General features: G+C 38.0%; 1 protein-coding gene across 1 annotated transcript; it reads right to left on the bottom strand.

The window, feature by feature from the left end:
- Positions 1 to 13991: 13991 nt before the first annotated feature.
- On the bottom strand, positions 13992 to 63740 carry LOC127652592 (neurexophilin-1-like). Its single transcript, XM_052138821.1, has 2 exons — positions 63347 to 63740; positions 13992 to 15161 (listed from the first exon to the last, which is right to left on the bottom strand). Exons 1-2 carry the CDS (start codon positions 63395 to 63397, stop codon positions 14400 to 14402), a joined length of 813 nt encoding a protein of 270 aa, XP_051994781.1. The 5' UTR covers positions 63398 to 63740; the 3' UTR covers positions 13992 to 14399.
- Positions 63741 to 72089: the final 8349 nt, after the last annotated feature.

Below are 72089 nucleotides of genomic sequence, written 5' to 3'. Positions count from 1 at the left end.
ATATGTGGTAAAATTACTGTAATGCACAGCCTTTCATGGCTACTTGCCTTACTAAAGCATGTAAGGAGTGACAGCACACATTTATTGTGTTTTCACTATTTGAGCTTAGACAACATCAAAACAAGCCCTTGGTTGGTTTAAAGTATCTATGCTGGATACACACATTTTTCAAAGCCTTGTTATGTGTTTGGTTGGCTTCCTCTGTAGTCTCAGGGGGTGATTTTGTCAAGTCAGATCATTAAAAAACAGACCTCTGAAGACAAATAATCATTTGTTGTAAGAAAAAAAATAAAAATAAAAGAATGTGTTGCCACAAAATGGAAACCTTTGAGGAATCAGTCAAACGTCTTTCAAATGAACTATACAAACTCACTCTATATTTCTACCAGTGGTCGACCGATATGGATTTTTCAATGGCTGATGCCAATATACATATCAGTGGGGAGGGAACATCTGTTAATTAGCCAAACTGATATGGTTTTACCGATAATCAAAGCGATGTTTGGTGTGGCATGGCCGATATGTCACTCTCTCACTAATTTCTACTCTATCAAGCATTTTAATTAATACATCAGTTTACAGTAACCATCTGTGAGGTGGACTCAAGCTCTTTGTAGGTTTAAAATATTTGACAAAATCTTAATCATTACAATTTCATCAATCATATTACTTCCATTGTGAGGTGGAGTTTTTAGATGAATGGAGCATTGTTTTCACACTGAATAATCCAGCCCTTAATTTAATTTTGCAAGGTCTGTTGGAGATTATTCCAATTAAATTAGAATAATTAGTTTATTCATATCATATTTTGGAGCCTGGGGCTTTTCAGCTTAACAGATGCTCTTTTGCTTTTCTTTAATCAGATCTCTCTCCATCCATCCATCTCTCTCTCATTTTCTCTTTTCCTTTTACATAGCCATCTAAAACATGATCATTTACTTTTTCCTCTCTCTCTCTCTCTCTCTCTCTCTCTCTCTCTCTCTCTCTCTGTCTGTCTGTATGTCTCTGTCTCTCTTTCTATCTCTCTTTCAGTTTCAGTTTTAAGGTGCTTTATTGGCATGAGACATATTTTTATATTCAAAAAGCATTTATGGAATTTAGTGTAAATAGCAACAAAAAGCAGCTTCAAATAGTTTTAGTTTCATCAATAGATTCCACTGTGTGGAAAATGTTATTTACACCTGGTTGCAAATAGTCACTCCATAAATGTTTTTATTTCCATTTAGGACATGCGCTGTAATGAGATATGTGCACATTTAGAACAATATTGATGGGTTCTTGTTTGTTACTTCAGATTTCTTGAGAAAAAAAACATCTTTCATGTTTACCGATAAATTATGTGATTGAGAAAACTCATAAATATGTGTGTTTCTAAAATCTTGCTTGTGCTAGAGCGTTTTTTCTAAGTCTTTCTAGCAAGTCAGTCCACTGGCGTGCTCTTGGGCAGCTATTTTTCTATGTTAACAAGCAGCATACAAGAGCAGCTCCTATCTACTGGAATGGGGAAACACCAAAATCTCAAAAGGTTAGTTATAATAAAAATAGTATAGTAATAATTATAATAATAAGTTAATAATAAGATACACTCAGACAATATGGGACACAAACTCACGCATTGATTGACTAATTGATGAGCTTGTTAACCACTACTAGGCTCATTATCATGTACAATTGTCAAAATTCCAGATTCACCTTTTGTAAAACAAATACATCTTTTTAAATATCACAATAATTTTTCATAAACATAACATTTGGATTTTTTTCCTTCGGGAACACTCAAGGCGATCGACGGAAATTAAAATGACAAAAATTCAAATCAGCAATTAGTTTATTTCTTCACTGACTCTAGATCAGTTACAGACTGCGTTTAACACTAATTCAGGGTTTCACTGTGGGATCAATGCCCCCTGGCATAACCGTGAAACATTTAGAAATGTTTTGAAACAGTATAATGTAACAAAGCCTCGTTTGCTGAAATCACATGACTTGGCCAGTATGATATGAGCTCCGAATCACTGGTTTGAAACACATGTTTTGTAAAGGTTTCGAAGCTTCATAAAGTGTGTTTCGAAAGTGGCCATCACTATATGATAGTAAGGGTGCTTACACTAGGAAAAGCTCCAAAGGAGCGTTGGATGCATGAGACTGTGAAAGGTCAATTTGGAAAGCGTGCACAACAGAGGGTAGAGGTAGTCACGGATCGAGATGGCTATAAATATATCTTTTTGGCAATATACCAGTAAATATTGAAACTTTTATTCAGGCTCTCTCCCCACAATCTTTTTAGCCTGACGAGGAAGATAATAGAGGGAATAAATAAACCAAATGTTTGAGCTTGTCTGCCATGTTTTTCAATTTCACAGCGCAGCTAGCCCCGCCTCTCCAAAATTCTCATCGGTCAATGGATGCCTACACCAGAGTGCGTTGCAGGAAAAGTTTCAATGTTCTCAACTTTTGGTCGTATGACGGTGCTTCACTATCGCAAACCCTTGCGTTTTCCCTGTCCTGTCAGGTTCCTGCCACTTCTGTTGACCTTGTATACAGTTTTGACACTTGTATATGTGCATATGGCTTTGTTGGTTTTTCATTGCCATGTGCACTCCTGCCAGTTCAGTCTTGAGTGAAACACCTCTCCCTTGTTTGTCTTGTTATCAGTTTATCAGTTTATCAGTTCCCTTCTTACCCTCCTTATTTGCTTCCCTATTTATTTCCCCAGTTGTGCTCTGTCTGGTACTGGTTCATTCTACTTGTTTTGTTTCCTGGTCAGTCTGGATTATGGTACGAATTTGTTGTCTTTTCTTAGTTTTTCCCCTCTTAAGAGTAATTTTATTTCTCTGCCATGTTTGTCTACGACTGGGCCTTTTGTGTTAGATGCCCAGTTTTTGTGTTTTATTTTCTCCCTAATAAATCATTTTTTGTTAATGTCTGTGCATCTGGGTTCATGCACATATCGTGACATGTCCTTCTTTCTGATGCACCATCCTCTTTAAAATCAATGCATTTGCAGCTTTCTCTGACGCAGTGTTTACTCTAGTGTGTAGGTGCCCTTAGTCCCATTTGCAGATACACCATACAAATGAATGGGGAGAGCTTGTTTTCATCCTTCCTGTTGCAGCCTACAGAGGAAAAGTGTCCGATGGCTGCAGAAACTTACATTAAAGTAAAAGTGTGATTTGACCTGAATAAAGAAATTAACTTACAGTAAAGTGAAAATGTGATTTGACCTTACAGGGTAAATCAGGTTGTATATACTGAAAGTTATGCCTTAGTAAAACCTTGGAATTTCAGGCTGGTTAAATTCAGTAATATTCAGTATCTGAGACACTTTCTTTATTTTCAACAACAACAAAAAAAAATCTATCTATCTATCTATCTATCTATCTATCTATCTATCTATCTATCTATCTATCTATCTATCTATCTATCTATCTATCTATCTATCTATCTATCTATCTATCTATCTATCATCAGTCTGCATTCATTTTGTCTTGCTCATTGTTTTATCATGTTTGTTCACGTTTTAGTGTGATTCTCCGATTACAGGCATATCCCTGTCCCTGCGATGTACTTAGAGGAATTTTAAAAAAACGTTTTAAAGCTACACTATGTAACTTTTGGCCCTCTAGTGGTTACAAAATAAAACTGCATGTGTCTTGCGGAAGAACATTGTTTCGGTAATGATGTAAGTTGCGCTTCGGCTTTGCTCCTTTGAATGGATGAATGTGGTTCGAGGCATCGGTGTACACATGGATGCAGGATATCTTATCAGAGCGAATGGACAAATAATGAAAGAAAGGAAAAGACGGATATCTGAATACATGTCATCTGAGCATGTACATGCCATATCTTATGCTGTTGTTTTGACTTATTGAAAACATTGATGTTTTGAAATGAATTATGTTACAAAACTTAGGCAATGCTCGTTAACATTAGACATAGTGATTGCTAGTCTGATAAGGTCAAACTTTGTAAAGTTTTTATAACTGTAAAACCACATCCCCTTTAGATCAATTGTGTATCAAATGTATTACTTAGAGCTAATAATGCAAAATAAATAATATTTAATATACAATTTTAGTACGTTCGATAAATAACAGACTTTAAATAAGGGTGATTCTATTTTGACATGTGTGAGCATGCCAGATTTCTAGTCTTTATATTTCTATAGTCTATATTTCTATATTTCTTTAGTCCCGCAATCTGGCAACCTTGAGTTTGTGAGCTCTTTCTCATTTGATGTTTCCAGTAGACTATTGTGGTGCAAATAGACTAATAGATGCGCTTTGTGGCAAGTGTTATTTACACCTGGTTGCAAATAGTCACTATGTTAATTTTTTTTATTTCTGAAGCACATCATCACAAGCATTCACAGATTGTGATATTGATTACGGGTCGTGTTGTTAATGACGACACCCAAAATTCCAGCAACCCAATACTGCCTCTATTCTGAGAAATACACTTAAGTTCTATAATAATAATAATAATAACAACTTTATTTTGTATAGCGCTTTTAAAAGTTAATTCTCAGAGGGCTTTACATAAAGAGACATGATCACACAATACAAAATATTTCACACAAGATTACAAACCTAAAAACAACAAAAAATAAAAAAATAAATAAATATCAACACAGAGTAAAACCATAAGATACATCTCATTAACAACCACTAATAGCACCTTTACCCAAATGCTTCTGTAAAATAATACGTTTTAAGGGATGTTTTAAACCTTTTCTATAGTTTATAGATAGTTTTGTATAAAGAGTTGTTTCAACTCTAGTAAAAGTTTTGTTATTTTTAACATGCTATATAAATACTTCACTTCATTAAACAGACAAAAAAAAAAAAAAAAAGAAGCTTTGCCATTAATGTAAACTTAGCTAATATCATTTACATTTATGCATTTGGCAGACGCTTTTATCCAAAGCGACTTACAGTGCACTTATTACAGGGACAACCCCCCTGGAGCAATCTGGAGTTAAGTGCCTTGCTCAAGGGCCCAAAAGTGGCATCTTGGTGGTGCTGGGGTTTGAACCCCCGACCTTCTGGTCAGTAACCCTGAGCCTCAACCACTGAGCCAATTTCTCAATTTTATCGGTAATACCAGCTGCACCAGTGAGACCCCAGTAATGTACAGCCAGCAAGTGTCCTGCTAACTGACCCTAAAGACATGCCTTATGTTCCTTTTTCTTTAATTCTTTGAAGTTTGGCACCTTATACCATTGGCCTGTTGCCAGTATTAAAAGTAATACATTAACCCACTGTATGTTGTTTGTTTACATCAAAATGGCTCTTCAAGACTTAAGAGGTGGGGTTTTGGTTTTAGCCCAGGGTTTCAGTGTGATGGGATTAGTAGACGTTACTGAAACATCAAGACTGAAGCTCCTTGGAGAAGGGCCTGTTTCTTTGCTCAACCCTTAGTGTTGCAGGGATGTCTCTCTCTCTCTCTCATACACTATCTTCCTGGGTGTTTGATTAAATATTGAGTATCAAGGCAGATTTTCCAAAGCTGTTGGAGTGTGTGTTGCTGACTTTATCTATGTAAGCCCAGGTTGTGCTAATCTCTGTTGTTGACGTCACAGTCACCTATCCCTGTCTCGCCATTCTGGCAATCCAGAGAAGCTATTAAAATTCCTATACATGGAAAGACTTCCGAAATGTTTGGGTGTTAGATTTCTGTGTCTACACACAGTTCTACTGGCAAAACAGTATTACTGAAAGAACGGAGAAAAAAATCTTCACACATATTTGAATTTGATGAGCACAGCTATGTTAATGACTAGCCTCTGGACTCTTTTGGTTTCCAGGTAACGGCTCTCCTAATTGGTCTTCGTCGTCCTACTCATCCTCGCTCACTCACTCTCTTCCACTTTCTTTTCTTCTTCCATGGACTATTTATCGTTAGATGTTTTTTTGCTTTATGAGTATTCCGGAACCTTTTGGTTCCTGCAGGTTGGATTATAAACTAGAGGGAGCACATCAATATTGATGATTCGTTATGAAAATCAGACCAACAGCTCCTGGCAAAGAAAAAAATAGCACTCAACCCACCAATGTTGGGCTCTGCGTTCTTTTGGCATGCAGTAAATCCCAAATTTGTTGAACTATTCCATCATGTTGTATTTCATGGAAGATCCAGTTATATTGTAGGTTTACTGTGGGAAATACTGTAGGTAAAAGCTCAGCCTAAATAAAATGCATTGCAGGGTCTATGATTGGTCTAATGTAGTGGTCTTATATTAAAGCAATGTTCAAGGGTCAATACAAGTCAAACTGTTTCAACAGCATTTTGTGAATATATTTAAAACATGTTAGCATAATGTCAATTACTACAGAAAATATATATTTTTGTTGTTGTTGTTATAAAGTATAAAATGTGGTTAGAGAAAAGTTTTAAAATGGAAGAGAGTATAGCTTTGTGGATATACATTTTCACAGACTTTCCACTACTGTGATACAGATACCTGAATCATCTCTTTAACATGCAGAAATTGCACTTGACTACACTGTGTATCTGGATACAGTATATGCCAGGTTATAATGCTCTTCATCATCATTTTATCATTATTTAATGAGTTACTACTGTCATGATTGATAGAACATGCACAAACATCTCATTTAAATAAATTCAGCTTACCACCTGTCTTTCTTGGGTAGTAATAGTGCAACGTTTATTGCTCTGGGCATATAAATAGCACAGAGTTGCATAAATAAATATCAATCTATAATGAGCTTAATTAACATAGAAATGAGGTGTGTCTGCACAGAAAGGCCATTATTTTAAATACTCAAGATGCAGCACTGTTTCAGTGCTGATTGCGCCTGCTTACAGTAGATAGCGGGTGATTAGTAAACAAGATCCTGGTTTTTGCACTGAAATTCCATGCGCAAAGTGGCAAAACTGTTTAGTGAATTCTCCCCAATATATTTAAGTCTTGTGGCTTTACTTCCGAAACAGAGCACATTTTATGTTTATTTTCTGTGGTTATCATCATTATACCATAAATGCTGACGATAGAGCTTAAACTGTATTGTACTTGAAACATTCCTTGAAGTAGTGGATTTACCAAGCATTTCACCATCTCCCCTTCTTCTGTGTGTGAGTCCCAGCCCATAAATGTGTGCTTATAAATCTGTTCTTATGCTTCAGTTTAGTGAGCATCTTTCTGATGATTGTAAGAAAACTGCAGCTCACACGTGCTGTGTATCCTAAATAACACTTGTCTGTACCTGTTGTTGTGGGCTTGCTCTTGGTTCACCTGCTCTCCTGAGGCTGTAGTGTTACCGCTGATTTCACACCTCACAGCATGTTTATTAAAACTCCCAAAGAATGCTTGCTGTTTTCTTCCACAATGCACACCAGCAAGAGCAAGAGTTATGTGGTCACATTTCACTCCCCACACATTCACATTGATTATTTATTATAGTATATAAAAATGGTCAACCAGCATTTTCTTTTTGGGGAAGCTGGTTAATCAAGAATCTCTTGCTGGTTAAGTTAGTTAAGAAACCTGGTGGGGACACCAGCACCCCACCATCCACAACACAAAATGCACAAAATGTGCTGATTACCAGCAATGCTGTTCTTTTTGACAGGGACAGTTCACTCTCTGTGCATTGCCTATATAGTTATTACATGAAAGTGATGCTGTCATTAATGATTGGTGTTATAATGTACTGAATGTGTCAACTGACATCCATTAATTGTGTGACATGTTTTTCACCAATTAGAACTGATTTGCTGAAAGGCAGACAATGGTAAGAAAGGGGCTAACCATAATAAAGATTACTGCGTACACCTTTGTGCATTTGCTTAGTACACTGTGATGCTACTGTTTGGCTGTGGCTTTTGCTTGGTCTTTAAGTTGTTGTTTTATGCGGCCAGCTAAATGTTTTTTCTTTGCACTTCAGCCAAGCAATATGGGTTAAAAATGACTACTCACCAAGCACCAAATGCTACAGAAATTGGATTTGGGATGTAAATTAAATAATGTTACTCATCAGCTGGCCCCAAACTTTATTTGGAGCTGATCTTTATTAGGATGCAAACGCAACTAAATTGTACTAAAAACACATCTGTCTTCTATAGAATCTTTATTATTAAAGATAATGATTATTAGAAATGTATTATTAAATGTTTATGTGGTGAAACAGATCAACATTAATGCTACTCCCTGCCCAGCAGGTTGCAAGATGAATGTGAATCATCAAAAAAAAAAAAAAAAAATAATAAATACGATTGTGAAAGTGGAGCTGATAGGAATAAAAAGACTTAAATATTAATCTGTTTTTCACCCAGACCTATCATAAAGCTTCTGAAGATATGGATTTAACCACTCATATTGAGTCACACTGTTCCCGGTATGCAGTGGTTTGTACCTACCAAAAGTGGTCCAAGGAAGTACAACCGGTGAACCGGCGACAGGGTCATGGGCACACAAGGCTCACTGATGCGTGTGAGGAGTGAAGGCTAACCCGTCTGGTCTGAGGAATTTTTAAAAAATGGTACCGATTCACTTGCATTGTGAGGATCTACAGAGCTGAAATATTCTTCTAAATGTCTCTAAATTTCTAAAATAAAGTTTAATTGTTGGGGGAACTATCCCTTTAAGCCACTAAATGAAAATATGATGAACCAAATCCAAAATTGAATAAATGATATATATAGGGAAAATTAAAAGATTGGGTGACGGTATGGGGCTTTAATGGCTTAAGCAATAGGCAACAACCAATTTAGAATAACCCAAACTAGTGTTACAAATTGATGTCTTGCTGTTATTTGTTCATTGTGTTTTACTTTTAACAGCCCTTTGGCTTTTTCTCAATACTTTTTATTGAGTTTTTTAGGCATTTTGTCCTCCTACCATGTATTTGACCCATTATCTTTCACTCTCCTTGTCTCATTTAGTCTCTTTTTAGCCTTTTTGTATTACAGGCCACCACTGGTTTGTATTACATTACTAACATTTGTTTGAGAGGGAGATACAGCCCAAATTAGAGTATTTTCATCACTTTCTCCAAGGTTATCCTCAGGCAAGCAACACAAGAGGCCAGACTGTGAGATTAGAGGAAAGAGAGAAGAAGGGGAGAGAGTAGTGGGGGTTGTTGAAATAAAAGACAACAGAATGGAGGGCTAAGGATGCTGTCAGCTATAATACTGTAATTGATCTTCTTTATGACAACATCATTCTCTGGCTATTTAAGCTCATCTGTATGCTAAAGGAAGTCAGATTTAATTATGATTCTGGACAGATTTTATGCTAATTATGGTGAAAAACCAGAGGGGGGAGGAATGAGAGAAGAAGAAAGGAACAAGTTAAAGATGGTGAACAAATAAAAGAGAACAAACTATTGAAAGGAAGGAAGGAAGCAAATGTAGGAAAGAGTGCAAACAAAAGAAAGACAACTAATTATTGAAAGGAAAACAAAAGTAAATAAAGGAGGGTAGGTATGAAAAAAGGAAATGAACAAAAGGAAGCAAACAAATTAAATACAACGAACAAATGAAAGAGAAACTATTAAAATAGAAGGAATGAAGGAAGGAAACAAGTAAAAGACAACAAACAAATTAAAGAGAACAAACTACTGAAAAAAGAAAAGAAGCAAGTGTAGGAAAGAATGCACACAAAAGAAAGACAATTAACTATTGAAAGAAAGGAAAAACTATCAAATAAGGGTAAGTAAGGAAATTACCAAAAGGAACCCGCAAACGAATGACAACAAACAAATACTGTAAAAGAGAACAAACTTGGAAGAAAGTAAGAAAGAGAAAGGACGGAAGGAAAGAAGGAAGGAGGTAAATGAACAATAAATAAGAAATTAAAGATAACAAACTACTAAAAGAAAGGATAAGACAGTAAATAAATAAAAAAGGAAAAGAATGAAAGGAAGCGAACATACAAAAGAAAGTAATATAATTGAGAAAAAGTATGAAAGAAAAACATGGCAGCAGTAGACATTTTGAGTTCATGGTGATTAGGTTGAAGTGCAGTTTATTGTATAGTTGTTTAGTGTTTCAGTAACTCTGTCATGTATCTCTTCCCCTCTCCTTCCATCTTTTTCATTCTCAATGTCCCAGTGGACTATTGCCTCCTGTTTTCCCACTTTTTGCCATGGGCACGGAATACAAGTATGCAAATAGAGTTAACATAGACTTTCATGTCATGCTCATGTCATCCCCTCTGTCAATCAGCAGTCAAAACAAGACAAGACCTGAGACGACAGTCACTTTAGCCCTCTGAGCTCTGGAGCTATACTCAGTGATTTCCTTCTAATTTATTCAGTTGTATTTTAGTCAGATGTCAGAAAATCACAATAAATGCCACCATTGTCATTCATACACTATATCAATTTGACACACACACAAAATAAACAATGTAAAAATAGTTAAATCAACAGATAAACTTCAAATGAACCGGAGAGAAGTCCACTGTTTGTCTGACATGTAATACAGCTTCATCCAGTTCCCGGGAGTTGAAGTATTGTATATATCTGGCATTATATATATATATTTATATATATATTCATATACTTTTATATTTTATGTGCAGTATATGTGTGTTCAGTACATGTAGTACCACAATTTGCTGCTTATGGAGCACACTAGCTCAGTTCTGGTTCTATGGATTGACCAGGTGTCCAATGCTCTGTCCAAGCCCGACAGGCCAGCCAAAGAGCCCGTCGCTATGACAACTGAAGAGTTCCTCCACTTCAACTTTTATCCTTGCCTTGGCAACGCCCATCAGTGCGTGACAGTGCAGTCTCCTTATCCCTCTTTCTGCGTTAAGAGGGAGATTTCTGAGTTGTTTTGGAGATATTTCCCTTGAATGTAATGGTATCTGTTATTGAAGAGACTGTTCTATTACAGGCATTAACAGACTTACCGTGAGCTTTGTGAGTAAGAAGACTTCAAAATGCTATTACTTTAAAGCGATTAAATGCAACATAAGATTGATTTGTCATTGTACTTTTCTCACTCCTGCTGTGCTCATGTTTAGCATTCTAACACAGGCACACAGTAGTCAGAAACTCCCGTATCAGAGCACAGAGGGAACACTTTATGTTTTGATGTTAGCTAAAGGTGAGTGAAGCATGAGGCCGGTTCATCAAGTAATCTGTGACCATAAGTGGAGTGACGGGAAACACTAAGAGATTTTTGAGGATGAGAGAGAGAAAGAAAAGGAAGAACAAAAGAGGAAGAGCGAATGAAATAACAAGCAAACAACAAAAAGAACAAACGAAAGAGAAAAAAATAAGCAAAACAAATGAAAGAGAATTAAATAAAGAACAAATTATTGCAGAACGAATGGAATTACAAGAAATGAATGAATGAAAGAACAAGAAAACCAAAGAAAAGAACAAATAAAAGGATGAAATAATTTTTTTTTAAATATGAAAGATAATGAAAGACCAGATAGATAGAAATAAAGACAAAGAATGAAATGCTAGAAAGAATGAGTGTATGCAAAATTAACAAGAGAAATAATCAATGAAATGAGCAAAAAAAAAAAAAAGAGAAAAAAACAGAAAAAAAGAACAAACGAATGAAAGGACAAACAAGCAAAAGAAAGTAAAAAAAAAATATGAAAGATCTAATGAGTGATAGAGAACAAATGAAAGATTTGTAACTAATCAATGAGACAGAACAAGCCTGCAGGTTGAGCAATTACACAGTGGGTCTTTCCAAAATATGTAATGCTGTGTTGTGTGTGTAGTCCTGCACAGGCGGTAGTGTAGTTAAGCTGCAGGAGATTAGGAAGCTCAGTCCAAACAGGCGCCTCAGGGAGAAGAGAGCAGAGAGCTGTGAGCCCCACTGCACAGTTCACCAGCAGGGCAGACGAGACATGCTGCACTGGGCAAAGTCTGGAGCACTGAAAGAGGTTTTTATGTGTCAGTATCTATGCTGAGTCTTATACTGGCCAAAATGTATATGTAGTGTCATGTTTAGGATGCAACAGCGCCAGATCAAACATAACAGCTTGGATCAGACATAGACCTGTTGGATCAGTCATTAGCAGGCCCTCACAGAATCTGTGCCTACTGAACTCGGCAGAAAATTAAACGGAACGCCCGTCATTAATACCCACACCCTGGCTATTGTGTGTTAAATACTCCTACCTAATTTAATAATACCAATAAGAGTATATTTCTCTGAGGTCTGTTTAACACATATTTAACACATATTTTTCCATATTTAAATCCATTCTCAAGAATTCGGCTTATTTAAAAAAAATCTGCACAGATAAAGTTAACAGATTCTGTCTGGACCTGGTCATTAGAAATAAAATCTTGGTAACTTCCTCTGCCTGCTTTAGCTCTTGTTTTTTGAGTAAACACCCTACACACAGTGATAGCATCGCCATGCAAAGAAGGCTTTGTCAAGGTGTTAGACCGCAAAAAAATGAACTAAATGAACTTTTTCCCAAAACCGTCGTAACTATGTCGTACATCCATCATTCAAACCACGGCAGTTGATCTGTCTTTCATGACGTTACTCCGGGGTCAAGAAATAACTTCCGTAAAGATTACATTTTAAACTTGTTTACACATTTAATACAAGAAAGCTGCTAAAGACACGAAAGTGGCATGCACTTTGTAATGCGACAGATGCATTGTGCTGCAATAGTGGGATTTCACTTTACATTAGACTTCGGTGTTCCACTGACACACTTAAGCATATACGCAGATGTGCACTCTACAAAAAAATATTATCGCCACTTATGCATTAACATAAACACATAAAATCTGTGTTCTCTGACAGAAACCATGTGCGATAAAGTGCTTTCTCTTAACAGCTTTTAATCCCTTAAACGGCTGCACTCGCTTTTATGTGATGTTTCAGAATGCAGCTTTCTGCAAAACCCCGGTAATAAATATTTTTCTCAAATGAATGTAAACGTGGTCAAAGTGTTGACAGAATGAAAGATATAGAAGCTTTAGCGAAGTGAAATAATGTCCACACATCAAACTAGCAAGAAACTATGCTTCTAACCACAGGAGGTGAGCTGTAGTTCCAAACACACAATTTTGCAATGCTGTTTGTGAATGTTTGTTGGGACTACATTTTTGGGAGACACCATGAACTATGTTGGTAACAATGGAACTTGCAACCATAGATGGCTAACGATGCTTTTGGGAAACACACTCCTGGCTGGTAACATTAAAGGTCTTCCCTTAGTTATTATCATTAAACTGTGTATTAACTGAAGGTCAGTCTGACTACTGTTTATCTAATATGGCAATTATATATTAAGAAACATCCAAAGGAGACATAGGCCAGGTAAATCTCTGAATCTACTGCCAGCTTTCCCATTTAGTAGTGTGATTAAATTATGCAGAATTAACATAATAACATTTCTCTCTTTGTCAAAGATAAACTGGCTGACTGCGAGCAAATGTTCAGACAAGGACGAAGCAATTCTACATTCAGCAAAATAGTTAGCACAGCACAAAAGTCAGAAATCCTGACCAAACAGAATGTCCTTTCTGTTTTTACATAAAAGTCGGAAAAATAGAGAGATGGGCTCAATAAAGACTTGACATCTCTTTTTCTGCACTATATTTTAATTAGAGAGCTTTCTATTCTGCTTTCGTTCTCTCAGTTTCTTTTTCATTGACATGAAGGAGGAGAGAATGTTATCTCACTGTTGAATCTGATAATTTTGCTCTTGCACTTTTGAATTTTGCTTCAGGTGTCTTTTCAGTTGATTTTTCCATGTCATTCTTTCTGGGTTTTTAATATACAGAGGTGGAGACAGGTGTCAATGAGGCATAATATGTGTTTGCTAATGTCCCGTGTTGGGTTGTGTAAGCTAATTCCTGCTAAAGTATTTATTTTTGAAGAAAAGAACAAAACAAACAAGTTACACCAAAATTAAAACCTCTTCCACCTCTGCATAGTACCCTGACCTGACCAGCATACAAGTATGTTTTTTTTTTTGCCCCAAAAGTTGAGTACTGGATTAGAAGATGGTTAAACTGGCTGTTGATGAGGGCAGCCAATCAGGAATTTGTACTTACTGTATGTAGACAACCCTCCCACCCTGAGCAGCAAAAAACTTTCACCTAGGCCTGACCATTTGGTTTTGCATATACTGTGTGATTTTGGATGCCACATTTGCCAGGTTGTTTCAGAACTTCTTTAAGACATCAACTGCAGCACATCAAATACAGTACATTCACCTTTAGAGAAGCATCTGTGATGACTACAGGCCATACAGAAGAGAGTTCAGATCATAAGGGGGCATTTCAAAAGCTCAAAGTTAAGAGTCTTTCAAGAAGTATCGTTTAAAATACCCCCCTCAAAAATTAATGTTCGATCTTTTCCAGATATCCCTCATTTGTTAACCCCTTCCCTTAACCAGCCTCCCTTAATCCTTTAGTTCGCTGGTCCTCTTAGATCTACCCTGAAGGTAGATAGGGCATCTCATTGTGGTAATTATAGTCTGGGCAGACCTTCTGCACCAGTCTGTAGTCTGTGCTGTAGAATGAAATGTAGATACAAATGACCTTAAAGGGTTTGGAGCAGATCCAGGACACGTGGCTTTGTGTCTGCTCTTGGAAGCAGGTCTTGGAAGGGTCATAGTTGCAGAGCGAGGTGCGTTTGCTGCGGTCCACCTTCTCGTAGTCAATACGACAGTTGAAGATCTTGGAATCTTTAGGGTAGACCACACTCTGGCGCTCTAAGTCAAACTCAACCGCCTTCACCGGCGGAACCAGGCTGACAGAGATGTTCCCCTGGCCAGTGGAATTATGACGGAAGTAGACACTGAAGGTTCCGTTCCCATGATCCACAATCTTACCAGTGATGAGCAGGTTGAGGCGCACCGTCTTGATGTTGGAGTAGAAGTCGCCCCAGCCAAACATCTTCTTAAATTTGCCCGTTTTGACGATTGGGGGATGGCGCTTGACACGGGAGTTCCCCGACGCATCCATGTCTGATTTAAGGAGGTCACTACCCAGCATTTCCCAAAATTCCTGCTCCATCGTGGAAGTATTGGTGGCACGGACTCGGCTATGCATCACCAAGCGGCTCAGGGGTGAGGACGAACCCTGAGCTCCCAGAACCCCCAGAGTTTTAGAGGAGTCAGCAGGGGAGGAGGACTTGAATGAAGGAGAAAAGGAAGAAGATGAGGAGTGGGTATCTTCCTGTCCGAGAGCAAGCTGAAGGAAAGAAAACAGGAACAGGAGTTAGCCGGTTAGATACAGTATAATAGAAAGGATGAAAAATGTAAATAGAGAGAGGAGGTTACATGGACAGGACTCTGATTAGAAACTAGATCGGTGAGTCTTGAAGGAAATACCACAATAAAATAGTTTTTTTTTTAGAAGGAATGTTACTCCAGGACTAACTGCTGTTCTCACACATATTGCTTGCTTGCTGGCTATGCATGAGAATCAAAACACAATGCGACGCCATCTTTGCAGTGTAAATGCAGCAATAGATGGTTAAAGTCATATAAGAAAAAAAGACAAATCACAAGCCTATACAGTACGCAAATAAATCCAAGAAAGTGGACATATTGCAATTCACTCTATAAATATTACAATAACGTCATCATTGTCAGTAATATTTTAATGCCACACATTCTAGCAATGCAAGACAATTTAATCTGACATTTCTTAAAAGATTTAAAGATGATAAAATCTAAAAATAGCAAACCTAATACTGAAATTATCAAAAAAAAAAACAATGTTTGAATGCAGTCTGTATGTTGAGTGGTTTGAGCTGAATTAATTGAAGAAAAGTGTGGACAAGAAAAAGAAGAGTAATTTCAATACAGGATGCCTGAGTTACCTTGCAAGTACTGTAATAATGCATGATTTGGGAGAATAAATTGAAAGGGAAACATTATCAGCATTATAATTAATATTTCACCCCCAGCAAAGCATCCTGACATCTCAAATGTCTAGGACACAATAGACTCCCATAAACCGGAATTAATCTCCGCAGTCTGACCTGTCCTCTACACGCAGCACTATATTGCTTTAGATATTGCATTGGAATGATTTGATCACTTTATGGTTTTTCTGATTTTACAGGAGATCTATATGACCCCCAGAGCTAATCGAAGATTTTATTGCTAAAGTGTAGCATAATTTATTTGTGGTGTACTGAAGTCACGTTTGTTCCCGGGCTTGTCATCTTGCGTGACCTGTAGTTTCGGTTGCCCACGTGACTAGCTTTGTTGTGCTAAGTAGCATTAAGGCATGTCCTGATTTTTTCACTGTATGGCTCGTTAGCATTGTGTATATATTTTACTTGAATGTTGAAGTGGCAACAGAAGTGGTAGCCCTCATGTAAAGCCCTCCTCGTGTGAAGACCTACTTGTGTAAAGACCAGCGAGTACCTGCGCAAGTCCACCGAGCAAGGGCACAGACAAGGCACCACTCACCATAACACTTAATGTATCTCTTTTCTTATTTTCCTTCAACATAATAACATTCTACTTCACGAATAACATAGGCCTTCAAGCACATCCCTGTTATCTGTTACAGACCATTTACAAGATGTAGATGCAAGACAACACGCAACCCACACAATCTATGGCCACTTTGCACTTCAGCACCTGCTCTGCTCTCCTTCTCAGTTGGACTCTGGAAATGTCAGTCAGCTGCGAACAAAGCTGACTTCATTCCAGCCTTTGCCACACAGTCCACCCTCAGCATCCTGGCACTGACAGAAACATGGATACGTCCAGAGGATACAGCAACACCAGCTGCTCTCTCCAACAACTTCTCCTTCTCTCACACCCCTCGACACACCGGTAGGGGTGGGGGAACAGGTTTGCTCATTCATAACAACTGAACTTTTCACCACACTCTTCTCTATGTAACAATACTACTTTTGAATTCCATGCTATTACTACAATGCAACCCACAAACATACATTTTGTTGTCATCAATCGGGCAACCAGCTGGACCTCATTTTTACACGTAACTGTACCAACTCAGATATTCTTGTTACTCTGTTACATGTCTCTGATCACTACTTTGTTCAAATCAACATGACTCTCCCATCTACATTAAAACAGACTCCAACTTTCCTTTCCTTTCGTCGTAACCTCCATTCTCTTTCACCCTCTCGCCTTTCCACTGCTGTCTCTACCTCTCTTCCTACCACCCTTGATGTAAACACTGCCACAGACACACTAAGCTCTACTTTAACAACCTGTCTAGACAACATCTGTCCTCTCTCCTCTAGTCCAGCACGTACTAGCTTTCTGACGTTCTTCGTGAACATAGGACTGATCTCAGGGCAGCTGAGGAGATGGCAGAAAACTAAAGATGCAGCAGATCTAAGTAAGTATCAGTCTCTGCTTGCAACTTTTTCAGATAACATTATATTTTAAAAAACTTCCTACTACCCCAACAAGATCAACAGCACCACAGACATTTGCAGCTTCCTTAGAACATTCAACACACTTCACTGTCTTCCCCCTCCACCGCCTGACACATCAATGATAGCAGATGTCCTCGCCAAATCTTTTTACTAGGGATGCACCGAAATTTCGGCCGCCGAAAATTTTCTGCCGAAAATGGCACTTTCTGTTTTCGGCCGAAAGAGAAAAAAGGCCGAAATTTGAGCCAAAAATAAATACCTCCACGCCTCGCCCCGCCCCTCAGTGCTCTGATTTCAAGCTGGATCGATCTAGCCCTTATCACGGCGCTACCAAACAAAGGCTGATCATGTCAGCGGTGTGGAAATTCTTCAAAGTTTCTGATAAGGACATCACATTTGCGATCTGCAGTGTTTGTTCAGCAGAACTTTCAAGATATATATATATATATATATATATATATATATATATATATATATATATATATATATATATATACAGAGTACAGCAAGAGATTCTACAGGAAAGCGCCCGATCCACAGCAGTGCCACAACTAGCGCTGCTACAACACAACTTGAGATGTATCTAGCTGAACTACGCCAGAAGCGACAATCCCCTTGACTACGGTCGCAAAAACAAAGACCGCTTTCCTTTGCTTGCACGGATTGCACACAGGTATTTATCTGCCCAAGCACCAGCACAGAGAGTGAGAGACTGTTCAGTGCAGCTTCTCGTGTTCTTGATGAGCTTTCTGACAGGAGAGACTGTCAGAAAGTTTAGCAATTTTTGTTCTTGAAGAGAAACCTTTCATATGTAGTTAGATAGAAAGCGGTCCAATTTGATGTGTATAGCAATTACATTACACTTGTTCTTCACTCGAGGATACCTCTGTCGTTTACAGTTGAGGTTGGATTTAGTTCAATTACTGCTGTTTTGCACTGTTGTTTTGCACAATAATGTTCACTTAAAGTGTACATATGTTTACATAAACAGAATAGAGCACTGATCTATATATGTGTAATTATATATTATAGTTCTATATAGATCAGTGGAATAGAGGCCCTCTGACATTCTGTGTTCTGCCTTTTTGTTTTAATTAAAATTACTGTTGCATATTTAAACTTTTTGAAAGATGCTAGCTAAGTTCATTACTTTACTGTTGTTTTGCATATAATAGTTTTCTAAAACTTCACATTATTTGGATAATTGTTAATAAAATCTGTAAAATTAGATTTTTACAGAATTGAATGAAGAATAATATTTAATAATGTTTTAATATATTTTTTGTCCAATATTGGTGTGTTACTTTCAATAAAAGTGTGATTTATTATATTGGTTTGTAGTTTTTCAATTCAGATTCATTAAATTCATGAAATTAATGAAAAAGTATAATGTTAATACAATTATACACAAAAATGTTTTCTTTTTTTCTTAAATATGTAAAAAAAAAAAAAAAAGTAAGTTTCGGTTTCGGTTTTCAGCCAAGTGCATCCTGGATTTTCGGTTTCGGCCCAGAATTTAAATTTCGGTGCATCCCTAATTTTTACTAATAAGGTTACAAAATACACAAGGTTCCACATAAATAGAACACTACAGACCAGTCTCTCTCATCCCATTCATGGCAAAAACACTTGAAAGGGCAGTTTTCAATCAAATCTCTGCCAATCTCTCACAGAACAAGATGCTGGATGACAATCAGTCAGGCTCAAAAGTGGATACGAGACTGCCTTGCTGTCTCTCACTGAGTCGCTGAAACAGGCGAAAGCTGAATCCAGATCATCCGTCCTGATTCTGCTGGACCTTTCTGCAGCCTTCGACACAGTCAACCATCAGATCTTACTCACCATCCTCTCTTGCCTGGGCATAACAGAAACTGTGCTTCACTTGTTTAATTCCTATCTCTCAGGTAGGTCCTTCAAGTTAGCCTGGAGTGGTGTGGTGTCCAAGCCACTTCAGCTAATTACTGGGGTACCTTAGGGTTTGGTGCTTGGGCCACTTCTCTTCTCTATATACACAACATCACTGGGACCCATCATTCAGGCACATGGTTTCTCTTACCACTGCTACGCTGATGACACACAACTCTACTTGTCTTTCCAGCCCAACGACACAACAGTGACTGCTCAAATTTCTGCCAGCCTGGCAGACATCTCGGCAAGGATGAAAGAACACCACCTGCAACTCAACCCAGCCAAGACTGAACTCCTTGTCTTTCCAGCCAACCCTGATGTTGAACACAACATCACCATGCAGCTGGGTGCAACTACAGTATCGCCTTCCAAAACGGTCAGATATCTAGGGGTAACCATCGATAACAATCTAAATTTCACAGACCACATCTCAAAGACCACAAGATCAAGTAGATTTACACTCTACAATATCAGGAAGATAAGACCCTTCCTCTCTGAACATGCCACACAACTTCTTGTTCAGTTACTTGCCATAACTAGACTGGACTACTGTAACACTCTCATTGTAGGCCTCCTTGGTTGTGCAATTAGTCCCCTGTAAATGATCCAGAATGCAGCACCACATCTGGTCTTTAATCAACCAAAGATAGCGCATGTTACAACACTCCTTGTCTCTCTTCGCTGGCTGCCGGTTGATGCACGTATCAAGTTCAAGGCTTTGATGCTGGCATACAGAACAGTCACCGAGTCTGCTCCAGCATACCTAAAATAATTTCTGCAGAGCTATGTGCCCACTAGAAGCCTGCAGTCGGCTGAGGAACGTCACCTTGTTATACCAACACAAGGAGGCACCAAAACACTTTCCCGGACTTTTGGCTTCATCATACCACGTTGGTAGAATGACCTTCCCAAATCCATCCATGAAGCTGACTCACTTTCTGTCTTAAAAAAATACTAAAAACACATCTTTTCCATGAGCACTTAATCAGCAAATAAAAAGAACTAGAAATAAATAAATAAATTCTTGTTGCACTTTAATCTGTTTTGAATACTATTCCGATGCTAGTGAAACTTTGTTATATGGCACTTTTCGCACCACTGTCTCCTTAAAATTATTCGCTTATGTTTTCCTCATTTTTAATTTGCTTTGGATAAATGTGTCTGCCAAATGAATAAATGTAAATGTAAGGGAGAGAGACTTGCCAGGCATGAACAAAGAGAAACAACAAAGAAAGGGATATGTCTAAAGTTGAGGCGGAAACTAGTGCAAGAGGAGAGGCTGTTGTTGGATGAAATAGTGTGGGTGTGTACAGTATGTAAATAGATGCGTGTGTCTCAGAGTTTGTACACAGTGAGAGGTGGAGGTGGAGGTGGATGAGATGCCACTCTTGGTGGACTCATGGATGGGTGAATGAGTGTTCATGGATGAGTGTAACTGGTAATTATCAGATGATAATGATCTATTTGATATACCTCAAACACACATAATCTAACAAGAGCTCTCCTGCCTTGGATCAAACAGTAAAGTCGGAGTGTTGTGACTTTTCATTGGTTTGTGTGGGTTGTTGAGTGTTCGAGAACAATGCTGCTTTGATGTATTGTTTATTATCTGATGGGCTCTAAATTCTGTTTGGTCTAGTTCTCTGAGACACAGGCCGGAGCTGCATTGTATCCAAATGGTCAAGTTCAAAGCTATAGTCCCCAAAAAAGACATGAATTTCTAGGAAGTAGTCTCTCGTTGTAAAGAATCTCTCCGACTGAGAGACAGAAAGCACTTCCGGGTTTATGGGTTGCAGCGACTTTGCGAGTCATGTACCACAACCAAGAAAATCAGTTACCACTGCCAATGGTCAGATGAATAGTTAGCCGAAACCATCTCACACTAGCTACATTAAAACCTTGTGATGTCTTGTCTTCACCTGTTCTAGGGGCATACTGTTATAAAATAACTGAGACCAGGGTTGGGGAGTAATGAAATACATGATTAAGTATTTAAAATACAAAATATAAGTAACTGTATTCCACTACAGTTACAATTTAAATCATTGGTATTTAGAATACAGTTACATTGAAAAAGTATTTTGATTACTGTAGAGATTACTTTGTATTTTATTGTCATTTGTTTCATTTAATATTTAGTCCTTCAGATGGAAAAATGTATACATATAATTGATGCGATTCAAAGTGCATTTGAACAGCAGTGAAACACATTCTTAGGATTTTACATTCATACAAGCAGACAGAGAAGTAAGTTTGAAGTAAGTTTGGAGCACAAGAAATAGAAATATATCTTGTCTAAATTGTCAGCTTTACGCTAAGCTAAATGCTATTTCTAGACATTTTACATGCACATTACCAGGCACGATCATATTTGATGATGAACATGATCAAGAAAATTCACGTTGGATCATAATTTCTTTTTACTAGTAATACCTTTGATATTAGGGCAAAATCTTATTCTTGTTAATAATTTTTGTATTGTTTTCCTGTAAAAATATCTAAAAATCCTTATAACAAGATCATTTTGATTTCTCTTGTTTTAGAAACAACACTGCATAATATATTTAGGTTTTTCAGAGAATGTATTTTAACATGTGTATTTTGTCTTACTGTACTAGCAGAGTTTTTATAGTCAAAACAAGTGAAAAAATCTACCAGTGCTGAAGAAGTAATCCAAAGTATTTAGAATACATTACTGACCTTGAGTAAACTAACGGAATACATTACAAATGACATATTAACACATGTATTCTGTAGTGGAATACATTTCAAAAGTAACCCTCCCAACCTCTGGAGTTCCAACTGTCTCAAGCCAGGAATAGAATGAAAGATAGCACACTTATTAAATTGTAATTTTATGTTAATTTGCTCAGACCAACTGATTTTGTATAGCGTAAGGAAGTCTAACAAATTGGTTACACTTACATAAGGTGGCAAAAAGCAGGTTTCCCTATTGACGACCATTCATCAGTGTATTTAAAAGAAAAGAAAATCAAGCAAAATCGCAAGTAGGTTACATAGATTTGTAACATGTTGCTTTTTTATGCTTTCAGCATGTCATTCACCACACAGCGTAGAAAGAAAGTTACTCCCAAAGAAAGTTGTCTTTCACCATCAAGCATTTTACAAATATCTTGTGAATCTGTTGGACTGAATCATTAAAATTAACTTTTTAAAAAAGTTATTTGCTCATGAATTTGGCATTGCTGGTTTTATAATTAATGACTAACCATAAAGTAACTACATGGGGCACTAAGTGTGTAGGTGACTGTATGTATGACTGTGACTGTGACTGTGAAAAGGAAAAACACAAAAGAAAAGAAAGAGCAGAATGTGCCTTCTTAAACCAACACTCATTTCTATGCCAGTGTGTATCAGAGTTAGACTGAGTATATATGGCAATTAGAATATAAGCCAGTACAGTATTTGGTGTTTGAGGATTCTGCCCATCTTTGTGTGTGTGTGTGATTTTTTATTTTTTTGGTTACAAACTGGTAATTACAAGGGTATTATGCTATAAATATGGCATATAAGGACATTTCTAGTGTCCCAATAATTCTAATAACTTAAAAACATACTAAACTATGTTTAAAACAAAAATGCAGAACGTTTTCTGTGAGGGTTTAGGGGTAGGGTTAGGGGATAATATCTATAGTTTGTACAGTATAAAAATAATTATGTTTATGGAGAGTCCTCATGATGATAGCTGCACCAACGTGTGTGTGTGTGTGTGTGTATGGAGAGTCCCCATGATGATAGCTGCACCAACGTGTGTGTGTGTGTGTGTGTGTGTGTATGGAGAGTCCCCATGATGATAGCTGCACCAACGTGTGTGTGTGTGTGTATGGAGAGTCCCCATGATGATAGCTGCACCAACGTGTGTGTGTGTGTGTGTATTACCAAGTTCTGACTGTCAGGGCAGGTCTTATCCACTGAGCTTAAGGAATACTCTCTTCCATAAAACATGCCACCCTGTCTCAACACTTATCCTTCAGCCCGCTCTGATGCTTCACGCCCATCTCATCTTGTCTTATGCAGGCTTATTCCAGCTTAATCAGGCTTACTCATGCCTGAGTCTCATTTTACTTTACTCTAAGTGCCTATCATAAATCCTGATAAGACAGACTCCATTTTATACAGTATGGATTAGCACAACACGCTCTGGCTAATTCAGTCCTCTGTAGTAGTTTTTGTACTTTCTTTCAGCTCACTTTGCCCTGACGTCTTTGTGCTTCTTTTTAAGCTCTCTCTCTCTTTTAGTTTTTGTATTCGAGGCTCAGAGTTATCTATAAAAGAACGTGTGGATTAATATCTGGCCTTGACGAGTGTGTAACACCTCTTCAGACTGAATAATTCTACATTAGCTCCGTTTCAGACCAACTAATCTGCTCAGCAGCTAAACAGATTGGGTATTGAATCAATGTCATACCAGCTAATTGGAGATATAATATTAAATTGTGTTATTCTGCATAGAAGCAGCTGTCTTGATGATCCTTTGTATTCTATGCACATATTGTTGGGTGTGATTTGTAACAGGTTTTACTTTTACTCAGAAATGATTACACCGTTTTATGGAATACTTAATTCTGATTGTTCAATCGGCCCATCTAGCTGTCAGAAATTTCTGAATAATGACCGTACATCCAGGGATTAAGTGATATTCCACAAGTCTTCTGGGTATTGCAAGTCATCTTTCCTACTTTTCGTATCTCTCTTTGATTTCTACAAATGAGCTAATAAAATCTTTTCAACACAAATCAATATTTAATATAAGCACCAACAGAACTCTGACACAAATTAGAAGTTTCTAGACACTCTCTTTCTTCTCACATAATAACGTAATTTGAAATCAAATCAATATCACATGTTTATTATGTTGGTTAGTAGTCATGTAATAAGTTGAATAATGTACAGTCAATCATACATTTTTGCTATGTGTTGGGGTCTTGATCATCCTGTCAGGGTTTATTTAGTCATAATAACCAGATGATTTTATATCATCCCATCTCATTCTGAATTTCTGATTGAATGTTTTTATTGCATTGATTATGAATTGCATCGTCTTAATTGACTGCAGTGTGGCAGTGATTTATATTACAGTCTATATTAGTTCATCTCATTTCTGTTTTTAGGACATGTTTGCTTCGTTTCATTTTACTTCAAATTCTACACTCAAAAAAAGAAAAGAAGATTTTTGGAGGCTGTTTTATTTAAACAATTAATTTGGATTTAACACGATTGTATCAGGTTTCTTGTTCCTGAAATAACAAAATGACTTACTGTGTATTGAAAGAATCAATTAACATTTTAAAGTGATGTGCAAAGCAAGTACATTAAAAACTTTAAAATATTGAGCTGGAACAGACACCTTTATTGTCGTGCATATTAATTTGGACATAATATCTACTTATTTATTGAACCATACATGGAAAAAAAAAAAACGGTTTACATGCATGTAGCTTTTAATTAGAGGACTTTTAATTTTGGAGAAGGAATATACTTCTGATCAAACACATGCGGTCTCTGAGTGCACACTTTTCCTCCAAGATGAATGCTGCTGTCTGAATGGATTCAAAAGAAAGTCATTTCAAGTTCATTCATAACTCCTGTTATTATTTTTGTAATACGGGAACTACACAAATATTACATTTATATGTATTAACATAAATATCCCAAACAGTACTTCATGTCGGAATGAGACATACAGCAAGTTGCTGGTTTAGGTAACTGAAATAACCACTTAGTTTAACTTTGGATTAATTATGATATTTTAGGATATGTAGAATAAAAAACGAGCAGCAACAGTTATCTAAAGAGTGATTTTTTTTTTGGTCTGTCTACAGGATAGTATTTTAAATGATGCAGCGTGTGCTTAACTTAAGCAGCTCCTCAGTGTTTCTACATTTTATAAGCATTTTAACATGGAGAATTCAATTTTTGTTAGTGGAATTAGCCTGTGATTCTTTAGATTAAATTAAGTTTTTTTTAAGGTTACTGTTGTGTAATTTAACTGATAGACTTATATAATATTAGTTTTTCTCCCCATTCTAAAGAATACTGAGGGCTTGAAGGACTTTTTGTTGTATTTTGTTGTTCTCATTGTACAAGTTCCGAAGTAAGTAACAAGTGTGTGCTTGTGTGTGTGCGTGTGTGTGTGTGTGTGTGTGTTTACTGTCAAAAAGCCATATTTCTTCATTTGATCTAAATGGGAAACATTGGAATTAACTGGGTTTCCCCATTTTTATGACTAAAATATTGTTTGACCGCCAAGCAAGTTGAAGAGAAATAAAAATGTTCAGGTAAAACTGTTGTGTAAATACACATTATGATCATTTGTAGTGATGTCTTTCAATCCATTGTGAATGTAACTGGCCTTTCTTATTTCTCTGTTTCAGGTGTTTGCTGAGTGGCGTTTTACAAACCAGAATCGACCAAACACACGAATGCAGAACTTGAACGGCACAGTCTTCGCTGATGACGTTATATCTCGTCAGAAGGCGCTGGAGTCGGAAAAGACTTCTGGTGAAATTGCTGAGATTCACTTGATTCATTATTTAAAGGTATTATGGTCTTAGTTGTTTAATATTGTTCTGTGGTTCAACAGACCTTGATTTTACACAGAATAATTTGAGCCTGACCCAAACTTAAAGGGATAGTTCACTCAAAAATAAAACCTCTCATGTAATGACCCTCATGTTATCCCAGATGCGTATTACTTTTTTCACCTGTACACAAGATGTTTAGAAGAATATCTCAGCTCTGTCGGTCCATACATTGCAAGTGAAAGGATATCAACATTTTAAAACTCCGAAAGAACATAAAGGCAGCAAAAAATAATCCATATGACTCCAGTGGTTAAATCCATGTCTTCAGAAGCGATTCATTTTTATGTTCCCTTTATGTGCTTTTTGGAGCTTAGGTTTTGGTCCCCACTCACTTGCATTGAATTAACCTACAGAGCTGAGATATTCTTCTAAAAATCTTTGTTTGTGTTCAACAGAAGAAAGTAATACACATCTGGGATGGTATGAGTGTATGAGTGAATAATAAGAGAATTTAAATTTTTGGGTACACTATTCCTTTAGTTGTGAGTGTACTGAAAAGTTGTATTCACATGTTATGTTAGAATATGTTTATAATATAAGCCCAGACAGAATCTGTGCATGCAAAAAATATTTCTAATTTCTCGAATGGGTAACATTTTATAATAATGGTCAGTCATTAATAGGTAACTATGAAGGAATTAATGCAGGATTAATGAGTAGTACTTCATTAACACTTTAGTTACTACTATTAACTAATATGAAAACACGATTAACCAATCAGTGTGTAGTAGCGAACTGGTGACTGAAGTAGTTCACTGTTAAGAAATCAATAATTAATGAATTTGATCTGTCTCATTGAGAACTATTAATTATGTCTAATTTAAAATAACTACTAATTTATTACTAATCAAAACATTAACAAGTGTCTACAATGTGAAATATTATGTTTTTATTGTGAACATGATAATGAAATGCGCCTTCAGAGAAATATGCGCCACACGTGTGTTCTTTGCTGGAATTAATTTATGAACATAACATCTCTCTAAATCAAGTAAAGAGTCAAGTGTTACCACATAAACATGAAGGATTTAATAATTATTTTAAAGTGAGGGTCACGGTAACACATTATTAATATATACACACTTGAAAACACATTTTTTTTTTTTTACTAAATGTTTTTAAAATATTTTTTTTTAATTCATAGATGCTATAGGTTAATCATACAAGTGTTTCATTTTATGTGAAGTGCATTTTTTTTCTCGGAGTAACGTAATGGATCCAATGAAAAAAAAAAAGAATGAGTGCCACGTCCATCAAGCTTCTATCCAATCAGGGTTTGCCATTTTTAATTCTCGTGCTGAAATTGAAAGAAGAGCAATTGCGATTTTGCTCCGCCCATTTGATCCACCTGTACATGGTAAATTTCAACATACATTCTGTTCTGTTCATACCGAACATAGGCAATGGAGGAAACATGCCAAATTAATTTGATAAAAACTGTACGTATTTACAGAATGGGCTGTCTAGGGCAGAAGTACACATGTGGAATCGCCTCATACTGCACACCGGTTTACTCTCCGATTTCTGTTGAAATCTTGTGGAGATCAACACACTTGACTTAAGACACATAATTGTATTATTTTACTTTTATGCCAAGAGTTAAGACTTTTAAAACATATAGTAACCATGATCACTAGCAATTAAAATCATTATCCTGCTAAAGGTTTGCAGCCTATGCAATTATGTTCCATTTTTCAATGATTCATTATTTAATGGCAGAATTAATTATTTTAATGTCTGTGAATGTTTGTTAACTATCTGTTTGATTAAATTAATAAAATGTAGAAACAAACACTTGAGTATTCATTACTATCTGTCAAGTAACACCTCAGTTACTATTAATGGTTTCTAATGTGTTTTCACTTTAGAATATTGCTCCAGATATCCTTTAACTCCCAAGGAAGGAAACAGTAAGATCTCATTAATTAATAATGCAATACCATGACCCTCACTTTAAAATTATGGTCCAGATCATTAGTAATTCCTTTATACTTATGTGGTAACACTTGACTCATTACTTATGGGTTACCAGAATTATTTAAAAAAGATCTTGAGCAATATCAAACATGCAGAAGTTAATCATTTTTGAATGAACAGAAGATACAGTATATCCGAAGGAATACACAGGTTGGGCACAAACATCCCTATATTTCTGTAAGATAAGCTGACTATGATCATGGCCTTAACCACCATAGACATTGTGGGGGACTTTCCCCACCCCCAAATATTCAAAATATTGGTCTACTGATATGGGTTTTTTCCATGGTTAATTAATACATTATTAAATTATTGATTTTGTGACCTATTACATTCATAAATTAATTCCCACAAAGAACCCATGAATGAACTTGTTCACAATAAAAACATAATTCACATTTTAGCCACTTGTTAATGTTTTGATTAGAAATTAATTGGTAGTTATTTTAAATTAAGTTATGCATACTTGAGACTTAAGTTTTGAAACTTGTAAAAGTAAAGGCAATCAGTTTTTTCTTAGTTATTTTTTAAGTTAGTGGAACGTATACTGGTTTACAGTGTTGAACCTGTATTTCCTTAAGCTTTGAATGTGGTATGTACAAGAGACGTTTTCCTATAAATGGACTTGTTTCATACTGTGTGCTGCCTCTGTAGACGCGTTTGACAGTCACTAAAGAATTAAAAAATAGAATTGACATTTATAACATGCATTATACCTAGTTCTAGTAACTTGGCCTAATCGACTTAATCTAACGTGATTTAAACATGTAGGCTATATCAGACAAGAAGGCTTAAATGTAGGAGAACATAACTGATTCAAGTTAAATGAAAACGTCTAGGTTACGTATGTAACCTCCGTTCCCCAATGGAGGGAAAGAGATGTTGTGTCAGAGAAGCGACACTAGGGGTCTCTCTTGAGCGCCGATATTCACCTCTGAACTATGAAAAAAGGCCAGTGAGAGTTGGCAACCAGTATTTGCATGTCCCGCCCCCGGACATACGGGTATTTAAGCGGCGCAAATACGGGAGTTCATTCAGGATTTTTCTGAGGAGCCGGAAATGGTCCGGCCACAACAGTGGCTCGGCTCAGCGACGTGGCAGGGGAGACACAACGCCTCGTTCCTCCATCGGGAACGGAGGTTACATACGTAACCTAGACGTTCTCCTTCTGTCGCCTCTCCACGTTGTGTCAGAGAAGCGACACTAGGGGTCCACTTAAAAGAGCCATGCGCTGAGCCGTGTACGTGATCCGCTGATACAGGAGTGAGCAGGTATTCCTACGTGCAGAACGACCAACTGTATCAGGCTGCACGTACCCTTCCCCAATGCCCCATTTAAGCCATCAGGATTCCTTATCGTTACCCTGGAGGGGGGAACAAGGTGACGGCTGCCAACATGGGAACGGGCCAGCCTGGCTGGGCCTCTTTTCTCTCTATGTTTCTCGCATAGAGCAACTACGGCCGGGGCCCTTACACGCATTGAGGGAAGGGGGTCTTAGCCCTTATTAGGGCGGAGAAGGCCCTGCGGAGGCCACACCTACCTGGGAGGGGAGGCAAATTTTGAGTGGGAAATACATCGCATGGCCTATACTTAGGTCTTATGCAGAAAAGTAGTGCGGTGGTAGATCCAGCCTCGCAGAGGGGGGAAGCATACAGCACGGCAACCGAGGCAGCTGTAACTGCCTAAGTAAAACACGGAGTCAACTCTCGTGAGGGGACAGAACCGTGCTTTTACACACAGGGGGAGTCCGAACAGGAGGCCTTACCTGTGGGGCACCTATACCAGTACAGGGTAGCTAGTGGTACCAGCAGTGGTTTGGGTCGGCGAGTTCCTCCGCAGAACTGCGACCCACGAGGGCTAGGGAGGAGTCAGCCAGTGTCCCAAACCTGGGATCTCCTGGGAAAGAAGGCGCACTGTTTCCCCTGGTTAGGGGAAGGGCGCTGGGTGCAAGCGATTCACCCGGTCAGATCGTGGACGTGCCACCGAAGTTCTACGGGCTCGGTACCTGAGAGAACACGGGTCGATACTGACTCAACTCGGAGATTGTAGAATCTCGCAAAAGTGTTAGGTGTTGCCCAGCCCGCTGCTCTACAAATGTCTGCTAGGGCAATGCCCCTAGCCAGTGCCCACGAGGACGCAACACTCCTGGTGGAGTGGACTCGGACCCGCAAAGGTGGGGGCACGGCCTGGGTGTGATAAGCCAGGGAAATGGCGTCGACAACCCAGTGGGCGAGTCTCTGCTTGGAGACAGCATTCCCTTTCTGCTGTCCCCCAAAGCAGACGAAGAGCTGCTCAGAGCGTCTGGTGCTCTGTGTGCGGTCCAGGTAAATACGTAAGGCACGTACTGGACACAGCAGTGAAAGGGCTGGGTCTGCCTCCTCCCGGGGCAGCGCTTGCAGGTTCACCACCTGATCCCTGAAGGGTGTGGTAGGAACCTTGGGCACGTAGCCCGGTCGCGGTCTTAGGATCATGAAAGTGTCCGCCAGACCGAACTCCAGGCAAGCGTCACTAACAGAGAACGCATGCAGGTCCCCGACCCTCTTGATGGAAGCGAGCACGATCAGCAGGGCGGTCTTGAGAGAGAGGGTCCTGAGTCCAACTGAGTCAAGCGGCTCGAAGGGGGGGTCTCCGGAGTCCCATAAGGACGACCGAGAGATCCCAGGAGGGAAACAGGTTAGGCAGGGAGGGAGTCATCCTCCGGGCACCTTTTAGGAACCTGATGATTAAGTCGTGCTTACCAAGAGACTTGCCGTCTACCGTGTCGTGGTGGGCCGCGATAGCGGCAACATACACCTTGAGGGTGGAGGGGGACAGCCTCCTCTCCAGCCTCTCCTGAAGAAACACGAGCACTGACCGAACTGTGCACTTCTGCGGGTCTTCGGCTCGGGAAGAACACCAGTCCATGAACAGACGCCACTTCAGGGCGTAAAGATGCCTGGTCAAGGGCTCTGGCTTGGTTAATAGTGTCTATGACGGCCGAAGGTAGGCCGGCTAGATCCTCCGCGTCCCGTCCAGGGACCAGACGTGGAGATTCCAGAGGTCTGGATGCGGATGCCAGAGCGTGCCCCGTCCCTGAGAAAGAAGGTCCTTCCTCAGGGAATTCGCCAGGGAGGGGCTGTCATGAGGAGCGTGAGATCCGAAAACCACGTCCGGTTGGGCCAGTAGGGGGCCACCAGAGTGACTTGCTCCTTGTCCTCCCCGACCTTGCATAGCACCTGTGCAAGAAGGCTCACTGGGGGAAAAGCGTAATTGCGCAGCCCCGCGGGCCAGCTGTGCACCAGAGCATCTGTCCCAAGGGGAGCCTCTGTGAGGGCATACCAGAGCGGACAGTGGGAGGTTTCCTGGGAGGCAAAAAGGTCTACCTGGGCCTTGCCGAACCTGTCCCAAATCAGCTGGACTGATTGGGGGTGGAGCCTCCACTCTCCGCCGGGCAAGTTTTGCCTTGACAGCGCGTCCGCTATCACATTGAGGTTGCCAGGGATGTGAGTGGCGCGCAGTGACTCCAGTCGCTGCTGACTCCAAAGGAGGAGACGACGGGCGAGCTGTGACACGTGGAGGGAGCGTACTCCGCCTTGGCGGTTTATGTAGGCCACCACCGTGGTGCTGTCTGTCCTGACTAGGACATGCTTGCCACGAATCAATGGAAGAAATTTCTTCAGGGCAAGAAAAACGGCCAGCAGCTCTAGGCAGTTGATGTGCCAGCACAGCGGGCCTCGGTTCCACCGGCCTGCGGCTGCGCGCCCGTTGCCCACGCCCTCCGATGTCGCGGCGAACTCATCTGCTTCCATCGCAAGAGGGTAGGCAGACTGGCTGTGAGGCGAGTCGCCGCCACCTCGAGCGGGGACGGGAGTCAACGAGCGTGCCGCGGCGCGGGTGGTCCGAGGGGGGTGTACCCGGCGGAGCTGCACCCGCTGCCATCCCCCGAATCGCCTCCATCGCCAGCCGCATCGTCCTCAATCCCGTGGGAAGAAGGAGCGACGCGGGGGGCGGCTGGAGTGGCTTGCTTACGGTTGTAAGCAAGCCGCGACCGCAACGTTGTGATAGTCATGTTCTAGCAATGAGAACATGAACCATCCACAAAAGCAGCCTCAGTGTGATCACTGCCCAGACACACGAGACAACGCCTGTGGCCGTCGGAAGCGGAGAGGACTCTACCGCATCCAGGAACAACACAGGGGCGGAAAGGCATCTTTATAAAGACGCGTCCTTAAAAGGACGTTCGATGCAGCTGTGTTTTTTGCTCTTTTAGAGGAAATTACTCTTTTAAATAAAATCACTCTTTTATGAATGAAAGAACTCGTGAGAGATCTTTCTTATCTGCAACTGTCGATGCGCTCAGGGGCAGGAAGTGCACAGCCGTGCAAACAGGAGAAAGCCGCTGTTGTGCGCCGTAGAATCCAACAGCATGCAGCAGAGGATAGCAGGAAGTTGGTGTGTAAAACGCAGCAGTCTGCAAACACGACCATCGGCTCCGAAGAAATTTTCTGAATGAACTCCCGTATTTGCGCCGCTTAAATACCCGTATGTCCGGGGGCGGGACATGTAAATACTGGTTGCCAACTCTCATTGGCCTTTTTTCATAGTTCAGAGGTGAATATCGGCGCTCAAGAGAGACCCCTAGTGTCGCTTCTCTGACACAACGTGGAGAGAGCGACAGAAGGGGAACCATTCATTCATATTAAACAAACACCATACATTCAGGTTAAACAAACACCATTCATTCATGTTAAACTAACACCATTCATTCAAGTTAAACGAACACCATTCATTCAAGTTAGTTTTACACTGTCCATTTTATTGGGTTTAAATGTATTCTGTTTTGTTAAGAGAACTTGTTTCAATCACATGGAACCACTGTCCGTGGTTGAATCATGATCAGCCAAAGTGCTATTTGAGTGTATATTGGGTTAAAAAAGAAATTATAAACTTAACTGCTTATAAATGGCACACACACCCTCTTTGTGTCACTGTGCTGAATGATGCAACATAGTTTTCACCAACAAAAAGCTTTGTACCTTATACCATCATTCTTCTAGGGAGTAAACACTCCAGTCTAGAGACACTATTTTGTTAATTCTCAAATCAAAATCAATCAATCAATCAATTAGGTAATTTTGTATTCATGTTTGGACCTCTTCTCAGAATTCCATATCTCCATCTAACTTTCCATCTTTACCTGCATTTTTCTGTGCTCATTTCACTTCTCTACATCTAAACCCAAACAAGAAAATGTGCACAGGAGGCTCTGAGAGCAAATCCCATTTTTCCCATATATCCCTGGAGAAGCATCTCATCCCCAGATTAATAATGAACAAAACTAAAAGGCAGGTAGTCATATTGATTTTAATCTATTCAGACCTCAGTCTCGTTTTCTTTTTCTTTCTTTTTTAAGAGATGTGGGGATGAATGTGAAGATGGTTTAAAGGAGGAGGGTTGAGGAAAACAAACCACACCATTACCCTATGTTCTCTCGTTCTTTCTCACTCTCTCATCCATATCTTTATTCTCCATATGTTGGGAAATGTTTGACTTCTCACATTGATCTATTGCCAGTTCTCTCCTATAAGCCTTGATCTCATCAACACCAAGTGAGACTTTTATCATCTTCATTTGAAAAACCACACCCTGAAAGTTTATTGATAACTGTGATAATGTACTGACTACTATCAAATCAAAGAATTTTATACTTTAACTACTGTTAAATTTCATGCAGCTTTACTGCAAGAGAGTGGTGCTAGCACCATCAGTTGTATGGTTCTGCACCTGCAAAATAAGTGTGAATTAACTCACATTGATTATAGCATACCATAACATAGATTTAGGCGACCTTGAGTGTCCAGAAAGGCGCCAAATAAATAAAATGTATTATTATTATTATTATTAGCATGGGCTATGGCTTTGACAATGCCATAAAATGGTCCTGATGAGACTGGCAGACTAAGAGACAAACATTAAAAACTCTTCTAGGGCCTGAATATTTTTTTAAACTTTTTCATTTATGGAATGAAAAGATTGAATAAAACTTCACTTCAAGGATTCCATGCATAAATATCTAATACTAAGGAGAGGTCTGTGGGGGATTGAAAGGCTATTATGATCCACACTCTGAATCAAGCATCCTGAACAAGATCAATTATATATTTTTTGTCTTCCATCTGAAATTAAGGATATTATTTACCCACTGATACATATAGAACTGGATTGCTCATCTGTGAAGCCACTGTGCTGCCATATTGCTATGCCCCAACATTCCAATGTTCCTATTGACTTAATAGGAAATCATCTAATTTCAGTGAGTAAACAATAGTAATTCAATCACCTATTGATCTGAAATATCTGAAATATCTTCTTTTATATCTTGCATGTACATCCCTACAATGCAAATATCCTACACACACAATTTTTTTTTTTTTTTTAAATCTGGGATTTTTCCTGTTTCTTGAAAACCAGAGCGAGTTATGTGTATCTACTATATCAGTAGTGTGTATCTATGTGTATCTACTATAACAGTATCCACCTCTAACAAACTAACAAACTTCAAACTTCTAACAAACTTCATCAGCAAACAGATCAGCTTAATGTAAGCAAGTTCACTGAAACTGAGGTAAGATACAAACAGACATTTTCAGACTTTTATTGGGAACATCGAAATGTCCGTTCTTGAAGTGCAAGTTACTTGTTCTAAGTTTTCATCAAAAAGTGCCTTTTTCTCGTGGTCACTTGAATAAGAGCGTACGCTCTCTCTGCCTAATGCGCAGTGCCTGAGGGAGACACGCAAAGCTGGTTACAATTAAACTGATTAGCTAGGTTTAAATGGCAAGCGAACACATATTTATTACATGTATTAACAGGGCATTTTAGGTGAATTAAAAATCCTAGTTTTAAATGGCAAATAGTCTGCACTGATATAGCGCCTTTTTAACTTTAGCGGTATTCAAAGCGATTTACACTGCGTCTCATTCACCCATTCTCACACACACATTCACACACCAATGACGGCAGAGCTGCCATGCAAGGCACTAGCCTGCCATTGGGAGCAACTTGGGGTTCAGTGTCTTGCCCAAGGACACTTCTGCATGTGAAGTCGTGTGGACCGGGAATCGAGATGCCAACCCTGCGATTAGCGGCCGACCCGCTCTACCACCTGAGCCACAGTAAAGTTTTACTTTTTTAAGGACCCTCCGAGGCAAACGGGCATGTTGTCACCCCAAAACAAGCTAATATTACAGCTTATATACTTACATTACAACTTGTGGACAGTTTTGCCGCTGCTTTGGTGATCATTGTGTTGTACTGATAGGCTGAACACCGGGACAGATGAATGCCCTGACATTGCAATCCACGTATATCTTCTCCCTCGTAATGAATATTATCCATAACGAGCAAATTAAACATTAAACATGATTGTCACTACAGGGCGAAATGCAACTGTCATATCCGAAGGTTAGAGACGGTAAAACTGTGGTCAGTCATTGCTGCTCTATGACAGAACACTTCCGGTGGGTACACCTCCTGATGGCAGTTTAACATTGTGTCAGCGATCCAGCTCTCTCTCTCTCTCTCTCTCTCTCTCTCTCTCTCTCTCTCTCTCTCTCTCTCTCTCTCTCTCTATATATATACACTCACCTAAAGGATTATTAGGAACACCTGTTCAATTTCTCATTAATGCAATTATCTAATCAACCAATTACATGGCAGTTGCTTCAATGTATTTAGGAGTGTGGTCCTGGTCAAGACAATCTCCTGAACTCCAAACTGAATGTCAGAATGGGAAAGAAAGGTGATTTAGGCAATGTTGAGCGTGGCATGGTTGTTGGTGCCAGGCGGGCCGGTCTGAGTATTTCACAATCTGCTCAGTTACTGGGATTTTCACGCACAACCATTTCTAGGGTTTACAAAGAATGGTGTGAAAAGGGAAAAACATCCAGTCCTGTGGGCGAAAATGCCTTGTTGATGCTAGAGGTCAGAGGAGAATGGGCCGACTGATTCAAGCTGATAGAAGAGTAACTTTGCCTGAAATAACCACTCGTTACAAACGAGGTATGCAGCAAAGCATTTGTGAAGCCACAACACGCACAACCTTGAGGCGGATGGGCTACAACAGCAGAAGACCCCACCGGGTACCACTCATCTCCACTACAAATAGGAAAAAGAGGCTACAATTTGCAAGAGCTCACCAAAATTGGACAGTTGAAGACTGGAAAAATGTTGCCTGGTCTGATGAGTCTCGATTTCTGTTGAGACATTCAGATGGTAGAGTCAGAATTTGGCGTAAACAGAATGAGAACATGGATCCATCACGCCTTGTTACCACTGTGCAGGCTGGTGGTGGTGGTGTAATGGTGTGGGGGATGTTTTCTTGGCACACTTTAGGCCCCTTAGTGCCAATTGGGCATCGTTTAAATGCCACGGCCTACCTGAGCATTGTTTCTGACCATGTCCATCCCTTTATGGCCACCATGTACCCATCCTCTGATGGCTAATTCCAGCAGGATAATGCACCATGTCACAAAGCTCGAATCATTTCAAATTGGTTTCTTGAACATGACAATGAGTTCACTGTACTAAAATGGCCCCCACAGTCACCAGATCTCAACCCAATAGAGCATCTTTGGGATGTGGTGGAACGGGAGCTTCGTGCCCTGGATGTGCATCCCACAAATCTCCATCAACTGCAAGATGCTATCCTATCAATATGGGCCAACATTTCTAAAGAATTCTTTCAGCACCTTGTTGAATCAATGCCACGTAGAATTAAGGCAGTGCTGAAGGCGAAAGGGGGTCAAACACAGTATTTGTATGGTGTTCCTAATAATCCTTTAGGTGAGTGTATATATCAGTAGATTTACCCAATATCACTGTAATTTTCTACACCTCTTAACAGGAATATTACTCCACCATTCATTACTAATGTCTGTAACTTAATCAACCATTTCATCACCCTGCCGACATGATGCAGACTTGATTCGCTTCCTTTGATCACTTTGAGAGTCCAGGGCGAGATGACACTGCCATGCTAAACGCAGAAGGTGAAATAACAATATGTTTTTTTTTTGACTGGCAAAATGCTTAAGGGAGAGGAAGAATACAGCTGGAGGGTTTGGTAATGTGTGCAGGATTGAAAGTGTAATGGCTGTCTAGACTGTCCAGACTCTAGTCCTACACTCACTCTTCATGTGGATTATGGTGGGTTGAGAGAGAAGGAAAGGCTAGAAGTGATAAACAGAGGAGGGAAAAGACAAGACAATAAGGAGGAAAAGTAGCTTTGCAGTGAGGCTCAATTAAGGGAGATAGAATTTTCTTTAATATAAAAATGCGTGGAAAAGGCACACAAGCATATGAGGGCAGTAAATCTCATTTATTCATGGAGCATTCATTTGATTGAATTATTTACTCACCAGTGACTTGTTTATAGGATTTTGAATAAATTTGGACTTAAATGAATATAAGGCAATAATACATGCTTTGAGTTGCAAAACTTATTCAAAAAGAACTCAGACCTCTGTCGTTATATGCAGGAAAAATAGCAAAGCTAAACATTTAAACACCAACATAAATGTTAACATTTAATGAGGACTGATGCAGGGAATAGAAAGGAGTTTAAACAGAATAAATGTTGTAGACTGAAATTTTCATGCTGATTAGTATTTTTGATCATTATTGGTATTCATAATAATTTAGTAGCATTACTGATAATTTGTATTACATTATTAAACTTATGTCTTTATGTTTTGTTGTGTAAGTAAAGGCATGTCTAAAGCCTAGTGTAAGTCAAGGTTGCATATGTCAGCTTTATATATGTTGCATATGTAAGCTTTATATATGTTGCATATGTAAGCTTTATATATGTTGCATATGTAAGCTGTCAAGGTTGTATGTGCAAGCTTTCCTTATATGAGTTGAAGTTGCATGTGTTGACGTATGTTTTACATTATAACCGGAGGGGAAGTTATTTTAAACTGCTATGGTATTCTTAAATACATCATGCAAATGTACTCCTTCAGAGAAAGATGAGAAAGACCGCTCACAGAGAAAGATGAGAAAGACCAAGTTAGACCAAGAAAGATGAGGGGAAAAAAAAAATAGAAAGTTGGGCAAGGCAGAGAAGACCATAGCAAAACATAATTTTAATTAAAATTTTACTTTCTCTCCTATGTCTGATAACTAACAGAATTAATAAATGTACTTTTTCATTGCAAATTTAACTGGTGTGGCTCTGTGACTCTGTGACAACAGGGAAAAATACATACATTTAAAGTCTTCAAATATAGTTGTGTGGTTAGTGCACATGCTTCAAAATGTTGAGCCATGGTGTTCACTGACCCCTGTTAAATTTCTGGCCATGTTTCCCCTTTCTACCCATAATTTCCTGTCTTACTGTACTTCTACCATTCCTATGAATAAAATGTGCCACAAAACAGCAAAAACTAAATATAAAAATCATAGATTAAATGTAGAGGCCATTGAAACAACATCAACACTTGAGCACATCATCAAATTGTCCAAAATATTTAATAAACAAACTTACAAGGGCTGGGGGGTGTGTAGAAACTTTGTGAATGACAAATGTTGAAATTCTATGTAAATCTATGGAGCTTTCAATGGCGGTCACTTATGAGGTTCCATTTCAGTTATGTAGCTGCCTGAGCAGGCTGTATAGACAATTTCAAGCATGTAAACAATAACAAAGGAATTAGAACCCTACTGTTTCTGAAGCACTTACAGTATAATTACCGGATCATTTAAATAAGTCTCTGAGCCAACAAATTTCCTCAATGAACATCAAACATTTACCTGAAGTGACTTATTCAGACGTGTTGTTGATACTGAGCACGTCTATGCGATGAAATTGTATCGTAGTTTAGATGCTCACAATTATTTACTCAGCAGAGAGCTTGGGAATATTGGATCGCTCCAGTTATAATCTATGAATCCGTTTAATAAAGCTCTCTGCGCCAGCTGCGGACAAGGTAAGGATTTATTTTTTAATGATAACAATATTTTTCTTGTCTCTTTCTTCTAGATAAAAGATCTATATATTTGGAGATCTATACACTTTAATTTCCAATAGTTCTAGGGAGCATCCAGCCAGTGAACAACATGGTCCACATTTTAATAATGACATTTTATGACAATTGTGTTAATGTTAGCAATGTTATTCGAGTTAAAGTCACTATCAATGAAGCATCTCCCACTGTTGTTTTGAATGAGGGTGCATTCCATTCAGAAGTGATGATTACTATGCCCTATTCGCTTTGAAGATTTTACCATCCACTGTGAGAGCTTTGAAAGGCTAAAAGGTGTGGGGCTCAAAAAAAAGGGTCATTCAGAACTCATTTTAACTCATTTTTATTGGAAATTGACTGTCATGGTTGTTCACCCTTCAAAGTTCCCTTCGTAGGGTGATTTATCCCATTTGGAATGTAACAACTAGAAGGAAACGTTCATGGAACATTCCATAAACCGTCTTGAAATGGTCTTTAGACAGAAAGGCAGATCACTAGGTTTATTGAAAAGAGCCGGTGTCTGTTATCCTCCTTTTAGCGCCGTAGGCAATATAAGAATCTAGGCAGTCAGTGTGTTTAAGAAGACCTAACTGATGATTAGCAGGGTGATAAAACAAAATAGGACAAGAGCACAACTTTAGACAGCAGATGGCAAATTAGCTGAGCAGAAGAGGAAAAAAGAAAGAAAGTGTTGTGCAGCTTAGTCATAGAGCTAAAGGTTGCATAAGAAGGGATGGAGAGAGAGAAAGGGTGAAACATAAGGGAAGTGTTTGAGTGTGTGAGCTTTAGTGGAGGTGAGCCCACATGAGCTGTGTGAAGTGCTATAATGTTGATAAGCACATACCCAGGCAGGACAGGTAACATCTTTGAATCTTATCACAAAGAATGGAAAGGAAGAAGAAGCAGCCTTTATTTTTGTCACACATTATACATATACAGTGAAATTCTTTTTTCACATGTCCCAACTAAGCTGGGGTCAGAGCACAGGGTCAGCCATGATACGGCACCCCTGGAACAGATAGGGTCAAGGACGTTGCTCAAGGGTCCAACAGTGGCATCTTGGCAGTGCTGGGGCTTGAACCCCCACCTTTCTGGTTAGTAACCCAGAGCCTTAACCGCTGAGCCATCACTGCACCAAGACATACAAATCAAACCAAAGCTAAGCTGTAAATATAAACCACAGAGGATGCTGGTGCAGGGTATGATGTGAACGTTCAAAATACAGAATGGATTTAAGGCACACAGAATAGGAATAATCAAAATAGGTGAGCCAGTTGGCTGGGACTGGTTTGTGTTTTTGCCGTCTGGTGTTGTGTTGTATGAGTCAGTGAGGAGGGTGGGGGAAGAGCTGTGGTAATTGTGACTCATTGAACATTATTGAGCACAGTCCTTAGGTGCTTACCCAGGCGACAAAACAAGAAGATCGAGAGTTTTCATGGTTGAAGGGGGCGGGGGTGAAGAATAAGTTGAAGAAAGTAAAAGTGGATGAGATGAGAGGAAGAGAGAGAATGGAATACTAGAAGACTGCACACTGTGCCGTACATATACTGTATACCGCCTAATGTTTTTTAATAGTATGTGAAACAATGTACAGTTTGCAGCACAATGTTTGAAATCAGTTTGCAAAATGTATTGCAGCTTTGAGCACTAATGTCTTGACCTCTGGTTGAACGATCAATTAAAAGTAATGAAAGATGTTAAAAATCATGGTTCAGTCAGAGGCGTGGCCTAACAGGTTGTGCAATTGCTTCTGTTGTGTGTTATGATGGTGTTTGTGTGTGGGCGATCCAAGTTCGATTCTGGCCTTTCATTTTCCAGTCATTTTCAGTGCTAATTCCCTTTTTTCCCCTATCATTCTCTTGTCAATTCTCCCAGACTAATTTCACTGTGTATTCAGCAACAATCGATTTGAAAGTTTTCCAGCTAAAACGGTCAGTGCTTACTGAAATTATCACTGCCCCCAGAGGCCAAAGCTGGAAGTGTTGGTGAACACATGGGCAAGTGCGAGCCCCAGATTTTGTGTGAAATGTCCACAGAGTGGCACCAATAGTGAGTTGTATATAAAGCTCAAACGCATCTGCACTGTGAGAGAAAACACATGCAGGTGTAAATGGGATCTTACTGTCAGTGAAGTACAAATACGATCTTAGAGGGAATATGCAACCTCCGAATTTACATCATAAAGTAAATAGAAATGAATTGATACAAAAATGTCCAATGGGAGATAGCGCTTGTTAGTAATTCAACAGAATGTGGTTGATTTCAGGTTTCTGGGACATTCAATCAGTATGATCATGTTGATTCTGCACTGTCCTCTGAATAAAAGTAGCAAAAAGTCCACCCCAAATTAAATAGTAATATTATGGATTACAGAAGGTATTCCATAAAGTATTCTCTAGTTGTATATTGCACATTTTGGGAAATGTAGTACATCAGCGTATTCCATGCATACAGAAAATCTGCATACTGTACACATCCTGCAAAAATAGTAGTATAATGGCATTCCAAACATAGACAAAAAGAGACAGTACAAGTGGAGAGATGTTGGGGTGAGCAGGAGGAACAGCATCTAAGATTATACAGAAGGCATCTGGAAAGTTGGCAGACATTCAAAGCCAAAATGAGATAGACAAGTGTAAAAAGAAGAGTGGAACCTTGGAGAATTGTGCAGGCAGTTTAGAGAAGAGTAGGGAGATGACCAGTGTGGGCTTGTCAGCTCCAAATGCAATAAACAGGCATTTAAAGAGACAGGTACACAGTTCACCCCAGCCAATTAAAAACAGACTGGCACAACATTTTAGCATCTTAAAGGGACAGCTACAGTGTTCTACTGAGGCCAATTAAAGAGACGACAGCACCATTTTGCTCAGCAGAGCTTAAGCGACAGCATCAGGGAATATCACTGATTCTGCTGATTTACCCTTAAGAAAATCTATGACTGTTCTCGGCACCATGAGGAACTGTATTCCATGAGCTCTTGTCTGAAAAATGTTGAATAATATGTTTAATAATCATTTTACAATTTAATTACAGAGTAATGGGTTATCTTGTAGTTTTCTTTTTTTTTTCTCTCTCTCTCACCTTTTCTCCCCAATTTGGCATGCCCAATTCCCAATGCGCTCTAAGTACTTGTGGAAGCGTAGTGACTTGCCTCAATCCAGGTAGTCAAGGAAGAATCTCAGTTGCCTCCGTGTCTGAGACCACCAATCCGTGCATCTTACACGTGGCTTGTTGAGCGCGTTACCGCGGAAACCTAGCGCATGTGGAGGCTCACTCTATTCTCCACTGCATCTCACCACACGCCCCACCAAGAGCGAGAAAAAAATTATAGCGACCACGAGGAGGTTAACTCAATGTCCACCCCGGCAACCGGGCCAATTGGTTGCTTAGGAAGCCTGACTGGAGTCACTCAGCACTCCCTGGATTCGAACTTCGAACCGGACATGTGTGTTGAGCAATGAAAGGACAATGGCCAATCAGAGACGCAGTGAGTCTATAGTCAAATCAGTCTTTACAACCAATCCTTATCCTCTCTGCTGGGGAAAAAATTCTGACGTCCAGATGCTTGCTTACAGTATGTTTTATCTCTGTTTGCGATGGCACACGGAAATTTGTGTTAAAGAAACATCATCTGACACTCGAAAAGAAGCTGTAGAATAAAGGTGTGCCATTTTTTATTATTTTCAATTAGTTGCATGTCACGTTATTTTGATTACCATAGGTAAACAAACCGTAAACAAACAACGCAACGAAACTAAAATGATCCCGACCGTTATAATCAAAGTACAGACAGTCTAAATAACAGATTTATTGTGTTGTTTGAACAGCTATATTTATTATGTGTGCATTTGTGAATGCAGAAAACTCGCGCAGAGCAGCAGGGCTCAAACAGTGAGTGACGGCTTCGGTCATTATAAGGGGTGAGTTAAAATATTTTTGTTTTTAATTTATTAAAAAAGCAAACAGGCTGATCTAACCTTCCAAAGTGCAACCACTGTGACAGATTTGAGACCTAATATGATCTAACAATGATCTTATGCGTACAAGATCACAATAGTGGAATTTAAATGCAGTAAGGAGCTTCAATCTAAATAATCTGTTCAGTTTGACTATTGAATATGTCAAATATTATTATTTACTGTATGTGGGCCCATCATTTATGCAGTAAAGACACATATTGCATGTCTGACAGTAGTTTTTCATTGTTATGACACATTTTTCAGGCTTTGGAATTGTGTTAAATGTGTGAATACATCAAAATGATACATGACACATAGGCATATTGACTGAAATTAACAATGTTTTCTTGAACAGTTCAAACATAACCTACATAAATTTCTTCACTGTAAACCAAAGATATACCTTTATAATGAACTTTAGTAACATTAACAAACATTATTACAGTATGTAATGCTTTACAGAAACTGCACTGCAGCCCATAACCTGCTTTTCTGAAGAACCCAGAAGCCATTTTCTTAGTTTAGTCACATCACAGTGATTTCATCAAATAATCATCATTAATAATCGTGATAACAATATCAAGGTCAATAATCGATAAATATTATTTTTGTCATAATCGAGCAGCTCCTCCCTTGCACAGCTTTCAGCTACTCACTGAGTTCAATGTGAGCTTGTTGAGTTCAGTGTGAACATCTGAATTAAGATGTTACCAATCTATAAACCTGTTCATTTGACATGCGAATGCCGTTGTACCACGTCTCTGTAAGTGAGCAATGCATTAAAACTATCGGTCTTACTTATAATCAACAAAGCTGTCAACACTGCAAGTGTGTGACATTAGAGCAATCTAATCTTCATACTGTGGTGCTCCAGCATATAAATACAGCACCAAGAAAGGCAGAGATAGTAAAAAATAAATAAATAAAAACTTGTGTGCAACCAGACCTGCTCAGCTGCAGGGTGAAAAGAAACACTTAAATAGACATTAGGCTTCATCTCTCATCTCCCTAGAGCATATTTAATAAATATGTAATATACATAAACAATAATGATAGTAATATTATTACAATAATATTAATAATTAGGGCTGTCGAGTTAACGCGTGATTAATTATACAAATAATAACATGTTAAAATGATTAACACATTTAATCGCATGCTCGTAGTACCACCTGTTTACTCCAGAGGGCAGTAAGTGAAATTTCAGCTGTGTGAGCAACACACAGTTTATACAGTGAAGAAAAAAACACATATGCATTACTAAGGGTTCAAATGCGAACTAAGGGATCTCAATACGTGTTTAAAGATTGAGTATTAAACTATATTTAACTTGACACAGTGACCTAATCATTTTATGTTTATGACGCAACACATCCGAGACGCGACACAAGCATGTCTGACGCAGGTTGTATGGTAGGGTGACCCTGTCCCGAAATTGGGAGCTTTGATCCGTGTCCCGCAAGTCATAAGCAGTGCACTAAATCCGGTAAGAACGCATTTAATCTTTCTAGTCTTTAATAATGGAATTGATGTGCTTATTTGGAAATGTGCTTTTTAATAATTCGATTATTATTTTCACTTCATTATATTTACATTGAGTAGGTCTGAGCTGTTAAAATTAGTTTGTATTGTAGACCTTATGCCAAACTGAGTGACGTTCACAGCGCCGTCATTAACATTTAACATCACTGCAAAAATACATCTAATATAAAATCAATATTTATTCACCTAGTACAATAATAGTAAGTTATCTCTCCCTCGTGTCCCGCAAAAGTCTGCTGACCTGCAACAGAGCAATAGCCAGGTGGTCACCCTATCGTATGGTCTTTACCTCACAAATATTTAATTACCAACAAGGTTAAGGAGGTGTCCTTTAAACTGTTACACCGTTTTTACCCAGTCAATCTTTATTTAAGAAACATGCTCCCTGAAATAGATCCACTTTGCTCCTTCTGTAATGCTGTAGATGAATCTGCCCCTCACCTTTTTTGGGAATGTGTCCACGCTGTGGTATTTTGGAGAATTTTTATTTACTATAATATTTAAATACTCTTTGTACCTCCAACAACTCCAAAGCATTGAAAAGCATTGCACTATGTAATGAATATAATGTCTTGGCAATATTGTAAAATATATCTGTAGTATTAGCCACATAGTAGTGTACAATGTGGCTTGTTTCTTAAAAAAAAACAAAAAATGTCTGACGCAGGTGTAGATTGACGGGTCCTTAAACAAGCCTTCATAATAAATCTCGAACTGATTGACAAATTCACTTGTGAAATGGATTGATGTGAACTGTGTGTCAATGATTGACTTATGATCAATAATATGGTAGTAAACAATACATTGTATTCTAAAGCCACTTATTCTATCGTCTTATTAATGATTAACTCTTCTGCTACAAGAATGTAATGCATTTTAATTATCTGAATATTTTTTATTTTACAAATATATGTATATATATATATATATATATATATATATATATATATATATATATATATATATATATTTATATATATATATATATATATATATATATACACTCACCTAAAGGATTATTAGGAACACCTGTTCAGTTTCTGTTAATGCAATCATCTAATCAACAACATGGCAGTTGCTTCAATGCATTTAGGGGTGTGGTCCTGGTCAAGACAATCTCCTGAACTCCAAACTGAATGTCAGAATGGGAAAGAAAGTTGATTTAAGCAATTTTGAGCGTGGCATGGTTGTTGGTGCCAGACGGGCCGGTCTGAGTATTTCACAATCTGCTCAGTTACTGGGATTTTCACGCACAACCATTTCTAGGGTTTACAAAGAATGGTGTGAAAAGGAAAAACATCCAGTATGCGGCAGTCCTGTGGGCTGAAAATGCCTTGTTGATGCTAGAGGTCAGAGAAGAATGGGCCGACTGATTCAAGCTGATAGAAGAGCAACTTTGCCTGAAATAAACACTCGTTACAACCGAGGTATGCAGCAAAGAATTTGTGAAGCCACATCACGCACAACCTTGAGGCGGATGGGCTACAACAGCAGAAGACCCCACCGGGTACCACTCATCTCCACTACAAATAGGAAAAAGAGGCTACAATTTGCAAGAGCTCACCAAAATTGGACAGTTGAAGACTGGAAAAATGTTGCCTGGTCTGATGAGTCTCGATTTCTGTTGAGACATTCAGATGGTAGAGTCAGAATTTGGCGTAAACAGAATGAGAACATGGATCCATCATGCCTTGTTACCACTGTGCAGGCTGGTGGTGGTGGTGTAATGGTGTGGGGGATGTTTTCTTGGCACACTTTAGGCCCCTTAGTGCCAATTGGGCATCGTTTAAATGCCACGGCCTACCTGAGCATTGTTTCTGACCATGTCCATCCCTTTATGGCCACCATGTACCCATCCTCTGATGGCTACTTCCAGCAGGATAATGCACCTTGTCACAAAACTAGAATCATTTCAAATTGGTTTCTTGAACATGACAATGAGTTCACTGTACTAAAATGGCCCCCACAGTCACCAGATCTCAACCCAATAGAGCATCTTTGGGATGTGGTGGAACGGGAGCTTCGTGCCCTGGATGTGCATCCCACAAATCTCCATCAACTGCAAGATGCTATCCTATCAATATGGGCCAACATTTCTAAAGAATGCTTTCAGCACCTTGCTGAATCAATGCCATGTAGAATTAAGGCAGTTCTGAAGGTGAAAGGGGGTCAAACACAGTATTAGTATGGTGTTCCTAATAATCCTTTAGGTGAGTGTGTGTGTATATATATATATATATATATATATATATATATATATATATATATATATATATATATATATATATATATATATATAATTGTTTTTTTATATTTAAAGATAACTATGTATAATTATTTCATCATTATATATTGAATTATTTTTATATGAGGGGCTTTCTCATCAAATATTTGTATATGCGATTAATCGCGATTAATAAATCGGGACACCATGTAATTAATTCGATTAAAAATTTTAATCGATTGACAGCTCTATTAATAATACGTGAAATGAAAATATTATTATCAATCTATCTTTAATATAAATATTAAATAAGTAAGGTTCTCTCAGGATGTAATTTGTTCAATTTTAATTTTTTATGTAACTAATGAGTTAATGAGTATTGACTTGAACTCTTAAACTAATAGTTCACTCAAAAATGAAATCTCTGTAATCAATTACTCACCTTCATGTTGTTGCAAACCTGTATGATTTTCTTTCTTCTGTGGACCTTAAAAGAGCTGTGGGAGAATGTTAGCTTCAGTCACCATTAACTTTTATTATGCACACTGAAACAGCAATGTGATAGATTGTGAGCAGACTTACAAAGCAATAGCTCACATGCGATTGGCTAGGAGTTACCCAGCGAATGATGTGATGATGTACAGCTGCTAGTCTTTCCGCTAGAATTACGCTGCACTTCCATTTCTCAGCTAAATTTTAAAATGAATAAAATAGTGCGGAATTTCCCCACATTATGAACGCTGAACATGCGGGATTGATTAAATTTGTGAGCAATACCCGCATCGACGCCAAATTTCATGCCCTGATAATAATATCATAATAATAATGGTTATTATTACTATAATAACAAGTACAGTGAATGGTGACTGAGACATACTGCCTAACATATCTTTTTGTGTTCTACGAAGGAGGCAAACTCAGACTTGAGGGTGAATAATGAAAGAAATTTCATTTTTGGGTTGACTGCCCTTTAACTACCAGTTAAAGTTTTGTTGAAGTTATCTGCCAAGAACAAGATACAGATAAACTTTTGCAATAAATTTTTTTGTTATTAAATAATTTTAATGTTACTAATATACAGTATATATATATATATATATATATATATATATATATATATATATATATATACACAGGGTTGGGAGGGTTACTTTTGAAATGTATTCCACTACAGATTACAGAATACATGCTGTAAAATGTAATTTATAACGGATTCCGTTAGATTACTCAAGGTCAGTAATGTATTCTAAATACTTTGGATTACTTATTCAGCACTGGTTGACTATAAAAACTCTGCCAGTATAGTAAGACAAAATACACCTGTTAAAAATATATTCTCTGAAAAACCTGAATATATTATGCAGTGTTGTTTCTAAAACAAGATTAATCAAATTGATCTTGTTTTAAGAATTTTTTGATATTTTTACAGGAAAATAATACAAAAATTATTATCAAGAATATGATTTTTGCCCTGCGATGGACTGGCGACCTGTCCAGGGTGTCCCCCGCCTTTCGCCCAATGTTAGCTGGGATAGGCTCCAGCCCCCCGCGACCCTGTACACAGGATAAGCGGTTGACGATGGATGGATGGATGGATGATTTTTGCCCTAATATCAAAGATCTTACTAGAACAAAGGAAATTATGATCTTAAGTAATTTTTCTTGATAAATAAATATGATCACGCCTGTTGCATTTTAGCTTAGTGTAAAGCTGACATTTTACACAAGGTGTATTTCTATTTCTGCTACTCCAAACTTACTTCAAACATGCTTCTTTGTCAACACTGTTCAAATTAACTTTGGATCGCATCATTTATATATGTAAATGTTTTCTATCTGAAAGGACTAAATATTAAATCAAACAAATGTCAATAAAATTCAAAGTAATCTCTTCAGTAATCAAAATACTTTTTCAATGTATCTGTATTGTAATTACCAATGATTTAAAAGTACTAATTACCAATGATTGTACTTGTAGTGGAATTCAGTTACTTATAATTTGTATTTTAAATGCATATTCCCATTACATGTATTTCGTTACTCCTCAACCCTGTATGTATGTATGTATGTATATATATATATATTGCAAGAGCTGAATTCTGTAGGAAGCACGGATTTATGTGAGAAATAAAGTAAATAAAGAAATAAAGTATCTAATATAGAGATGTCTCTCTATCTAACAAAATATCTAATAATTTGGGGTTTTAGTTAATCTTGTACTAAAATACAGGATTAAACACTATCTTAACCAAATTACTCTCTTTTTTTCATTATCCCCAAAAACAAATCATAATATGGAGTTTATAATTTTATCAGTTCTTCATAAATATTCAGTTTTGACTGTGACATACTATACAGCAGTTTTTAATCAAACGTGTGTGCTTGTTTTCAAATTGTTATGAGAAGGATTTGAAATAAAAAATAAAAAACACCTACAGTAGCATGTAATAACTTGTCTTTGAAGTAAAATTTTCAATGGGGATTTAAATTAAGCTCCTATCAGCTGTAGGATTGTAGTCTGTTGTGGGTAACCTTTTAAAACAGCAACCTTGTGGCCTCAGAGGGCTGATATATTCCATAATGAGTGTGTGAGATCATGTAGCCAGCTCCAGCCCTTTGAATCACATCTCCCCAGGCAATAATAGAAAAGACAGATTCAGAATAGACCTTTTTCACACTCCGGGTTTCGGAAGAAGGACGTAAACGTTTGCAGGGTAAACTTTGACAGTGGTGAATGGGAGTGAATGGGAGACCACAGCAAATATTATTTTCACTTACCAATTTGCTCCAAGAACAAAAGGAGATATCCACTATTACATTTGAATGACTTTCAAGAAGAAAAAAAAATAGACAGCTGAGGACTAAGACAGTCAGATGGGAGAAGCCAAATTTACGGTCATTCTCTCAGCAGCTGTATTCGAAACCCCCTCGCAGCTTTAGGACGTTTATTTTTGTATTTTTTATTATTGATTCCAGGGTAATATAACACAAAGCATAATGTTATAAACATACACTCAATATTAAAAAAAAAATTATCATACAAAATGTAGCTACATTTACACTGCTAAATAAGGCAGAAACGCAGTCTGTGAAAAAGATCTATTACGCCAGTGGAAAAGGAGGTACACGTTTTTGCCTAGTTGTTTAAAAAAACAGGCACTGCAATTAATGTAAACCTTCCAGAAGGGAAGAGCCACCGTTTACAAGCAAAAATATTTTCCTGAAAGAATATGGTCCTGATGTGCCAAGAAATAGTAGCTACAACAATTTTTATAGTACACTGTTTGACAAATCATTGTCTTAATGTTTAAAATAGTTTGAAGATTATACAGGGCTCACAGTTAGACAGACAGAAAATCAGACAGACAGACAAAAAGTACGAGTCAGACAGAATATTGTGTTACTAAGTGGTTGCTTAGGTCGACTGAGTAGTTGCTAGGTCATTTCTAGGGTCTTCTAGCTGGTTTCTATTTCTAGGGTTTGGCTGTTTGTTAGGCTTTTCTAGGGTGTTCTTGCTGATTGCTAGCCTAGGCATTGCTGTAGTGTTATAGCTAGTTGCTAGACATGTATGTGTGAGTTTTGACAGTTGGAGTTTGAAGAGTCTTGGCCTGTTTGAACATTCCATCAGTGTAAATCTTTGGGATTTTTTGGGTCTTGGATTGTCTACTACAGAGAAACTGTATAAGGAGTTACAATTGATACATTTAGTCTTGAGCTATGTCCCAAATGACACACTATACACTATGCACTTACAAATTTTACTGTGCACATGTAGTGCATGAATTTCAAAGTATCGTCTCAAGTGGAACACTTAACTTTTTTTTTGCCGTTTAACAGATGACGGATGGAAGGTCAATATTCCAGTGCATTTTAAGTACTGGGTTTAGGAGGTTTAGCCTCTTCTGAGCCACTGGGGGTCAAGGTACTACACAAGCACTGTGCTGTTAAACTGGGTGACAAATTAGTTTGGCTATTATACAGAAAACAATATGTATGAGATGAGATTTTCATTTTCTAAATCACTCCATATAATTGAGGGAGAGGATGGAAAGCTGACAGAGAATGAAAACAATGAAAACTACCCTCTTTCTATCTCTCTGTCTCTCAATAGGAATTGGGTGCTTCTGTGTTTCCTCAGGCTGTTGGATTGAAATCTCCATCTCTAATATGACATACATTTTTAATTAAAGGGCCCAGATCCCAATCAGGTTCCTGAGTGTTAGCCGACACATTTATTTCTCTCACTCTCTTCAACAGACTTCATCTGCTCATGCTGGGAGATTTCTCCTTCTGTTACATGATTCAAATCTGAAAACGTCTCTGCCCTCAGAACAAATTATTTGTGTTGCACATGTCCGAGTAAAGTCAGAGTCTTTAAACAATCAAGTCTGAATTGAGTCCAAGTCCAAAAGGGGCCGAGTCGGACTCAAGACCGAGTCCATAACAGACAGAGTCTGAGTCAATTCTGAATTAATCTGTTCATGAATCTGAATTAAAATTGTAACTCAAAATCAATATTTTAAGCTTATTTTTAACTTCACAACTAAGAAAAACAGTTTGTCAATATAAATGTAACAAAAACACCTATGTTGCATTTCATATACATTTTATGTTTAGTATCCTGCTGAACAAATTTCAAAGTGGTTACAGAATGAAAGCATTTGCTTTAGATGTATTGCGTTCTGTTGACATTTCAATTATTTGTTGCTTTTCCCCCTCCACTCAAACGTACTTTAAATTGAAAGCTGCATTAGTCATTACAACCAGAGTTATTATTATTTCAAATTAAATTTAGTTTCATTTAAAATTATCCCTACCTAAAGAAATAATTGTCTATACTAAGATTTCTTTCGGAATCTTTTTTATCTATCTGCCGACTGATTTGGGAAAATACATACTGTACAAATTAGTCAACACAGTTGTAATTAGCACTCGCTGAGAAGTTACGTTTCACGATCTGACTGCAAATGCTACATCCAAAATACTGGAAAAGCCCACTGATAATATTAGGGCTATGTCATCACAGACATGATTTTCTTGTTAATTTGCAGGAAACCGCACAATGCAGGGCTGTTCTGCGTGCTGCTCGTGAAAAAAAAAAATTGAGGTCTTCTTTAACCGCAAAAAAACATGGAGAATAATAATTTTGAGTCATAAATTTAACAGAATTGTCCTTCAAATGTGTCAGAGATAGAGGCTTAAAAAAGACATGCATAAGTTATCCGGTGGTTTACAATAAAATAATATAAAATATACACTCAAAATAAAAACGTCATAACAAACTAAATTCAACTTTTAACATGAAGTTTAGCTTCATACACAAACTCTGTCATCAAATAATCCATTTATTTTATAGTCTATTATTAAATTATAAACAAAACATTTCACTCCCCAAAATATCCTAATATTTTATTGTGCATGGTTGAATGTTGTGAATGGTGGATAAATGCTGTAAAAGAATGTATTTTAAGCAGCTCGTCAATGCTTTGAAAATAGTCAGTCAATAATAAATAGGTGCTGTTTATCTGTTTAGAGTTGCTGTCTGCTTTAGCAATAATGACACCCCCTCACCCCACCCCCCCACAGTTAATTCATCAAGCTATTATGGACCAGTTCAAGTTGAGAACACTGCGTGGACCACAAAATACTACAGAAGCCTACATGTGTAGATACATTACGCCTTAAAAGAGTTAATATCCAATATTAATACTAATTTTACGTATTTTTATATGCTGTTTTTAGTAAATTGTGAGAGACATAATGTGGGTGTCTTGACTCAATTAAGTTTTTGATTTTAAGTTTTTAACCATGATGAAACCACAATGTGAGCATCGTCTTGGCTGCACAAACACCACACGCAATTTTATTAGTTGTCATGTCCCTCTGACTCGAGTCCGAGTCCAAACTCGTGAACCCCAACACTACTAATTATTCCACACCAAGGCAAGAAGTGTGAGGGAGGAGAACAAAAGGGGAGAGAAAGGTAATTTCACAAGAAACAAGTTGCTTGTCTCTTAATGAATAATTATTTATGCCAGCTTCAAGGAGGTCACGAGTGCCCAATAAGCAGACCCTTACTCTGCTAGAACAATCCACCCACTACAGGCCAGGCCACCTCGCCTTTGTCTATGTTTTCTTCCTTTACCTTTTTTTACACAGCTTATCTCACTTAAAGTGACCATCTCAAATTATATTAATGGGTACTGTTCAGCAATGCACACAACAAATTCTGTATTCATGGAAATACAGCCAATCGGGCTGGGTATAGAGAGAAAAAGTTGGAATGAGCAAGACAGTAGTGAGGGGTAACAATTGGTAATGCTGTCCTAGTCCATGTGATTGGGGGAGCCCAATAAGTTTGTAAAAGTGTTTCCCAATGCTGTTCCTGAAGTTCCGTTGATAGACTGTCTGATTCCTTTCTAAATATCTGTTTGTTTAGCATGTTATTTTGACATGAATGTTGTACAGTTGATAATGTAGCATGGCCAGTAATGTCTCTTGTATGCAATGCAAGGCTCTTTTGTATGGAATGCATAGCGATATTGCTCTGAAAGACGAAAGGCAGAGGGTGACACATTAGCACATTACTGTAATAATGTTTGTGGCTTTTGTTTAAGTTTATCATTAAAATATTATTTATATTGCCAAGCCGGTTCTCGCCTCCTCCTTGCCGTTTATATCCCTTTATCCCATTCGGAGGATTGATTAGCCTGATAAGTAACTTTTTAATTAATTTAGTTACTTTTTTAATAGTAACATAATATTACAAAGAGTTACTTTTAAAAGTCTTGATCCCAACACTGATGTACACTCACTGAGCACTTTATTATGAACAATGTTATCTTCTGCTGTTGTAGCCCACCGCTTCAAGGTTCACTGGATGTTTTTTGTTTTTGGCACCGTTCTGTGTAAACTGTAGAAACTGTTGTGCGTGAAAATCCCAGGAGATCAGCAGTTACAGAAAACCCCAAATCACCCTGTATGGCACCAACAATCATGCCACATTTGAAATCGAAGAGATCAAACTTTTTTCCCCATTCTCATGGTTGATATGAACATTAATTGAAGCTCCTGACAAGTATTTGTGCTTAAAAATTTTTGGTGATAAATTCAAAGAGACAAAAACTTTGATAATACAGTGGAACTGCCATCTTCTCTTGAGCCATTTCCTAGTTACAGTAGTAAATAGCTGCAGCTTGTACTCACATTGATTATGCAATTGCACCACAGTTCGGACCCAAATCATAATAATAGGACAGAGACTAATGGGGCAGGGGAGCGGGGAGGTATTAAACTCAGTTTTGAAACAAGCGAGAAAGCACCCCAACACATCTGATTCAACCCTTCATCACATTACTAGAGGCTCCATGACCTGAATTGGGTGTGTCGAATAAGGGAGACATTCAAAATGTGCAGTGCTGGGTTTACTCCAGCACCAGGATTGTTAAGCACTGATCTACAGAACTCATTTGGCATGGGGTAGATGGGGTCCATCCAGTTTTAACCCAGGCCATGTGGATTTGAATGATGACTCTGGTAATGAGGTAAGAAGAAGTAGAGTGACATAGGGGCAGTGTGGGGTAGGGAAGTAGGGGTACAAGACAGGCTGATGGGAGGGATTTGATACTATTTGATCTTCATAAACACCATCCTAAACTACATCTGTTCTCCCTCCCTCCCTCCCTTCTTCCACGACTGAGAGCACAGCTGATGTGCAGAGTATTGGGATTCTCCATACCACTATAGGACAGGCTCTAACAGGTGGTTTAGATCTCATCTAATTGACCCTATTTTCACTTGCTGGGATCATTCATGGAACACACTGAGAATCAGAGCTAGAGAGAGCAGAAAAACTGGGGCTGAAAGAAAAAGAAACTGTTGAACTGATTCCTTTGATAAATTATCTAGTACCAAAGTGATGTCTGGCTATCATTTGACACTTGAAGTGATCACATTTCAAAGTAAAATAATGGAGTGCCGTTTCTCTAATGTTCTACACCATTCAGAATAATCTGAAAAATACTAAGCAAATTTATCTACATCTGCCAATAACTGTAATGCTTTGGCGATTAAAATAAGTGGTCATTCTACCACTGTTTACCAACAGCCTTGTCATTTGATAGTGTACAATTTAGAGTAAATACTGTAAGTATTCCTTTAAATTCATATATATATATATATTAGGGCTGTCGATTTAACGCGTTAATAACGTGCGATTAATTTGACAAAAAATAACGCAATTAATCGCAATGCTTTCCTGAGAAATGCAAGCTTGTAGTACCACCTGTTTACTCCAGAGGGCAGTAAGTGAAATTTCAGCTGTGTGAGCAACACACAGTTTATTCCATGAACAAAACATTAACAACCCTTCAGCGGACAGTAACATGCGTTACGTTCTTGCGTTCAAAACCCTTGAAGGAGCGCAAATGCGAACTAAGGGATCTCAAGATGTGTTTAAAGATTGAGTATTAAACTATATTTAACTTGACACAGTGACCTAAACATTTTATTTTAATGACGCAACACACCCAATACGCGACACAAGCATGTCTGACGCAGGTCGTATGGACTTTACCTCACAAATATTTAATTACCAACAAGGTTAAGGAGGTGTCCTTTAAACTGTTACACCGTTTTTACCCAGTCAATCTTTATTTAAGAACCATGCTCCCTGAAATAGATCCACTTTGCTCCTTCAGTAATGTTGTAGATGAATCTGCCCCTCACCTTTTTTGGGAATGTGTCCACGCTGCGGAATTTTGGAAAAAATTTAGTTTGTTTGTACGTACCTCTATTTTAACTAGTTTGTCTTTGCTTTATAAAGACGTTTTATTTGGTTTTCACAGTTTTGATAACTTAAGTTAATATTTTCTGATTAATCTGTTTATTTTTCTTGTCAAGTTTTTTATAAAGCCCCTATTTGCACTTTTTTGTAAAGACTTGAAATATTATTGAAATACTCTTTGTACCTCCAATAACTCCAAAGCATTGAAAAGCATTGCACTATGTAATGAAAATAATGTCTTGGCATTATTGTAAAATATATCTGTAGTATTGTGTACTATGTATACCCCTGGCTTGTTTCTAAATAAAATTAAAAAATGTCTGACGCAGGTGTACATTGACAGGTCCTTAAACAAGCCCTCATAATAAATCTCCAACTGATTGACAAATTCACTTGTGAAATGGATTGCTGTGAACTGTGTGTCAATGATTGACTTATGATCAATAATATGGTAGTAAACAATACATTGTACTCTAATGCCACTTTTTGAATGGTCTTATCAATGATTAACTCTTCTGCCATAAGAATGTAATGCATTTTAATTATCTGAATATTTTTTTATTATATATATATATAATTGTTAAATATTTAAAGATAAATATGTATCATTATTTCATCGTTATATATTGAATTATTGTTATATGAGGGGCTTTCTCAGCAAATATTTGTATATGCGATTAATCGCGATTAATTAATCGGGACACCATGTAATTCATTACCAAAACCAAAAATTTAATCGATTGACACCCCTAATATATATATATATCAGCATTATTTACGCCTTTGGCCACCCTGCTCTCTAGAAAAATCCATATTAACAGATCACTAATGTTTACAATGGCGGCATCCAAAAGCTGCAAAATGCTGCCTTTGAAGGCTGTATATGGAGGTAGGATGAAAATAAGGTGCCTTTCAAAGTGTTCTATTGTTCTGATTTGGGGGCTGGACTATCTCTTTGTTTGACCGATGGCAGGGAGGACATATTCAGAAAAAAAAGGGATATTTTTGCAATTCCGTTTGGTGGCTCTATAGTGTCGCAGGAGTAATATACTTCAGCTTTAACAACTAATATATTTGTAATATAAGGATATATTACATATAATATATTTAAGGAATTAAAAATTAAGTGGGCACCATGGGGGGATCATAAGAAAAGCATTACACTATTTGCATCCAGCCTTGACGTTTTTACCAACAGATGCCTATGTCACACCCTAATGATGTCAGCAGACATCTTTTTCACAGCCTGATGAGGTCATTGTAATGCTCTGATAGTACAATAACCATCTGTCTGCTCCCACAGATGGTGACAGATGTCTGTTCTTCAAATAAACTAGATGTGGCACTGCATCCATGAAGAAACCCATGTTTGTTCCTATCTACAAATCTGTCTCTGCAAACTTTTTGAAGTCCAAAACCTTCTCAGACACAAACAAATTTGTCTACCAGGGTCTGAAATGTACTTTTTACCCCACCAGCCAAGGTGGGTGGTAGATGAAAACATTTCTTACAAGCCAATTTTTTATTTATTTATTTTTTATTTTTATTGCAATTTACAAGTGGATTTCACAAACATGAGAGACAAATAAACAATAGATTTTTTTTTTTTAATAATTGTATTGTTATTGTTACTTATTAAATATTGAATAGCCAGATAGTCTTATTTTCAGATTATCCACTTACTACAACAAAAACTCTATTTGTATTTTAAATTATATCACTATGGTCATATGAACGAGTGAGTCTCATGAGCCTTAAGTACACATAACACAGTAACAGTTCTTGGTTTACTTGTAGTGAGTAAATTAATTTGGTCAGCTCCAACTGATTCATAAGTCTTTCGGATTCAATAAAAAGAACGGGTTCAAAAGAATCATTTGTTTGGGAATTGGTCTACATGTAAAATTATTTTACAAGCTGACACAAACTGATAGAAAGGTAAAAGCACCTGCCAGAGTGGCATGTGATGCTGCGAATTTCACCAGCCAAATTGAAAATTGGTGTGAATTTTGGACCGTGCTGTCTTCCTTTCCAAGTTATCCTTTCATAATCATTCCAGCAGATTGTTGAGAGTTAATTGAAAACTGATTGTTCTTCATATTGATTAAAATCCACACTGGAGGTAAAACTTTAAGCATAATTTCAATATATATTTTTAATCAGGTGACCTTTGAGTGATGAAGTTGCTCAAAGAAAGATGGAAGAAGCCTTTGATTTGAAGCTAATTATTTTCCTTAGTGCATGGAAATGTAAAAACAGACTTGTGAGATGACTTGCCAACACATTTTCAGAAACCATGTCATCTTAATTTATTCATATAATACATATTTTTTTATGTAAAACAGCTTATAACAATAGTCTAGAATTAATATATTATCAGAATAATGTATATGAATCGACACTTTTATTCCTTTAACTATCCCTTAGATACACGTGGTACTTCTGTCTGCTTATTTGACTATCTATTTGTGAGGAAATGTGTCAGATAGAAATTGTAAAATGTTATTCTGTTACTCTCGTGATTATATTGTAATAAATGAGCTGCATGTGAAGTTTGCGCTTTTCTGACAACAATATTTATATTTTAAATGGTGGTTGTCTCAAGCAGATGGTTTTATCTTTGGCCTGAGTCATACTCTTCACAAGTATGTGAACGCAGATGCTTCCTTTGCTATGCAAACATACTTTCATGCATTGTTGCGTTCCTTTTTGTCAGAGTGCAATTCATAACGCAACACAAGTACAAGTTGCATTCTCAGGTCAACAACTATCATGGTGTTGCAACAGTTTAAAGAAACTCTTGCTGAGAAAGTTAGATCTTATACACATGTTTATATATATATATACCTGAATAATAACCAGTCCGGTTTAATGGTCTACACATTTAAAGGTGCACTCAGTAACTTTTGTCTTTGTGTCTTCTTGGACACTGACACCTAGCGGTTTGGATGCAGCATCATTTAAAATCAATAGTTTTCCGTTTCAGATGCTGTTGTAGAAATATTTTATGCACAGTCAGTCAATTACTTTAATCAATGAATGAAAGTGTCAAAAAACAGGACGGTTACTGAGATTAAGCGAGTAGAATTCAGCTGGTCATGTGATTCTAACATGGCAGCCCCCATGTGCAGACCCTCTCCATGCAGAATAAAACAGCTTTTATAAGATTACTGATATGACTGGACTCTTCATTTTAAAGTGAGTGGTCATGATTTCCTACATACATTACAAAATTACAATTAATGTCTTTAGGAGTTAAACTTTTATAATGAGGAAAAAAGAAGAGTGCATTTTCAAAGGTAGCTCTATCTTGATTATTGAGGCTTGTTCCCACCACATAATGCAAAAGCACACATTAAATACAGTACGTATGACGTGACCGCATTCTTGCAATTTGTTGCCCAAGAATTTGCATTTGCGTACTTGCGTTTAGAACTTTTCTGGCCAGTCGTGACCTTAATCACTACTGATGATTGAGACTGGCAAAAAGGACAACTACAAAATCCACCTGTTGCCTTTTATGCTTAGAATAACGTAAGCTTGGTCACTAACCTAATCCTCTTCATTTGTCTCAATTAAGCATTCCTTAAATATTTATGTAAGTGCATTTAACAGAGAGGTAATTAAAAGAGTTAACACCCGTTTTGAGTGTTGACTTAATAATCTGTGCATAGAAGCAGTGCTATTTAAGTGGTCTCATGCATTTTTCTGGCTTTGATTGTTATCTCCAAAGGGGAAATCCTGCTTGTGAGTGCCATGTCAATGATGCCCATCTCTGGAGTGGAGGTGGGCGGGGAACCTACATGGGCTGCACCAAGGGTCAGCCGGGCCGTGCTTATGCATAAATTCAACAGTGTTTAACATACCAAACAGGCAGACTGTTGGATGTCCTCAGTAGGGTTATGTGTGTGAGTTACTATTCTTTATCCTTCCCTTTGGTACTGTGGTTTTGCCTTTCAGAAATCTCTGCGATTTGTTTGTTTTTCAGTGAGTGTTGTCTCAAGATGAGCTGCAAGTTAATCTAAAGGACATTTCTCAGAATTTACTTGTATGGTAGGTCTGGCTAGACGAGGCAGCAGACCGTGAGGGGAGGGAGAGGCCTTGTTCAACAGGTTGAACCACAACATACATTTATTTTAAAGAAATTGAAATCAAGCAACTCTAGACTTGTGTTTCAACAACATTAGATTTGAACACAGACAGGCTTGAACCCACATCCTGTTGATTTCATCTGAATCACTTCGGGTCTATTCTTTACTTTCTATAAACTAGACCCCCAATGCCCCCCAATCAGTATTGTCTCAGCAAACTAAATGGGTTTAAAAGAGGAAGACAAAATCTGCTTTTACCCATATTGATCATTGTACATGCTTTTGTAAGGGTGTGAATGTGTTTGTTATTTTACAATTTTCATGTATGCCAAAACCAAACCTTACTATGTACGCCGACAGATGAACAGGAGCTAGATTTTAATATTGCCATTTAGTTCATTTTCCCTCATGACTGTGTAGAAAGTGGACAGCTTGCTCCGAAAAATGACATCTTGTAACTGTATTAATTTAATGAGCTTGTAATGAGAACGATGCTGGGCCAATATCATCAGCATAAACATGTTTAACGAGGTAATTGCCTGCAATAAGCCCTTGACTGCGTGACATTTTTCTGTGGAGTAATCACTTAAATCATCACAAAAGGGGGTGAAAAGATTTTAACTTGTGTTAGACGATTGATGCCATAAGCACTTAAAGTAATTGTATTATTTTAGTTAAATTAGAGGTTTTACAGATTTATTCAGTTTACAGATTTGTTCAGGTCATGCACACACTACAGCTAAATGTTGTCACTCCTCTTCTGAGTGTGTTTTCTGTACAAACAGATTTTATTATGTACATGAGTGACAACCACATTCTACAACCGAGTTCACACCAGAAAAATCCAGGTAGTGACAAGAGCATTTACATTAAATCTGCATAGTGTATACAGTACCGAAATGAACAACTAGTCGGTAATGCTTAGATGCCACTCTCTTTTGGACACTGACAGCTCGTCTGAAGTTTGGTGCTAGAAAATCACAGTAACAGCGAAATTACAACAGAAGTAACAACAGAAAATGTTGACACTAGTCTGTCTTTTTAAACTAAAGTTTCTCCCACCAGTCCTGCAGTCTGGGGGCAATCCATACAGATACAGTTCAGAGAAGGCACGCCATTCAAAATACAGCGGCTGTCTCGATGGCAGGCAGGGCTGGACTGGGAAGAGAAATCGGCCCTGGAATTTACATAACTGGCCCAAAAGTTGAGTGGGGGGGGGGGGTTGTATTGCTGTCCTTCTATGCATATCGCAGCGCCGTTTTTGTGGTCCGTTCTGCATAACGCGGCGGCTCATTTTAGCTTATCACGTTTCAAGGCCAACCCACCAACCCGCTCGATTCTCCCGATGGCCAGTCTGCCCCTGATCAGCCCCTAAGTGCGGCGGCCCACCGGGACAATGCCAGATTACCAGTCCAGCCCTGATGGCAGGATACTAATGGCTGCCAAGACAGTATGTCTCTGGTCGATAATATTACTTAGGTCAAAAATAGAGAACATCAAATTGGTTACACCGTTTGCATTCATGTTTCTTGTTTACAGCAGTGAGATGCCAAAACTTTCCGGTAGCTATGGTTATCACTGTCAACCATTGCGATTTCAGGAGTGACTCCTGTATTCTGTACACACACAGAATGACAATTTAGGGATTCACTTTTGTATTTAAATCCAGTTGTCATTCCCAAAATTTTGCAGTGTATATACATAGCCAGATGAGATGTTTATATCCTGCACATTCATAAGCATCAGTTACTGATCAGTGTATTATCTCCACTTCACGCTGCTAAATTTAGCTTATGGCACAGGGCACACATTTACAGAAAGCTCCAGAGTTTAACTGAACAAATGCTTGAAGGCTTTATTAAAGCAGGCCCTTAGTTTCAATAAAGCAGTTGAAAATTAAAGTTCATTATTAATGTGCTCTACATGTCTATTAATAATAACTGCATAATAGTGTTTAAAAAGGGATAATTCATGGATTGCTCCATAACTTATCACTGTCACACACCAAATGAATTACCCACGAAGCCCTATTGAGACATACAGAAGTGTAAACCATTTTTTCGCATCTGCCTCTCCCTCAGGATTTAAGTAATGCGGCAAATAAATGATCAAATGCTGTGAGCTAAAAAGGATAATTATATTATTAGTGTCTTGCTGATGTAAAGTATGGTTATATATCTAAAGGTATGTACTGACAGCACTCTTCATGTGACAGGGGGCAACCCGTGTACAGTATTTTAATGCATTTTACGAGTCTGCTGTTTTCATTCTACGTGAGGTTTTTTCTTTGCAATTATCTCACTTTTTTATATTACAAAGTGACAAATATTGCCTTTGTTAAAAACCACTGCAGTTGAGATTGTGATGTTTCCTTATTAAAGTTTGACATGCCCAGTATTAGTAATGTTATCTCTCTTTTGCCTCCAAGATAGGACAGACCTCTATCAAATCCAGACTTGGTTTTCAGATATAACCTTATTAAGTTATATAACAGATATGACCTTATTAAATTTCCTCTCACTGGCAGCCCCTCTCAGTTAATTACAAATAGGTGTTCTGTAATTAATAAAGGGAAGATTTGTCATGATTATTAGTTGTCCACTCCCTTCTGAATGACTCTGAAATGGACAAAAGTAGTCAATGCGAGGCTTTATAGCATAAAACTGGATTTACTCTAATGCTACATACTATCAACAGTCACTGAATATGGCATAATTAAAATCCACAAATAAACCAATGCTTGTTTGTTGTTTAATTACAAAATCAGATTTTTTTCCCCTTTTAATTACAGCATGTATCGCTGCCAAATACAAGAGGATTAAAAGTTGACAAAGAAGTCATGAATTATTCCAGTTACACTGTGAATAATTGTAACACAGAGGTTGCTAGAGGGGTATTACATTTAGACTGCATTTGTTAAGCTATAACACCCTCACAGCAGGTGCATGACAAACAGGAAGCTGTACACAACCCATGCTCCAAAGTTAAGCTATACAGACACCCCTGGCATGTGTCATTTACCTCAGCTGAGGAAAGTGTCACTCCTACAGGAATTAATTTGAGTTTTTTGTTTTTTTGAGCCATGTGGATTTTGATCGCAACTAAAATAAGTGTTGAGGTTAAAAAAAAGTGTTGGTCAAAAAACTTATTTGCAAAATCACCTATTCAAGCATCTTAAATTAGTCAGTCCAATCGAGCCTCACTTTCTGCAGATAATTTACTTTAGATAGGCTAGTTCACCCAAAACAAACATTCATCATTTACCCACCTGCATGTCGTTAGAAACTATTTTTTTCAATGAGTTATTTAGCAAAATGTTCCAACTTCTTCTCTTTTCCAGACAACAAACTGGCCGTTAAGCTCGACTTTCTTTTGGCATATTAAAATATAAATACATGTAAAAGGTCGGGATTTGAACGCCGGTCCCTTCGCACTCGGAAGAAAAACTATACCAAGTCAATATTATCTTTTAATATTTAGTACTAACCAAAGGTTTTGAGTTGTGTGGGATTTTTCTACTCACCGAAGGCACCAAGTGATCCAGGACAGTCACTGGTGCCCCAAAACTGCATGACGCATTTTGCCCCACTTACTTTTCTCACTATATATATCACATAGCACAAAAAGCATGGGACCCTTTGCGAACCGTGACGTTCAAGAAACAATCATTACGCGCTGGCGCGGCTCCATTTAGAGCTCGCGCCTTAAAACTCCCGCCCTCAAGTGTGAAGTGGACGCTTGAAGGCGCGAGCGCACGGCGGGAAGACAGCGTCCATCCCTTGGCGCGCAGGTTACGGGCAGGTATGACTACATGAAACGCAGCCATTCACAGATACCCCGGTTAATTAAACACAGTACTGTAAGGTAATATCGCAACTTAGACCTTATATCACACCCCTCCCCGCTCACCAAGCACGCTATCCCGATGAGGAGCAGGATGAAGCTGTGGTCGGAGCGCATCTCGTCTCCTTGTATCGACTGCTCTCCGTTCAAGAAAACGCGGTTCCTCCGGTACCGTATCCAAAAGAGCCGAGACCCGGTCCCATTTCCAACAACAACAACTCTCCTCTAGTGGAATCCCATCTGCTGTCTGTCACGGGAAATTCCCGCTACTTGGAGCGGGTCACATACAATGTGTGTGGAAACTGACAGAACATTTCATCTCTGCGATGAGACGAAAGCGTACACTTTACTCCATTTATTGTTCGTTTGTGAGGGAAATCATCTCCGTTATCCGCGCTTTTGTGTGTTTGTGACGGTTAGGATCCGGATCCAAGTGCGCGAGCCTGACCTGAGAACAAACTCCTCGTGCGTGGCAAGTATCAGTACATGCAGACTGGCAGCGGGGCTCCTACACGCACTGACGCTTTAAACCTCTCTCTCTCTCTCTCTCTCTCTCTCTCTCTCTCTCTCTCTCTCTCTCTCTCTCTCTCTCTCTCTCTCTCTCTCTCTCTCTCTCGTGTCAGAGCCCACAATCTTCCTTATTCATTCTTTCCCTCCCCCCCAGAGCTTTCTGTCCTCTTCTTACTTTTATACATACACTTCTTCCTTCACTTTGCCCACTCCCTTCTACTGTTTTCTTGACAAAAGCTAAAGCTGCTGGATGTTTGCCTGATTTCACAATATGGTATTTGAATGCAATGGTATTTTTAGATTTACAATTAAGGTTAAGAGCTATGATTGGTTGATAAGGTAAGTTATTCCAGAAACATTGTGCTAAGGGCAGGAGAGTCACAGGTAAGGTTATTAAACCTGATGCCAGAGTTTCCCCACCACAAGGCATATCGGTCTATCTGTGCTGATGCACCACAGTCCATGCAGTAATAATTCGGCCCTTCCTTCATGATCCTAGGTACTCTACCCTCCACCTAACTGGTAACTGGCCCTGGGAGATCCCTACTGTGCGTATTGAGATGGAATTTGTTTAGCTTTATTGATTTGAAACCGCCCGGTATCCTCTGCCTCGCTATGCAAGTCTATTATGAAATCCATTTCTCAATTGAGAACACTTGGTTCAATGCCACACTGTTTTCATTAGCCATAATTTATTCTTTTTCTAACCAGATGTGACAGTTTCCTTCTTTTTATATGTCATTTCTGCTCCCCCTATCTCTCTTTTTCTCTCTTTCAATCTTTGTTGTGTTTCTCTGTTACTCTGCTCCTTGATCTTTGTGTCTCTCCTGGGTTTCGATTAGAGCATTTGACCCAATGACTCTCACCACCCCTCCACCAAGCCAACACACTCCCACTTAATCATTCATACACTCACACACACTGTTCAGACACTCAGTATTATTATTTGAGAGGGGATGTACAGTGACCTCACAGGGTCAAAGGTCGCTGGTCAATTGCCATGGGGCACACTCAGAGGACATTACAGGGCCACAACAGAATGATTAGAAAGTAATTTCTACCTCAAAATATGCTTATTACAAAAGCAGACCTTCAAATGGAGAGGGATAAAAATGTGTCTGGGTGAATCATGAATCCTTTCAAGAACCTGTCCAGGTAAAATAAATTAGAAATAATATATTGCTAAAAGAAAATTATTTTATTTTCATGGCAATTAAGTCCCCATCCCTATTCTTATCACTGTAATGCAGATACACATAATTAAATATTACTTAGATTGTAACATAACACCATTGAGAATAGATTAATTTCGAATCATCCCTCATTTTCTTTAAAAAAAGCCTAATTCTGGGATTCAGTGAAACTCTTACAATGGAAGTGAATGGGGACAATCCATAAACATTAAAATACTCACTTTTACAAAAGTATAGCCTCAAGATGTAAGCAATTTGCATGTTAAGATGGTTTTAGTTTGATAAAGTCACTTACTAACCTTTTCTGTGTAAAGTTATAGCCAATTTTACAACTTTGCTGCCATGATGACATAAACACTGTAAAAACAACATTTTAAACAACTTTACAGGTCAAATAATAAACAAGTTTTAACAGAAGAAATCATGTAAATGTTTTTTTATTTTTTATTATAAGCTTCAAATTTCTGACTTTAAAACCTCCAAAAATTGGCCCCATTCAATTCCATTGTGTCTCGCTGTAACCTAAATTTATTTTATTTTTTTTTAAAGAAAAGGAGGGACGAGTTGAAATACATTTTTATGGTAATCAATATTATGCCACAAATGGTGTCGATTGAGCTTAACTTGTATTGAACCCAGAATATTCCTTTAATGTTCATAAAATAGATTTTACTTTCTTTATGCAAAACATTTATTTATTTACTTTGTGTGTGTGTGTGTGTGTGTGTGTGTGTGTGTGTGTGTGTGTGTGTGTGTGTGTGTGTGTGTGTGTGTGATTTTGGTGTGAAATGTGACATGGACATGTTCTATGTGATCAACTGAATCTTGTTTGCTGTACTCAGACGAAATTCTGCCTAAAGATGTTGCAACCTATGTGTGTGTATTTTTATGTCTGTGTGAAAAGAGATTTTATCTCTGTTTCTGTATGTATGCCTGCATTAGCGCATGGATCAGGACTGAGGGCATTAGTGGCATTAGTGGCATTATCTTGTTTCACAACACTAATGTCATTTGAGTGTGTTGTGTAGGAAACAGTGGATAATCCAATGAGGAGGAACTCTGCCTGTGAGCTATGAACTTAAGAAAGATCTTTAGCTCTCTCTAGTGTTGGTTTTTCTTATTACAGCCATTCTGAAGAATCACATTTATGTACCGAATGCAGCTTTTTTTGTTTAAATGCACCTCTTAATAAAACTGGTTTAAGACCGGCTTACAATACAAGGCACTATGAAGTCTATGTAATAAGCAACACAACACCATACATATATATACAACACCATACATATACAACACCATACATATATATATATATATAATTAATTACATGGTGTCCCAATTAATTAATCACGATTAATCGCATATACAAATATTTGCTGAGAAAGCACCTCATATAACGATAATTCAATATATAATAATGAAATAATTATACAGTTATCTTTAAATATTTAAAAATTATAGATATAAAAATAAAAATATTCAGATAATTAAAATGCATTACATTCTTGTGGCAGAAGAGTTAATCATTAATAAGAAAATAAAAAAAGTGGCTTTAGAATACAATGTATTGTTTACTACCATATTATTGATCATAAGTCAATCACTGGCATACAGTTCACAGCAATCCATTTCACAAGTTAATTTGTCAATCAGTTGGTGATTTATTATGAGGGCTTGTTTAAGGACCCGTCAATTTACACCTGCGTCAGTCATGCTTGGGTAGCGTCTCACGTGCGTTGTGTCATAAACATAAAATGTTTAGGTCACTGTGTCAAGTAAGATATAGTTTAATACTTAGAACACATCTTGAGATCCCTTAGTTTGGATTCGCACTCCATCAAGTGTTTTGAACGCAAGAACTTGATGCATGTTTGTGTTGTTCTGCTGCTCAGGGGTGTTATTCTTCACTATATAAACTGTGCATTGCCACGCAGCTGAAGTTTCACTTACTCCCCTCTGGAGTAAGCAGGTGGTATTACAAGCTTGCATTTCTCAGGAATCTTCCATATTACAGTCCGGTGGCATTGCGATTAATGGCGTACATTTTTTTAACGCGTTATTTTTAGTTAAATTAATCTTACTGAATTAACACGTTAAATCGACAGCCCTAATATATATATATATATATATATATATATATATATATATATATATATATATATATATATATATATAAATCTGTACAGATGTACAGATTTTGCTTTTATGGAACGAAATAGGTACTTTTATTCACCAACGTAGCATTCAGCTGATCACAATGTATAATCAGGACATTAATAACATAAATATTACTATTAAAATTTGAAAAACTTAAACCACTTCAGAGAGTTCTCATCCAAAAACATCCACATGCAGCAATGACAGCTTTTCGGATCCTTGGTATTCCAGCTGTCAGTTTGTCCAGATACTTCCTGGAGCACTTACCATAGATGTCTTGTCGGGCACTTTTCGCACACCTTACAGTCTGGCTGATCCCACAAAAGCTCAATGGGGTTTAGATCATAACACTCTTTTCCAATTATCTGTTGTCCAATGTCTGTTTCTTTGCCCACTCTAACCTTTTCTTTTTGTTTTTCTGTTTCAAAAGTGGCTTTTTCTTTGCAATTCTTCCCATTAAGGCCTGCACCTCTGAGTCTTCTCTTTACTGTTGTACATGAAACTGGTGTTGAACGGGTAAAATTCAATTAAGCTGTCAGTTGAGGACATATGAGGCGTCTATTTCTCAAACTAGAGACTCCTTTGTCTTTTGAAGACTGTAGTGTACACATTGTATGAAATCAGTCCTCAAAAAAATTATTCACTTATGAGTTTCTAGAGAAAACATCTTTGACCTAATATTAACCTTAAGTCATGCCAGTCTATTGCATACTGTTGCAACTAAAAAAAAACACAAAGAAAATGTTTAGCTTCATTTAATGAACCAAAAAGCTTTCAGCAGTTTTGATATGATGCAAGTGATTTTCTAGTACTGAATTAGCAATTTAGCATGATTACTCAAGGATAAGGTGTTGGAGTGATGGCTGCTGGAAATGGGGTCTAGATTTGATGAAAAATGACTTTTTTTCATATAGTGATGGTGCTGTTTTTTACATCAGTCATGTCCTGACTATACTTTGTGATCAGTTGAATGACACATTTGTGATTTTCCAGTTTCCTTCTGAAACATTATTCCAAACTTTTGGCTGCCAGTGTATATATATATATATATATATATATATAATTAAGAGACCACTGCAAATTTATCAGTTTCTCTGGATTTACTATTTATGGGTATGTGTTTTCGTAAAATGAAAGCTGTGATTGAAAATCAGGGTTATTCCACCAAATATTGATTTCTGAACACTTTCTAAGTTAAAACATTAGTACTGAGTTGTTTACAAATGAATATGAACTTGTTTTCTTTGAATTATTCGAGGTCAGAAAACACTACGTCTTTTTTGTTATTTTGACCAGTTGTCATTTTCTGAAAATAAATGCTCTAAATAACAATATTTTATTTGGATATTGGGAGAAATGTTGTCAGTACTTTATAGAATAAAACAAAAATTTTCATTTTACTAAAACACATACCTATAAATAGTAAATCCATAGAAACTGATAATTTTGCAGTGGTCTCTTAATTTTTTCCAGAGCTATATACATATTTATAACTCTCTGGCCACTTTATTAGGTACACCTGTACATCTGCTTATTCATGCAATCACCTAATCAGCCTATTGTGTGGCAGCAGTAAAAATCATGGAGATATGGGTCAGGAGCTCACATCAACCATCAGAATGGGGAAAAATTGTGATCCAGTGATTTAGTCTGTGGCATGATTGTTGGTGCCAGACGGACTGGCTTGAGTATTTCTGTAACTGCTTATCTCCTGGGATTTTCATGCACAACAATGTCTAGAGTGTAAAAGAAGTGGCACAAAAAACAACCAGTGAGAGGCAGTTCTGCAGATGAAAATGCCTTGTTGATGAGATAGGTCAATGAAAAATGGCCAGACTCGTTCAAGCTGACAGAAAGGCACCTGTAACTCAGATAACCACTCTCTACAATTGTAGTGAGCAGAATAGCATCTCGGAATGCACAACATGTCGAACCTTGAGGCGTATGGGCTACAACAGCAGAAGACCCACTTATGTCAGCCAAGAACAAAAAACTTAGGCTGGAGTTGGCCTAGCATTTGTGTACCTCAGCAGGTATACAGATACAGTTTTGGTGTGCGTGCACCCACTCAGCCTCAGTTTCCTGTTCTAAGTTGACAGTAGTGGAACCCAGAGAGGTCTTCTGCTACTGTATAGCCCATCCGCCTCAATGTTTGACTTGTTGTATGTTCAGAAATGCTTTTCTGCATAGAACTGTTATAATGTATGGTTATTTGGGTTAATGTCACATTCCTGTCAGTTTGTACCAGTCTGGCCTTTCTCCTCTGACCTCTGTCGTTAACAAGCCATTTTCGCCCACAAAACTGCTGCTAGTTTGATTTTTTTTTTGTTTTTCACACAATTCTATTTACACTCTAGAGACTGTTGTGTGTGAAAGTCCCAGAAGATCAGCAGTTACAGAAATACTCAAACCAGCCCATCTGGCACCAACAATCATGCCACTGAGTCTAAATCCCTGAGATCAAAAATGTTCCCCATTATGATGATTGATGTGAATATTAACGGAAGCTTCAGTCCCATATCTGAATTAATTTATATATTACACTGCTGCCACATGATTAGCTGATTAGATAATCACATGAATAAGTAGATTTACAGATGTACCTAATAAAGTGGCTGGTGAGTGTATGTCAATAGGAAATATACATTTTAGACTCCCAGACATTTGCATAGAAACAGTTAGAAGAACAGGGAGCCCTGCAACAGATGGCATGCCCCCCACAGAGCCCCCACTGAATATTGAGTCAGTCTGTGATTACATAAAGAGACAGAAGCAGTTGAGTCAGCTTAAATAGATAGAAGAACCATGGCAATTATCCAAGAAGCTTGGAATATCCTATCTGCCAAAAACTAAGAAAAATGTCTAAGTGTACCTAGGAGAATTGGTGCTGTTTTGAAAGGTGGCCACACCAAATATTGATCTAGCTTTTTTGTTTTAATTTTTTTTTATTCTTTTTGGTGCTTGTCTAATTTTAATTTGTAAAGCATTCCAGATTTTTGGTTCATAGTGGCTAAAAGCAGCTTCACCAGCTCTCTAAAGATTTATATTACAGTATTTAAAAAATTCTACATTGGAAGTCCTCAAACTGTGAGTCGAACATAATTTGATAAATAATCATATATATATATATATATATATATATATATATATATATATATATATATATATATATATATATATTAGGGCTTTTGATTTAACGCGTTAATTCCGTGCGATTCATTTGACAAACAATAACGCTCTAAAACAAATGTACGCAAATAATTGCACTTCCCCCAGACCATAATAAGGAAGAGTCCTGAGAAATGCAAGCTTGTAGTACCACCTGTTTACTACAGAGGGGTAAAGTGAAATTTCAGCTGTATGAGCAACCGCACATTTTATACGGTGAAGAAAACAACCTTCAGCAGCAACAAAACACTTGAAGGAGCGCAAATGCGATCTAAGGGATCTCAAGATGTGTTTAAAGATTGAGTATTAAACTATGTTTAACTTGAAACAGTGACCTAAATATTTTATGTTTATGATGCAACGAACCCGAGACGTGACACAAGCATGTCTGATGCAGGGTGTGGCTGGATTGAGATTAATTTGGAAGTTAAGCATAAATATTTAATCACGAATAAAATCAAAGAAATTTCCTTCAAACTTATTTATAAGTACTACCTCACTAATTATTTTCTTGTAGAGAGATTTAATTGTGATGTCGATATATTCTGTACATTTTGTGGTCTGCAGGAGGAAAAATGTTTTCATTAGGGCCCAAGCCTTGAAAAGGCAAGGCCCTATTGTTTTCGTTAGGATGACTATGATTATTATTATTTTTACGACTATTGGGGCACTTTTGGGGCTCTTAACGTGCTCGAAAACTCTTGAAACTTTGCACACAGGTCAGAACCCGTGGCCATTAGGGCCGGGCTGAAGCTGGTACCGGGGCGTGGCAGGGGGGCTCGACGGCGCCCCCTGGAACGGGGTCCGAAAACTTGGTCCATAAATCAAACACGCTTGCATGTAATAATATGAAACTCGGTACACATATAGATCTCATCGTTTCATATATCCTTCATACTTTTACTTTTTACCTCAGCCCAACAGGAAATTGTCTATTTAGGGTTTTTGGAAACGCATGCAATGGAATTTGAAATACTCCTCCTGGAAAATTCCACCAATCGCCACGAAACTCGGTCAGCATGAAGTCAAGACATTGAGGATGAAAAATTGCCGGCGGAATTTTGATATGTCGAACGGTTTGGCCGTGGCGAGAAGCGAAATGATGGCGTGAAAAGAGAAACAGGAAGTGTGTTATAACTTCTGCATACATTAATTGATCTCGATGAAACTTCAGCAGTGTGTTCGCTGTAACAGGCCGATCGCATGGATGTGACTATTGTGAGTCAAAGTTATAAGCGCCACCAACTGGCAGAAGGGCGTGTGTCACTTTCAAAATGCTTTGAAATCACCCTCTTATTTTTACCCGATTTACTTAAAACTTTTGGTGTGTAATGTAAACACACGGCAGATGTAGACATGGGAAAGGATTATTGATATCTTGGATACTGTTGCCACGGCAATGCTTCAAACTCGAATATTCTTTTTGATGCTTTTGAGACTCTTAGCATACTTGAAATTGCATGAAACTCGACAGACACATCACATTTATTAGCCAGTAGACATGTGCAAAGTTTCAGAAACGGGCGTGGTGCAGGGGCTCAGTAGCGCCACCTTTTGACAAAAGTGAGGGGGTTGGTTTTATACTTTGACCCACAGTCACAAAACTCAGTAATTATATTGATCTCATCGAGCTGGACAACTTTCTAATTTACAGTCATTAGCTCAGACCAACAGAAAGTCAGATATTTTGGTTTGAATGTGGATTTTTTGGAGAATTTTCTCTGCCTCTCTCACTGACCCTACGTCTCTCTGTGTCTGGGGGGAGGGGGCTGATTTTGCTGATG

This window comes from Xyrauchen texanus, chromosome 12 (genome assembly GCF_025860055.1).
Source record: "Xyrauchen texanus isolate HMW12.3.18 chromosome 12, RBS_HiC_50CHRs, whole genome shotgun sequence".
In the NCBI taxonomy this organism is placed as follows: Eukaryota; Metazoa; Chordata; class Actinopteri; order Cypriniformes; family Catostomidae; genus Xyrauchen; species Xyrauchen texanus.
The sequence above is the reverse complement of the archived record's forward strand: the minus strand, read 5'-3'. Positions and strand labels throughout refer to the sequence as shown.

Coding starts and splice junctions, on each gene's coding strand:
- LOC127652592 (XM_052138821.1), bottom strand. CDS start 63,397: ATGCGCTCCGACCACAGCTTCATCCTGCTCCTCATCGGGATAGCGTGC. Junction 15,162..63,346: donor TCATCGGGATAGCGTGCTTG/GTGAGCGGGGAG, acceptor TCTTTCCTTCAG/CTTGCTCTCGGACAGGAAGA.